Source organism: Watersipora subatra, chromosome 4 (assembly GCF_963576615.1).
Source record: "Watersipora subatra chromosome 4, tzWatSuba1.1, whole genome shotgun sequence".
NCBI classification, from domain to species: domain Eukaryota; kingdom Metazoa; phylum Bryozoa; class Gymnolaemata; order Cheilostomatida; family Watersiporidae; genus Watersipora; species Watersipora subatra.
Window position 1 is genome coordinate 63,966,649 of NC_088711.1, and position 61,139 is coordinate 64,027,787.

Below are 61,139 nucleotides of genomic sequence, written 5' to 3' on the forward strand. Positions count from 1 at the left end.
AATCATTTCATCTTCTCATCCACACCCACCCAGGCCTGCCAACCCGAGAGTGGGGCAATGCGTGAGCAGACCTGCCAATCCGAGAGCAGGGCAATGCGTGAGATTTGGTTTTGGGGCAATTGATGTATCAATGATAGTATATATAAAATTGTGAAAATTGGGGCAAAAATCTCACGCATTTCTCACGCATTTTCATTTTTTCTTTGGGGTGATTGCGTGAGTCTCACACCCAATGCGTAAGAGTTGGCAGGTATGCACCCACCACTGCTACTATTTCTATTACTACACACTAGTTTTAGATGTAGTTTTGATACTATTCAATAATCATTATTATTATTAAATAATTATCGTTTTCTGTTTTTATTTGGTTATTTATTGCCTGTTCTTTTACTCTCATCAATCAAAGCACTAATTAGTATTTTTGTTAGTATAACTATATTTTTAAACTAAAACAATAGCAAGAATAAGGCGCGATCTCCGCTCTGTTAAAGACTATGGTTGTTTCAATTTTTTACCCATACAGGCCAGAGATACTTTTTGCTAAAAGACAAACTTATTACTTGTGTCACTTATTGTGCTAATGATAATGAAAATACGATTATAATGGTAAATAAACGAAAGAAGATGGCAATAATAATAGTAGTACAAAATTTTTGCATTTTTCCATCGCACAATTTTTCTCCTACGTTTGTATAGAATTAGTCGTTGCTAAAAAATTATAAAATGTTCATGTGGACAAAATGAATTTGCAGTTATTCAGTAGTATTGGGTGGGATAGTGACAGCCAACAGCATGTCCTTTTTTGCCATTTTCTGTCTTTTGCTTATGATCTCCTCTGTACATAGTTGAGAGCAGAGATATCTTCTCCTGACAACATAACCTCTTTTCCCAAAGTTGAGCGGTTGCAGAAATTTTCAAAACAGACCATTCTAATTTTACTATCTACTGCATAAATGATATTGTTTTAATTGCAGCAGGTTGTTCTAACCGAAATCATGCCAAACTTTTGTGCTGCATATGGTTGCAGCAACAACTCTTTAAAAGCACCAAGCAAGTCTTACCACAGGTATTAGGAATGCTTCACATGTTTTTAAATGATGTCATAGGCATCTTATCAAATATTCAAGCAGACATAACTATTTTCAACTTTGCTCAAGACTCAAGTACTTGGTACTTGGTTGCAGGTTTCCTTCGGATCCAGTCGCTTCAGCAGCATGGGCAAGAGCGCTGAGAGGCGAAGAGTTCACTCCCAGTGAATTTTCTCGTGTTTGCTCGGATCATTTTCCATCTCACAGCTTTACAGCAGTGTTAGATGGGAAGAGGTATTTAAAGTCAGGGGCTGTTCCATCCATACTCAACTTCTCAAGTCACCTGCAGGTAAATAATGAGTAGTAGCAACGCCCTTCCCCCACACCCGCCCTCCTTGTTCCCTACCCGCCCTTCTTGTTCCCCATCCACTCCAACTTCCCATGCCTCGACCATCTTCTTCATCCACTTCTCAAATCTTTCCTTCTCCCTTGAGTAAACAATCCTGCCATTTAGGACAATGTATTGAAAGAAGAACTGCCAAATGTAGCCATGGCATTTTGGGTGAATGATAGTACTGTTGGGTAGATAATAGAACATTCTAGACGAAGAGTTTAGCTCACCTGCCGCTGAAGTGAGCAGATGAGTCTACATTTTACATGCCATTTGATTTGATCCAGGGCATATCAATACTGGTGACGCACTCATATTGTGTTTACTGAATGCCCGAAGTTGCATGGGTAATAAAAAAGTTTTGACACAGAAAATTTATTTTCAATCATCATATATAACATTTACCATTCTAACTTTTAAATAAAAGTGTTTATTTATTTTATGTTTGTGCCATAAGTTTAATTAAGTTTATGCTACGTATCCATATGTTTACAACCTTTTGGTAAGTCTGGGCACGTATTTTTCTTCTAGTACACTGGCAGACCCAAGCAGACTAGCAAATGTAATAAATATGTCATGGCATGGCGTAGTGGTTATAGTGCTTGTCTGCTATAACTGGACATACGACAAACCAACAAACACTTAGATTTCTATATATAGACCCATCTCAGTTGCTTGGATGGTGCAGATTTTTCGTACAGAAACACAGCAATTTACCATAGCCTAAGTTTTTTAGTTGCCACATGTATTTTTGCGACCCTGTATAGCTCTTATATGGCATAGGTAAGCAGATTCACATGCATAGTCTAATTCCAGCTTTCCATGAAAGACATCAGCTGGAATTAATTCATTTTTATTTTTAATTAGTGAATTAATAATTAAAAATTATTAATTTTCGTTATTAATTTACTAATTATTATTAATTAATAATTAAATAATAATTAATTACATGTATTAGTTAATTTATAATTAATTTATAATTAAATAATTAACAAATAAAACCAGGCTGTAGATGCATTTCATTTCATAGCCCAAGGTAAACAGTAGATGGAAGCTTAAATGTTCAGCCCCAAGTACAGCTACTTTAACAAACGCACAAGCCCCTGCAAAGAGCAAGTTGAATGCAATGGAACACAGTTATGCTGCTGATCTGGGTGAGGCCGATTGTGTTATGATTATTTTACATTCATAGTTATATATATACGTAAATATATATTAGTGGATTGACGTACATAGTATTTCATTTAGATTTTACTTGTAGTAATATTTTTATACTTTTTGTTTAGCTTTCATTTCACTTGTAGCAATATTTTTGTAAATGACATTACATTCACATATGACCTCACATGTCCATTATGACATTTGTGGCAATATACAGTATTTGTCTTCTTGATGGGTTGCTTAGCGTTTTATCTACACAACTCTCAAAAAACACCATCTTTAAGTAAGTATGGTACTCATAAGTATGGTAAAGCACTTGCTATCCATCATACCTAATATTGCTGTTCAGTCAATGTTTTAGAGTTGCCTTTTCATGTTTTGATTAACAAGTACCTCAAAAGCCCAGGACAAATAATGTCCATGCCTATTTAAATTCTCAGTATTTTCATCAGGTTGGTAGTGTATACACGGCAATCATGGGATAAAACGTCCCTCCAGCAAAAAAAGGTGATCCGTGTTGGCAGATCGTTCATCAGTATCAGATCGCATCTATCTCCCGCTAAGCCTATTTCCAAATGTAATTTTAAGGAGTTGTCAGCTCACTGTTTCAAGCATTGGTCACGCATAACCAAAGATTTCGAGCGCTCTAGTTAATTGTCTATGCAAGCCTTTCATAAGCTAGAGTAAATAGACTCGTTTGTTCAATTCTGATTCTCATAAAGCTATCAAAATTATCTACATCCATAGTCTATAACGCGAGCAATTTTGTATTATGTACTGAGTGAACCGTTGTCATCACATTCTATATTCCTGTAGAAGACTTCTATGACAAGGCTAACACTGTATCACGTAGTAAAATAATTCTGGAGAATATTTAGTTTGTAGCACAAACGCCAATTTCTACATTGTACAATCTCTTCCACGTACACTGCACCACTTAGACTGGTCAATGGTGTACCGCTCTAGACGGCTATTGTTGGCCTATAGGTAAAGAAATCAAGTACCAACCTATATAATGGTAGCAGCCATTGCCTGCATTAATAAGCACATTTTATAAAATTTTGTCAGTTTTAATGGAAACTATGTTAAACAAAAATAGACAGTATAATAATTGTCTATTTACAGCTTCTCCTCAAGGTGATGGATTAGTTTAAAAGATTATAAAGTTTTAATTTTATTTTCTAGAATTCACATACCCCTTTAATTAAAGATTAATTTTTAATTTAATAACCTGCAATTAAGATTAACAGACTTGAAAGTATATAAGAATAGTCTTGTTGGTGTAAGTTTGATCAGGTTTTGACCAGATGCAATTTTGAAAATTTTATGGTTTTTATGGTCAAAATATGTCAAGGATTGTGCTTCATAGCAGTGAAGTTGCTTCTCAGATGCTAGTATAATTTATTTGTGTTTTATTAATTTTTGTAAAACTGATAATTTTCCTTTAGAACATCGGAGCTGTCTTTACTTATGGATCAACTTCTTACTTTTATTTCACTTTTGTGGTGACGTAAATAATAAGTAAGAACGTACTTTTGTAGAATCGTACGAGTGCACGATGGTAGAAGACGATCATATTAAGTTCATTCAGCCACCTGAGGCTCCCATATTTACTCCTACAGAGGAAGAGTTTGAGGACCCCATTTCTTACATAGCTAATGTAGTCAAGCCAGTTATTGATAAAACTGGGATCTGTAAAATTCAGCCTCCATCAGTAAGTGTTTAATGTTTGCAAAAGTTGAGGAATGCACCGCACAAGGCAGTTAATGTGTTAGCCAACAACTAATGAAGTTGTCACCAATCACTCTTTTTTATTTTGTATTAAAACTTGCTCTCACTTTCTGTGTGCCTGCAACAGCTAGTAGGGGCCTACAACTTTTACTTTTTTCTTTTCTTGGAAGTTGTTAGGTAACAATAGAATTGCATCGTTTTAGTTTTTTGGCAATACAAACAACCTGGTAGGGCGCAAACTACATTTTAGGGCGCAAACTGCATTATATGTGGGGCATTAGTTTTGTATGCTCAAGTCATTTGAGAAAAGACCTCTGTAAATTTGTCCACATAATGCTTTCATAATTGTGGCGGTCAGTGTACACTAATATCTTTAAAACTCTAATACAATATTGATTGGTTGTTTTGAGACATCAAGGCTGAACATGATGTTTTTTGTTTAAATTTAGTTGAAATCTTTTCAAGTCTGTTCTAAACGGATGCTTTAAGAGTGGTAATGTAGCTATATTCCCTTTTTTTGTTGTAAAAAATTAAACTGTTGAACTAAAGCGATCACATGTTGATTCAGTATCAAGGCATATGTCTGACTAGTTAGAAGGTTATGAAATAGTTCTCTCTTTATGAATACCCTAGCTCTTCTTGAATACCCTAGCTAGATATTGTTCAACTAGTCGCGTAGAAAGTGGACTTGGTGGCATAGTTACAATTTTAGACTTGATGCTACCTGGTTGCATTTTTTATATGCTAACTTACTGTACATATAGGACTGGCGGCCCTCATTTGCTATCGATGTCGAGAATTTCAGATTTCAGCCTCGTGTCCAGCGGATCAATGAGCTTGAGGTATGTTTTTTGCCCTTTTCTTATGGGCAAATGATTGCAACATCAACTAACAAAAGTGTTAACAACAAAGTTTTGACTTGATCCCTTCAGCTAGCCATTGCTTTGCTTCACATAGCTGTTGTGTTGTAAATTTGAAATCTTGCCTTGTAGAAGGATTCTTTATTCAATCAGTCGGTAACAGTTGCATTTTACTTGTTGGACAGCATTTATACATCAACCATCATTTATACATCAACCCTCATACTCCTATCATCAGTCTGTTTACTTTGCAGGCTACTACTCGTGTGAAGTTAAACTTTCTTAGGAAGCTCACCAAATTCTGGGAGCTGCAAGTAAGTTTAGTAGTCAAGATGTTGTGTGGACAGGATATTGCAGAAATTAATAAATTAGTATGTGTGTAGCTAATAGACAAAGCATATATAAAAATATGAAAACAAACTGTTTCTAAATATCCATGAAAAACTTTAAAAAGCTCATGAGATTGACGATGAGGCGAAAGTGTGCAACAGCACTGCAGCTACTCGAGGCGATGAGCCTCGAGTAGCTGCAGTGACTATTAGTAGTGACTATTATGCATTACAGTCTATAGCCTTCTATAAGTTGGCTTATAGAAGCAGTTAAAATATTTAATAAAATTCGCAGCATTAAGATTTATACTCTGCTGTTAATTATTTTTATTTAAAATTATTCTCTGAAGGTGCTCATCTATCAAAAACCTTGCAATGGAAGTACTAAACTCTCAGCAAGAAGCAGTTACGATCTGCATTAAAACTCAGTTCTCACGCATCTTTAGTGGTCAACTACTCAAAAGTATGTTAAGTGACTCTGAATTGTATCATCTTTAACCTGAAGAGAAATATGACTAGAAAGAGATGGTTAGAGAATTCACAGTGGTGTAGTGAGATTTACTTGCAGCTGCAGTTTATGTCTTCATGTCATTTTTATGACAAAAATCATGACTTGTGACAACTGAAACGAGTTTAGTGTGTTGTAACAATCCGTATAGGATAGATCTTGTTATTCTGTGCTTTTAGGGCGCAGTTCTGAAAGTCCCGCTAGTTAATAGAGCTCCTCTTGACCTTTACAAGCTACAGAAGGTTAGTTTCTTTTACTGCATCTTCACTATCTCATACAATTTCTAATTCTTTTTTATCATTGGTTTTGACAATGACTCATTGATGAGTCTAAGAAGATATAGTGCCAGCGTTCGTGAAGTGGGTAGTGACCAAATTATATATTATGCTATTCCCTTATCTAATTTCATACAAAAACAGTCTGCGAAATGCATAGTTCACTCGCATCACTCATAATATGTAGATATTATGCTTTGCCTTTGGCAGCTTGTGCAGGTGGCTGGAGGTTATGAAGCAGTGACTGACAGAGAAAAGTGGTCTCGGATTGCTATTAAGATGGACTTACCAGATTTGCCCAACAAATGCTATGGTTCCATTCTAAAGTCTCACTACGCCAAGTACCTCTATCCATACGAGCACTTTGAAGGAAATTTATCCTGTTCCTCCAAGGTCTCCGAAAAGGTTCTGGATAATAAACCTGCTGCTCCACTAAAATCTCCAAAGAAGGTGAGGGTCGGAAGCATCTGTATCTTATACAGCCATTTACATTTGAATAGTTACATTCCACAGAGACTAATAGCCAAGTTGTTGGATTTTGCACTGCAGCGTGTATGCCTTCTGTTGACCTTGTGTTGACCTTCTGTTGACCTAGGAGCCAGACATCGATTACAATACCAACTCAGAGATGAGGAAGCTGCAGTTCTATGGAGCTGGGTATAAAGCAGCATTACCAACCACCATAAAAGCAGGTAAACCTTCCTCCTTGTTATGTTCCTGTGTAGTGGCATGTTGAATACTGTTGACATCTACTCAGCAACTTTATACAGTGATCATCGCTTATGTTTGATTTATTGTAGTAGCTCTGTAAAAGACAGTCGATCCCTGATTTAAATTGCGGTCAAGTGGGTGATAAATGCTTGGTAGCTTTATTCGTGTTCTTATCTGTCGTTGAACCAGAAGGGCTGTATACAGAAGATGTAACATTAATATTCATCCTCTGTGAAATGTAGTATAATAAGGGTAAACATGCAAACATGATAAACAGAAATGGATAACCATTAGTTATTCTGACAGGAGAGAAAGGTGAGAACGACCGATGCATGAGAGACAGAACTAAGGCTAGCTATGTAAGTCTTGCTTACTCTTTTCTCTCATTCAGCTACACCTATTTGGTACCACAAGCTTTTTATATTGCATAAAGTTTTGATGAAGAATTCAGTTTTTATATCTTTTACTTGTCATACTCATTTCTCGCTCTGCTGCAGTCGAGTGTCAGGTGTCTATGAATGCAATAAGTTAACCAACTATTAGGGTTTGGTGGGAACATTAAAGTGTACCGACAACTCTACCTCTATCACTTCATGAAACCCTTAGATTTAGACTTGTCAGGTTCACATGTTAATAATCTATCCTAAACTGACCTTTTACTTATTACTGGCCTCTTTCTCTAAAAGTACATACTTTTGTTTTCTGATTTGGTTCACATTTGGGTCATGTGTGTTCCATAGATAGATATGTGCATTACTTATGCATACCATAGACATACAATGTCTGTACAGTCATACTTTGAATTACGAGCCTAATGCATTTTGGGACTGACCTCGTATGTCAATTTACTCGCATGTTGGTGCAATTTATTTATTTATAGAACAATTAAATATGTATTGATTGGTTTCCATGCTCTAAAAACCCGCAAACACAAACACTTGAAACAAGATATTGTAACAGAAAAAACATGTTGGTTATTGTCCTAACTTACCACATGCTTTCAAAAAGCAACAAATAAAAAATAATGCAAGGAAATGTAATTAATTAAAATGTAAAATTAATACATAAATACAATAGCAGCTCACGCTAGCATTTGCTAAAAAGGGAGAGATAAATTATCCTTCATTACAACATTTGACTTTGATACATTTGGATTCTGATGTACAGACTTGACAGACTTGACAGACTTGAAAGCAAACTTTTATTTTAAACTTGTTGTAATTAAAATTTCTTTGATATTCATAGATTTAAATTTCTTTTCGCGGCTTAGCTAATTTTTCCTTTGTTTCGCTCTCACAATCAGCTGGTCATTTTAAGAGGAACCTATCTAAGGACATCTGCCTTTGTCGCCCTTTTAACATGTTGCGATATGGACAAACACAGGTTTCGTCACAAAGGGCTAATGCACGATAATTGTGGATGTATCTCTGTCATTTTGCTAAGCTAGCTCAATCATGCATACACATTTCACATATTTTTCAATAATTTCACATTTAATATCGATTGTTACCATCCGCTTTTTCTTTGCATTATCATTCATTGTACCGGTTAACATTCGGTCTACACACAGTACTTTTAATTTACATAATTCTGCACTGAGCATCGCACACAAGAAAAACTGCAAAAGTATAACATGAGCAGTTGAAAGATACAGTGTGATGCTGTTCTCATAAAACACATCTGACATAATTGGATACTGACTCCCGTGCTCGTATCTCCAACTTAGCTCGTATGTTAGTGATTGACTGGAGACTACTAAAACTGACTTAGCTAAAGCTGGCTCGTATCTCAAGTTTCTCGTATGTTGGGGCACTCGTAAGTTGAAGTATGACCGTATATATGTTTGGTGTGTGCATTACCTGTGTACAGCATAGACATACACTATATCTATAAATCAGATAGATGTATGCATTATTTGTGTATATGCTAAATAGCTGTGTCTATATTTGTCGCTATCGAATAGCTGGAGAGTGATATCTGCAGAACTTGTGGTCTGACAGAGAATGAGGAAGAGATGCTGACATGTTGCAATTGTGACGAGGTCTATCACAAGTACTGTCTATTTCCAAGGGTTGAGGGAATTGTCAAAGGACTTTGGAGGTGTCCAAAGTGTGTTGCCAAGGTGAGATTATAATTTGTGCCTTTGAATGAGGAATATGAGATGTATACACAGGTATTTAATGTGTTCAATTCCTCACCTGTTCTGTAGGAGTATAAGAAACCTGCCGATGTGTTTGGATTTGACACTGCACCAGATTTCTACTGCTTGGCTTCATTTGGAGCCATGGCTGACAAGTTCAAAGAGAATTATTTTCAGAAGTCCATCGGGGTATGTATCTACTTGAGCCGACTACAGACTATAGGCACTTGACTTATTTCTGAACTATTCAAATAGATCAAGTTTTTAACTTCAAATCTTTACTAAATCAATTTTCGAGGGTAAAGAATTTGAATTTTGAATTTAACTTAAGAGATACCCAAACTTCGTATACTAAAGTATAAAGAGTGAAACCACTACTATTGATTGCCTAAACATACATAGTTTCCATGATAAGTATAATATTATATATGAAAAAGGTGGACAATTTAAGCAAATATTTAATGTACTTTCAAAGTAATTTTTAATGTACGAAGTTCAAAGTTTCTCGAAGCATTGTAAATAGAAACAATAAGACTGGAGGTGAAACAGAACCATAAAATAAGATGAAATGATAAATTAGTTTAAAGTTTAGGTTAGTTAAAGTCTAGGTTAGTTAAAGTTTAGGTTAGTTAATGTCTCGGTTAGTTAAAGTTTAGGTTAGTTAAAGTTTAGGTTAGTTAAAGTCTAAGTTAGTTAAAGTTTAGGTTAGTTACAGTTTAGGTTAGTTAAAGTCTCGGTTAATTAAAGTTTAGGTTAGTTAAAGTCTCGATTAGTTAAAGTTTAGGTTAGTTAAAGTGTAGGTTAATTAAAGTCTAGGTTAGTTTAAGTCTAGGTTAGTTAAAGTCTCGGTTAGTTAAAGTCTAGGTTAGTTAAAGTTTAGGTTAGTTAAAGTCTAAGTTAGTTAAAGTTTAGGTTAGTTACAGTTTAGGTTAGTTAAAGTCGAGGATAATTAAAGCAAGTTTTGTTGTTGCATCTCTGTCACCACCTTTAGCTCTGCATCATCCACCTTCTACACTACCCAGTCTACACCTCTATTTGCCTGTCTCCAAGGTGAATTGACCATTAAATATCTTTTTGTTGATTGTTTCTTCCTTTCACAATTTATGTTGCTGCATTTGTCATATATAATATCCTTGTTTTGCTGCTATTGTAATTGTCTGCACTATTTACTAGGGTGTTGTAATGGGTTGTTGTGTCATAGACCGTATTGAATGAATTATCATGTACTCTTGTAGTAGTATTTAGTTGAACACACAAAGAAGGTTCTACACCAAATTATATTTGCATGTAGAGTTTCTACTCTACTTGGAACACTTCTCTCCGCGCATCTTCAATCGTTTTGTCCACTGCTTGAGGTGTTGTCTTCTCTTTTTGTCTTTTTCCTGTGTCTCGCTCATGCTATCTTTACAACTAAAAGTTGCCACTCTGAAACAGGAAGTATCATGCGCTGAAGTGGAAGAGGAGTTCTGGAAGCTGACATCTAACATTAATGAAACAGTCACAGTCCATTATGGGGCGGACATACATGCCCTCACCAATGGCAGTGGTTTTCCAACCAAGTTATCTGACAGGCCGACATTTGAAGAGGAGGTATGTTTATATGTATATCAGTTGCTGTAATGTGTTTATTGTGAGATTGAAGTATCAGTTGTACGGCGTCGTAGTCTACCGTGTCATGTCTATGTTAATGGGGTTCATTCGTAAACAAATCATTTTCAATTGCGTTTTCTGTCTCATCTATCGGGGACTGTTTATTTGCTAGAAATATGTAAAGAGCAAATGGAACTTAAACCGGTTGCCAGTGGATGAGGGGTCGGTGCTGAGGTTTGTATCCGGCGATGTGTCGGGTATGAAGGTGCCCTGGTGCTATGTTGGCATGTGCTTCAGCTGCTTCTGTTGGCACATAGAGGACCATTGGAGCTACTCCATCAACTTCCATCACTGGTCAGTTTGTCACGCAAGATATTTGAATCCTTTGTGTTCTAATCATTCCAAACTACGACATTTTTGTGATGGCTGCGATTAATTGTTCATTTTTGAGCTTTTAAGAGCTTGTAATCACATTTTCAAATATTTTGCACCTACAACACATCAGAGTAAGGCATGGTGAACATTTTGATACCAAATAACTGTAATGTGAATTTTGTTGCAAATCAACCTTTAATGCTGAAATTTGTTTGCTAACGTACACTTAGTATTTTTGCTAACGTACACTTAGTATTTTTGCTGTGAAAGCTAGAGTGTCTGTAATAGAATTTTTCTGTGAATCAGCAAAAATCTGCACAGGAATCAATACATTTGAAAAACAAAAGCCACGTTTAATAACTTTTTTAGCTTAGTTGAATTGAATGCAAAAGAAAAACGCTATCCTTTTCGTCGTTTTGCACAAATGCAGACCCCCATTCTCTAACATAAAAATATACTTATCAGAAATATCTAAGACCCAATGCTGAAGAATTTCACTTGCAGAAATACGCTTAGGTTGCTCTTTGATTTCTTTTTTATTCATCTTAAACTGAAAGTAAGAAAATTTGGAAACCACGATATGATGCTGTGAATTCTGAGTGAAATGAAAACTAACTGGCCATATTTTTAGCAAAATAATAACCCAATATCTTAAATTTGTTGTTGCTAAAGTTTTGGTTGATTGGTTAACGCTGGGATCCTTGATCAATGTTTGTAATAGGTAGTAAGACCGGTCGCTATAAAGGCTTTGCAGCAGAATGAACGGTATACGCGAACCGTTACAAAGCCTAAAGGGTTAAATAGAATAAGCGTGTCTAAAGACTGCTGGTCATATAGCGAGAATTACTAAGTTGTTGACAGGAACTCGGGCTATGTTTCTAGAGAATAGTAGTTCTCAAGTCAACACGTTAGACCAGCTTTAATGCATTATTGCACGATTGCTTTACTGTATTTCCTGTAGGGGGGAGCCGAAGACGTGGTATGGAGTACCGAGCTCCCATGCAGATACTCTGGAGGAGGTGATGAAAGGAAGAGCTCCAGAGCTATTCGAACAGTCTCCTGATCTCCTTCACCATATTACTACTATTATGAACCCTAACATGCTCATGGCCAACAATGTTCCTGTTAGTTCATACGTAGCTTTTACTCAACCATAACGTGTCATCTGTCAAGGCTTGTCATGCATTTATGTTAGTTCACATCATTCATCCTACTGTCATCTACTGAAGCACCTACGGATTAATTGCTCTTACAGGTGGTGAGGACCGACCAGTGTGCAGGGGAGTTCATTATCACCGCTCCACGAGCTTTTCATGCTGGTTTCAATCAGGGATATAACTTTGCTGAAGCTGTCAACTTCTGTCCTGCTGATTGGGTGAGCTGCCTTTCGAAAATTAATTTTCCCAAAGTATTTGTATTGGATAATGCCCAATCGCCATTGATTCCAAGGAAATCACAACTAGTTCGAATGAAAAACAAATTCTTTTTGTATAAATCTGGTATTTAGCTTGGCTGAGTACCTGGCAGGTTGATGATTTGCATGGTGATTAATTAGGTTGGTATTACAGTGCGTATGCAGTTTTTAAAACTGCTCGTGTGCTTTAACCCTTTCGCTGCCATAAACGCATTTATGCGTTTTCTAGGGTCCACTGCCATAGACGCATTATTGCGGCTTTCCCAGCTATTGCGTAGTAACCTGATTTTATTATTTGTTGACAAACATAACCCGCGGTCTTCAAGACTTTTATGAAATTGACAGTGTTGTCCAAAGATTTCTCTATAAAATTATCCTAAAACAACGAAGCAATTTTAAACTTTTGTTTGAGAATTTCTCATCTAAAAGCAAACGTTTTTTGTGTGAGTTCATTAAGTACCGCGTGCGAGTCAGAAAACAGGTAATTAGTTATGTTGATGAAATCATAGCCAATTCAGATTCAGATTTCCGTGATTATACAGATTAATTAAAGTAGCAGCACTGTCTCTTATAGTGGTGAAAATAATAGTTTTGTAAGAGTAAGGAACATTGTGGAGGATCGTTTTAGCTTCCATCGATCGTAGTTTCACATAGCTTTATCATTGCACAAAGTATAGATCTATTAAATTTTTGCATAGGAATGTTGGTTAAAATGTTGGTAAAATAAAATATGTAACAAAGATGTCGTAGATAGAAATTGAAAGTAAAAAAAATACTGTATACATATCATGAAGCAATATCGGCAATTTTCGGTAAAATGGCTAGCACTAGGCAGAATTTGTACATGGTTGGCAGTGAAAGGGTTAACTGAAGTCATAGATGACGTGACGATTGCGCATCTTTAACGCCTACTCAAGGTCATTGCCTTTAAACTCGATGAGCTGTACATAGCGCAATCTTGCAGCTGCCCCACAGATAGCTAAGAGTTCTGTAGTACCTGCCATGTACTTGTACTCGAGAATTTAGGGAATTTATATTGAGAGAAAGTAAGCAGAGATGATCAGCTTCTCAGAAATGTTAGTGAAATCCTCACATAGGCTCAATATTTGAGTCCTTCAATACTTCTGCATCAAGTACTCACCTTATTTGAGTCCTTCAATACTTCTGCATCAAGTACTCACCTTATTTGAGTCCTTCAATACTTCTGCATCAAGCACTCACCTTATTTGAATCCTTCAATACTTCTGCATCAAGCACTCACCTTATTTGAATCCTTCAATACTTCTGCATCAAGCACTCACCTTATTTGAGTCCTTCAATACTTCTGCATCAAGCACTCACCTTATTTGAGTCCTTCAATACTTCTGCATCAAGCACTCACCTTTTAGAATGCCACCTGTCTCAAAATTCAAGCTAAGCAAAACCACTGATTTGCCCCTTGTAAATTCTACAATAATGCTATTATTACCGATAGCTGCCGATGGGCCGGGCCTGCATCAGCAACTACAAGAAAGTTAAGCGTAACTGTGTATTTTCTCACGAGGAGCTAATCTGCAAGATGGCCGCTGATGCTCAGAGTCTCAGCCTGCAAGTGGCACTCGAGGCTCACAAGGAGCTCCTCATCCTCGTCGACCAGGAGCGGCGGCTGAGGAAAAAACTGTTGGAGCACGTGAGTAGGAACTGACCTCATGAACTGACCTCATTACTTCATGTACTGCTTTGACTGATTTTGGTTCCCTCTCTACAGATAGGCTGATCATGTGGTTCATTTATACACATTGCTCGTAATTGGCTTTTGAAAATAAATGGAATGCTCTCTTTCTAATGCGCATAAACTTTAGTTTAAATTAATCTGGGCAAGTGTCAACATGGCCAATATTTTCAGTGTTTTCTGTAAACCAAAAATGACTTCAATGTCACGTTTCCATCAAGAGGAGATAACGATGATGAGCAACACTAGTTTCTGTCTCTTTATTTCAAACCATTAAAGGGGTGGAGACTTATTTTTAGCTAATAGTTGACATAATTCTAGATTCTAGTCTGGAGGTGTTAGATCTCTTATATGGTCAAATATGAGTGTTCTGTATTATGTAGTGTATATATTCTGTCATGGTAATGAATAAGTGATCTTTAATGATATGGTTAGACTTGGTGATACACTTATTAGTAGCGTTAGCGACAGTGTACAGTAGGTACAAATCTTTATATGGTAGATTATTTATGGATTTCATCTTGTAGTGTGATACAAACTTATATTTGAGACTTCTAAACATTCTGTTACAAAGATATTGAATATGATTGTAATTAGGGTCGTGACAAAAAATAAGTGAGTTATACATGTACACGTTTTATTGATAACTAATATATCTAGATTACCTTATTGATAGCTAATATTATTTAGGTTATGTTATTGATAGCTAATATATTTTGATTATTTTAGCAAATATAAAAGAATTTCCTACTTGCATGTTTCAGGGAATCACACAGGCGGCACGAGAGAAGTTTGAAATGAAGGCAGATGATGAAAGGCAGTGTTGTTACTGCAAGACCACATGTTTCCTTTCAGCCATTGTGTGTCAATGTAGAGCTGGTGAGTCGCTTCAGTTTCTGTGACCATTTGACATGCGTACATCAATAGAATTACGTACAAGCTCTACTTGATATATGCAGGTGCTATTGTGTGCTTGGAGCACGCGTCTGAACTCTGTCATTGCCCGGGATCCAAGAAATGCTTGCTTTTCCGTTACACCCTTGATGAACTGCCTGCGATGATTCGAGGGTTAGGTAGCAGAGTGAGTGGTTTTCAGAAGTGGAAGACTGCAGCAAAGAAAGCATACTCTGCTAAAGGAACGGACAGACTTAGTGAGTTGTCTTTCCCTTCGGAGTATTCAGTGCAATTTTTTTTTGTTTTCAGCTAAAGACTCAAGAATTTTTGCAGTAAAATTGATGAAAACGTAAATTAATAGTTTAAATCAGTAGTGAGAAAACAATGCTTTTAGTGAATATAATAGTCGGCTTGCCGTTACCGTATATCCCTGCATATAAGACAATTGAAGAGCGCAAAAATGTTACCAAACTTAGGGGTCCGTCTAATACTTAACTCTGATTGAACGCAAATGAAATGACCAACACTAACTTAATTTCAACAAGTACAGCCTGAACTGTGCTAAGCATGCGGCTGGTAGCCTTTTACTTTCAGTTTGTTTTCTACAGTAACGATGGCTCACACGCTGCTTTTCTTCAAGTGCGCTTGAAGAAAAGCAGCGTGTGACCATTTATTAAAAAAGATATACAACGCAACCGACACATTCAGCCTTCTTTTGTCCAACTTTTGTTCTCGCAATAAGATCGTGCTCACTCACATGAAGCAGATCTTGTTTGATATAACATGCTATGATGGCGATAACAGTTTGGTTGATTGGTCGGTCATACCCATGACCACTTGCGTTTTACGCGCATCACATGCAATTGCATTGATAGTATCATATTGATAGTGGGGGTCCTCCCATGTTTTGTGATGATTTTGACGACCCGACGACAGGGATATTTAAAAAGTGACAGACGAGACGACCATTTATCAATGTAGGGGACGAGGTGACGAGGATTGTGTAAGTAGGATTACTAAAGGTATGGCTACACATAACGAATTTTTCGTTGGTTCTGAGTTCTGGCCGAGATCACGAAAAACGCAGAATTAATCTGTCGGAATTCACAGAATTGTTTGAGCTGTGCATGCCCACCGAGTCCGTCGATGAAACGCTTTTAACAGATTAAACAAATTATTAGCGAGCACGATTCTAGCAGCTGTAGCAATTAGTATAGTCCAAGACATGTGTCGCGACACACAATAAAAGTACATTTAACAGAAAGCAATTTAACATAGAACACACGATGTAACTGTTCAAGTTGCGCTATTATTGGTTAGCGAGCACGACTCTAGCAAATTTTAAGATATATGTAGTCCGAGAACATAATGCGACACGCAAGAAAAATATTAAGAAAATTCACCATTTTAAATACGATGCAACCGATTTGATTGCGCTAAAGATGGCAACATTTTCTACCACAAAACTTTTGCTGCTGAAAAGAAAATATAATTAAAAAATAAACAATTTGTAGCTATAGCGTCCAAACAATAAATACCTACAATAACGCAATCCAAGCACTTGCATCGTGTGTACTATGTTGAATTACACTTATACTTTTATTGTGTGCTATTATACGTCTCTTGGACTATACTAATTGCAAAAGCTGCTAGAATCGTGCTCGCTAGCACGATTCTAGCAGCGCAGAATAATTCTGTGTGTTTCAATCATTTTGTGATTTCGGTTAGAACCAACAAAACATTTGTTACGTGTAGCCGTACTTTTACTAACTTATTATTTGTCCATAAATCAACGCGTTCAACCGAAACTTCACTAGTTTTGGTTTGAAACATCTGACCCAGCATTTTAAGACTGCCAAATAATTAAAGTAAACAGCAATGTAATGCCACGACATTGACAGCAAATCCGTTTCCAAGTCTGTGACTGACAGTGATTATTAAAGACAATCTCGGTCTATTTTCAGTACAAGAAATGTAGCCCTAAAAACCTAAGACGGCTGTCACTCTTCGCGGAGTAATCAGCAACGCTCCCAAACATCACTAATAAGTTTGTGAAGGTCGCTGGTTGAACCATGCTTTTGGTTAGCAGTTGTTCAAACTGAGCAAGTTTCAGGTTTTTAACGCAACCCAGTGCCACCAGAATGGATATTTGTATTAAAATAACGAATGTGAAGAAAGAGGTTGTTTTGGTTACCAACTTGAAAAAGGTGACGACAGTGATTTTAAAAGTGACGACAGTGATTTTAAAAGTGACGACAGTGATTTTAAAAGTGACTATTCTGACGACAACTTTGTGTGGTAGGACCCCCGATAGTATTACAAAAATTTTACCGAAGAAATGTCTGATTTTACCCTTAAAAGGGAACTAATGCCTTACACTACTTCTTTGATAAGGGTTACCACCATCATTAACTATTTCGCTACCAAATAAATTTTTTGCCGAGACAATTAAATGTTTATTAAAACCAAATATTTGACATTGGCACATATACTGTGTCATAACATTGGACCAAATTAATTATCATAAAATTTTACATTTTATGATGTCATAAAAACCACCATTGTGTTGCAAAATAGTTGAGACATTTTTTGTCTTATACTATCATTGCTGACAAGTTGGGAATGTTCTGAGTCAGATGAGTTGCCACTATTACTACAATATACGGTTTCACTATTAATGTTAAAAATATATGCTCACTGTACTACTAATTGTACTACTAGGGATTCCACTACTTCTGTACTACTATTGCTCGATAGAGAATCAGCAGAAATCCATAGATCTACAACTTTTGAAACCTACATGGCTGTCATATGTCTGATCATCGCGGAGAACAAATACCGTACTTTTCAGACTATTAGCCACTACTTTTTTCTGATGATTTGAGCCATGCGGCTTATATAAGGGTGTGGCTAATCTGTGGCTTTTTCTTTCACCGCCAGGGCGCATTAACCAGAATCTCCGGTTAGTGCGACTCTAGCGGTGCGAGAAAAAGCGAAACAATGCCTAACGGTATTGTTCCGTTAGACACTACAATAAAAAGCGTCGGTTAATACGAAACAGTGCCGTTAGACACTGTTCCGTTTTAAACCGGAAAGTTGCTGCCGTGTTAAAGAGCACCGCTCCGAGTTCTGCGGCCTATACAAAGGTGCAGCCTATGTATTGTTTTATTATCGTTTTTTGGAAAATAAAGCAGTTGCGGCTTATATAGGGGTGCGGTTTATAGTCTGAAAAGTACGGTATCCATAAAAGTGTTTTTGCAAAGCGAAAATATGATCAGCGTGAGATGCAAATATGTTTTTTTGGCTCAACGCAAACAGACGATTGTTTCCTTTTGGTTAAGCAGAAACCCTATAGGCTAATTATACAACCACTCACCAATCAGAGAAGTTTTGTACTAAGCCGACAAAAGTCGCTCCACTAATGTAAACCTTTCAGCTCTGGTAGATACGTCCGTGCGGCGTGTTATGATTTATAGGGTCGGCTTATATGTAAATTCATACAAATTTTCTCGGCAGTTTTTTAGGACTGGCTTGAATGCAAGATAGGCTTATATATGGGGACACCCGGTAGGTCAAATTAGGTGATCCGCTCTGAGAAACTGGTGCATTGCAGCAGACTATATCTGATTCTGTCTGTTATAGCCCAGTCGACTGTCTGTTATAGCCCTAGTCGACTGTCTATTATAGCTCTAGTCGACTGTCTATTATAGCCCTAGTCGACTGTCTGTTATAGCCCAGTCGACTGTCTGTTATAGCCCTAGTCGACTGTCTATTATAGCTCTATCTAGTCGACTGTCTGTTACAGCCCTAGTCGACTGTCTATTATAGCCGTAGTCGACTGTCTATTATAGCCCTAGTCGACTGTCTGTTATAGCCCTAGTCGAATTGAAATCCCTTCTGTCAGAGGGAAAAGAGGCCGGTTACCAACAGCACACTTCTCTTTATGGCAACCTCCAGAGGGCAGCCAAGGAGACTGAGAGGTACAGCAGCTTAGGTATGAAACTTTGCTTCTCCTTATTTCATTTTCAAGGTCATCAATATGGTTGGTTTATCTAACTATTTGATGTTCACCCTCTAGGTACTTATATCTACCCTCCAGGTAGTTGATATCTACCCTTTAGCTATTTTATATCTACCCTCCAGGTAGTTGATATCTACCATCCAGTTAGTTTATATCTACCCTCCAGGTAGTTGATATATACCTTCCAGGTGGTTAATATCTACCCTCCAGGTAGTTGATATCTATCCTTTAGTTATTTTATATCTACCCTCCAGGTAGTTGATATCTACCATCCAGGTAGTTTATATCTACCCTCCAGGTGGTTAATACTTGCCCTCCAGGTGGTTGATATCTGCCTCCAGGTCCACAAGCACTGATTCCTTCATCATAACTTGACTTTCCCTCTTTTATATCCTGCGTATCTGACCTTATTTCAGTCAGGGAAACATGCAACAGACGAGTGAGAGTCAGAAGAACCACTGACCAACTGGCTAAAAGTGTTGCCAAAAGGCTTTCTCTTTCAGAAGTTGTTTCCCTTGTTGAGCAGCTGCAAGATCTCATCTGTCAGATTAAAGACGCAGATATGCTGCAGGTATTTGCTTTTACTAACTACTCGCAATGTTGTTCTCTCCTTGGTATCGTCGTTAGAATTTTTGGAGATGCACTCTTTAACATGAAAGTTATATATAAACAAATGCTTTTGTAATCTAAATAGTCGAACAATACAAGCTGACACAACCTATGAAAGGTTGGTAGCTTTTGGTAGAAATGCTACCTACAGCACATCATCAACACTCTGTAGTCTGCTTGTATTTGCGGTGATAGCAATCTGCTATATGTATTTGTTCAGGATCTAGTTAGCAAAGCTCAACAGTTTATGGAGGATACTAGATCAGCGCTTCTCAAGTCCCCCTCCAACCTACAGGCTTTGATTGACTTGCAGGATGTAGGCATAAGTCTTGACTTGGATTTGCCAGAAATCGGAGATCTAAACAGAGCTATTGAACAAGGAAAGTGGCTGAAAGAGGTATGTTTGCATTCTTTTCTTCTCTGGTAGAAATTGATTTTTTCAATGTAAAAGTGAGCTACAGAAATGTGTGGGCCACAGATTATGTAAAAATAGTGCTAGTATGTTTGTTGCTGAAGTCTTGACCTAGTTCTAACAAAGAATAATGCCCTGGAAGCCTGGAGATGGCCATTTACTCTTGTGTGTTTGATCTAGGCATATTGCTTATTATTTAACCATTAAACTTACATGATTGCAGCCAATTATAGAGCACAGCAATTTGTGTCTAAGCAGAGGAGATGCTCCTGCAATGTAAATAATCCGTTCCGAGGATGTTTAGGCTGTAGAGATTTTACGTTATACGAGCGGTAAAATACATATAAATTGCCTAATCCATTCCAAAATCACCCCAAACTCTCCACCTTAAGCCCTTCAAACAATAAGTCTTTGCTTCTTTCACTCAATTGTGCTGTTCGATATATTGACCATCTCGCAGATTCGATCAGTAACCGTATTTCTACAGACTTATATTTGCCAGCATCATCTTTTTGTCTGGACGTAACACATCGAACACCTTAATCAGACAGCTTTTCAGAAATTCTCCTTCCGAAACTAGCTGAACTGATTTGGTGATCTCTTCTGCCACATTAAAACTTGCTTTCACAACAGCTTCACATTGCGTGGGTGAAAAGGTCTGCTGAATGCCAGAATCTTCTTCAACTTTTTTTCTTTCTGTTTTTTATGCTCTACATCCATGTCTTCCAGGCTATCCTTATGTTTTGTCTCAAGGCATCATCTTAGATTGAAGTCTTTAATTACACCCACATTAGCTCCACAAATGAGACACGAGGGTTTGCCGGCATTGTCAGTAAACATACTCAGCCTTTCATTGGTTATTAAAGGCTCTGTTTTCAGAATCAACTTTGCTCTTCCGTGACGGATATCTTCGACTAACAGCTATCTGTGTAATAATTATATTTTAATATCTAGACCTAATTAATGAGAGAAATACACTGGCAAGGCAGCTGAAGCTTTACATTGTGGGATCTGCAGCTCTGTTCAGTATTGCTTGATATCGATGGGCTATGAATAATGATCATGTAGAATTATCTTGCGGATCAGATATAATTACATGGCGGCTGTATTAGGCCCGCCTGCCATGAGTTTTGACACATGTGTAGTAGGCAGACAGTACTGGGGTAGGATAGGTGCAATAGAGAGATACAGGTGCAATAGAGAGATACAGGTGCAATAGAGAGATACAGGTGCAATAGAGAGATACAGGTGCAATAGAGAGATACAGGTGCAATAGAGAGATACAGGGCAACTTACTTTAACATATACTAGGGTAACTTTAAACATTTATTCTCACTTAATTCTATATTAATTTTATTCAATTATATTTTTTTTATTTTTTTTTGAGCTCTTAACTTTTACTTTCAAAATGTTTCCACTACAAAAAGCCTTGAACATAACACGTAGAAAGTTACTTGAAGTGACAAAAACAACTGATTTATTGTTTTATTCATTATTCTCTACCCTGTTATGCGTGTTAAGAGGCTCCATTTTCATTCTGGCCTCATTATAGAGATTACGAGCTTTGACACCTTTTTTAATAGTATTCTTTCTCTAGTGGTTCGATTGATATATCTTTGCATTTTATACGTGTCATATGCGCTCATGCCTTTTCTCTATAGTGAATGTATCCAACCTTTTATTAGTTATCTTTGCTAGATGTTGTCATCTCTTTATCTTTCGCTAATTATGGATGAGAGGACAACAGCACACCGAACTGTTGATTATTGGTTAAAATGTCATCTTTTAGACGCTCAAGTCTTAGCGTTGATGCAGTATTTGATTTTGGCGTAAATTCTGTTGATCGTCTCTCACCTATGCATTTGTTGAAGACTCATTTCCAATGTATTTAGTGTAGACTTTACCATTTCTAATTCAAAACAACTATTCAATTCAAGGTCTGCTTCATGAATATCATCCTAGTTAGCCAAGTCCACTGTGCCATCAATTCATTTATTATTAACCTTTTAGGTAGTTGATTAGCTTATAATCCTGTCATCATTCAGGTGTCAGACGTGTTGGAGCGTGAGGAAGATGAGCTGGCTACGGTTGAGGAACTTGAGTCTTTGGTTACTCGTGGAAATGCTTTTTCTCCTCACCCAGAGATTGAGAAGGTTCTGACAGAGATGAACCAGATCCTCACCGTCGGACAGAGCTGGGAGGACAAGGCCACTGTCTGCCTCCAAGCCAAGTAAGGCGTACGAAAAGTACATTGTATTGGTGGACTAGGTCAAGAAATAAAAAATTTTTTTTTATGTCTCTCCATCTCCTACTACATCATCTCTTTCATCTGATTACATGTTTTATAAAGTGTTGCATTCTTTTACCTATTTCAGCCCTAAACATACACTCAGTGCAATTGAAGCATTACTCTCGGAAAGTGAAGGTGTGAAAGTATACCTAAGCAATATGGAAGCGCTGCGAGAACAGACCCAGCGCTCTATGGACTGGATAGGCAAGGCAGAGTCCTTACTCAAGTCGATTCCTCATCCCGCTCTTGAGCAGCTGAAGAACCACGCTAGCAAGGCTAGGACGCTCCCCGTCAGGCTTGATCTCCTTGACAAAGTAGGTCCAGTTTTAGTACGGTAGATATTCATATATGAGTGAATTTAGAACGCAACACAATTGCCCAAACTAAGGGATCTGGCTTATACAAGCATAACTGATTGAAAGCTAACGAAATGAAATTATGCTAATTCAATTTTAATTTTGCTTCAACTTCAAATTTCGCTTATATATAAGATAGGCTTATGCGCGGGAACATACGGTAACACATTATTAATCTTTTTTATTAATAACTGGTACGATATATATATTATGGCTTTTATTCCTCATGCTGCTCTCTTTCCTTTACCTTTTTCAGCCATAACTGTATGTGACAGTCTACCTCGGTTGCTCAGGACGAGTGTAGATTGTTAGTCGTGGTAGATTGTTTATGTCATCTCATGCTTGTACAGGTAAATGTTGTGATTGAGGAGGCGAGTGACTGGAAACACGTTGCGTGTAAGCATTTCGTAAAATACCAATCAGAAGCTAACCTTCTTGAGGTGCTTCTTCCTCGCTTCACCAATATGTTTCTCCCTAAACGACATCTGCAGAAGAAGCAGCAGCGGGTACTCAAAGAAGAGAAATTTGACAGCAACAGTTTAATTGACAATGTTAGTATTGTGTAATAGCTCTGTGTGTGTGCTTGACTGTTGCCTTGACCTTTGCTAATCTCATGACCATTCAAGTGAACTCGCTTAAAGGAGTGCAATATTTTAAAAGGCATGAAAATATACACACCACTGAAAATTTTTAAACTCTCTTGATAGAAAAACTCAAACCTTGCTCCTCTTTTAATAAAAAACTCAAACCTTGCTTCTCCTTTAATAAAAAACTCAAACCTTGCTCTTCCTTTAATAAAAAACTCAAACCTTGCTCCTCCTTTAATAAAAAACTCAAACCTTGCTCCTACTTTAATAAAAAACTCAAATCTTGTTCTTCCTTTAATAAAAAACTCAAACCTTGCTCCTCCTTTAATAAAAAACTCAAACCTTGCTCCTCCTTTAATAAAAAACTCAAACCTTGCTCCTCCTTTAATAAAAAACTCAAACCTTGCTCCTCCTTTAATAAAAAACTCAAACCTTGCTCCTCCTTTAATAAAAAAACTCAAACCTTGCCCTTCCTTTAATAAAAAACTCAAACCTTGCTCCTCCTTTCATAAAAAACTCAAACCTTGCTCCTCCTCTAATAAAAAACTCAAACCTTGCTCCTCCTTTAATAAAAAACTCAATCTGTGCTCCTCCTTTAATAAAAAACTCAATCTGTGCTCCTCCTTTAATAAAAAACTCAAACCTTGCTCCTCCTTTAATAAAAAACTCAAACCTTGCCCTTCCTTTAATAAAAAACTCAAACCTTGCTCCTCCTTTAATAAAAAACTCAAACCATACTTCTCCTTTAATAAAAAACTCAAACCATGCTCCTCCTTTAATAAAAAACTCAAACCTTGCTCCTCCTTTAATAAAAAACTCAAACCTTGCTCTTCCTTTAATAAAAAACTCAAACCTTGCTCCTCCTTTAATAAAAAACTCAATCTGTGCTCCTCCTTTAATAAAAAACTCAAACCTTGCTCCTCCTTTAATAAAAAACTCAAACCTTGCTCCTCCTTTGTTAACAAACTTTGCTTTTGCAATAATTTCTCATTCTCCCTTACAGTGTGTAGTAACAGCCCATTTTCTATCAATTATATCACTTTGTTTTTATTGCATTCTTCATCAAGCACTGTTTGTTTCAATGATATAATTCAATCGTGCTTGTACTCAACTTTTACTCACTGTGAATAATATGACAAAGGAACGCAACTGATGGTTGCGATGTTGATTGTTAGGCCTTCTCTACTACTGACATGTATGAGAAGGCAGCACAAGCCGAACTAGCCAATGTCGCAGACCTCAGACTCTCTAGCGATCCAACAACTCAGCTCTGTGTGTGTGGCGTCAAATCCGCTGCCAAGATGTTTATGTGCGTCGTCTGCAAGCACTGGCAGCACTGTGAGTATGAGATTTTACTAGATTACGAGTATAATAATCCTTCACTTTTTTGCGGTCAATGGGGACCGGTGTTCCCTGTGATAAGTGAAATTACGAATAGAAACTAATTTTTTAAAGTACATGTATATGTATGTGAGTACATGTATATGTATGTGAGTACATGTATATGTATGTGAGTACATGTATATGTATGTGAGTACATGTATATGTATGTGAGTCTATGTATATGTATGTGAGTACATGTATATGTATGTGAGTACATGTATATGTATGTGAGTACATGTATATGTATGTGAGTACATGTATATGTATGTGAGTACATGTATATGTATGTGAGTACATGTATATGTATGTGAGTACATGTATATGTATGTGAGTATATGTATGTGAGTATATGTATGTGAGTACATGTATATGTATGTGAGTACATGTATATGTGTGTGAGTACATGTATATGTATGTGAGTACATCTATATGTATGTGAGTACATCTATATGTATGTGAGTACATCTATATGTATGTGAGTACATCTATATGTAAAGTATACGTATGAGCCAAAATTGAACAATAGAACACTTAGACTGCTTTCTAAACATATTATATTTATTTCCTATATAAGTAAGTAAATTGAAGTTATCTTGAGTGACCTTCAGTTTATATTTCAACTTTAGTCTCAGTATTTTAAGCCAGAAACTACACTTAAGTAGTACGGGAGTAGTTTAGACTTCATCTTGTCCATGTATTTGTACTTGTGATTAACTGGGTTCGTTGTGAAAAGGAAGCCATATGTTTATAAATCTATTTTATGTATATATATTCATGTATTTTAATTTCTTTTAATTTATTTTCTTTAACAAACATCTTTAACCGCCAAGTGCTGAAACGATGAAAGGTAAGCCGCGAAGTAGCGAGGGATTACTGTAGTGCATGTACAGCCTCATAGACTCTCGAGACCCACTGAAGTACTGGTCGTATGTTTTCACTTGACTAGCGTGATTCGTATACTGTTTGTCGCTATCGTGCCAAATCATGCTAAATGGTATCATGCTAAATGGTTAGCTTTTTACTTTCCGGTAATTATTTTCTTGGTCTATTTCTTTTTCCTCCAGCCTATGTACATGCAACCTATGTACATGCTGCCTATGTACACGCTGCCTATGTACACGCTGCCTATGTACACGCTGCCTATGTACATACTGCTTATGTGCTTGCATCTCATCTGTTGTGGTTGACAGATAAATGCAGCGACTTGTCTAGAAATCAGAATGAACGGTCGGAAGTGGAAGGCTTTGTTTGCTCGGAATGCGTGAGGTCAAAGCGTCCGAAACTGAAGGTTATATTGCAGCTATTGGTCTCTTTACGGAAGATTCCTGCAAGGTAAGGTAACTCTTATGGCGCTAGATCATCTTTATATCAGATTCAGAGTAGCTGCACCCCTGTGCAACATCCATATGTTTGTCTTTTGGTTTTCTATTGTTATGCTTGTAATAGCTAATATCATTACAAACATACAGTGCAGTTCAGCATTTGGAATTATGCGCTCTCTGAGATCTGAGGTAATTTTCCAATGAAGAATCTAATGTAATCGAAAAAAACTGTTTCTCAACATTTAGTTTTGATAACTTTCATCTGCAAAAAGAAGCAGCCTTTCTTGCGCATGTTTATATGATCTTTATATGGAGTGAAATCTTTATGTCTTCACTCAGTAGTTTAACAACAAAGACGTTCATTGTTCAACAAGACTTCATTGTCATGCTTGCATTTCCAGATTAAAGGCTGGCTGGCCATCACCGTATGTCAGTGTTATTCACACAATACATAGGTGATCGTCTCTGATAGCAATATTCACACTATTACAAACCTATTCTTGCTTACATCAGCTAGTAGTCCACGGCATAGAGTTCTCATGATACAATGCGGTCAACTGTCATGAAAGAAAATATAGATCGAGCAATTCGCAACAACCCATCACCATCGCTGAAGTGGTACATGTTTGACAGGCTGTCGTGACTTACGGTGCGTGTAGTCGACGAATAATCGTTGAAAAGACAACCCTGACATATTACCGGTATAGTGTAAACCAGTCATAGGACATTCAACTAAAATGTACCTTTTAGTTGCATCTCCTTATATGCATTCGGGTGCATCTTTCATTTTGTGAAGGAATATACTGCGAGGCTGGAGAAGTCCGAGTTATCTTGCAGCCTTCATCGGATCACACATGTTTTGCAGGTTCCTCGAGGGAGAGGCACTGCAGTCACTGACAGAGAGAGCCCTCAAGTGGCAAGAACAAACTAAATGTTTCCTAGGCCGCACAACGTTTTCATCTCTTTGCAAAAAGTTTACAGCACTCAAGAGCAAAAACCTCTATTGGGCAGTAAGTTGTTCTCTCTTGAATAATTACAGCTCATTAGTTGTTCTCGCATGAATAATTACAACTCATTAAAAGGACACTCTTGCCGATGCCTTTTTGCCTGCAGTAGAGTTGAAATTCATCCATTTAAAGGTCACAGTGCAGTCATATCATGCCTCGCGTGTGTGATATCCGTATACTCCACATGTATGATATACATATTACACCCAGTATTTGCGTACCTCATATGTATGATGTACATATCTCACCCAGACTACACGCTTTTCCTTCAAAATCATATGCTTCCACGTGTGAGTCAATGTTGATATTAGTTATATCGACAACCAACCTTGGCTGAATAACTGGCTGCATAGCATGAGTTCCTTATTTTTTCCATGCTTGGCTAATTTCATAACAAACCTTACAATACTTGGTCATCTTTCTTGTATAACAAAATGGGTCATCTTATGCCAACTGGTTTCAAAATGGCCGACATGTAGGAATTGAGACCTACATTCTTGTAGGAGCAAGAAGATGATGAACCTGTGAAATCTCCTTTCCTTGACCACGACTACATCACATCCTCTGTAATACTACCCAAAAGTATGTTGAGACATTTGACTTTGTGCATGAATACTCTCATTCTCCTACATTGCCTGTACAGTTCATCCTTGGTTTTTGAACATCTCAGACCTCGAGTAAAACAAAGATGTCAAGATTCTTTTTGTTTTGATTTGAGTGTCAAACAAAATTCCGAATTCGAACATCTCCGAGATAAACGAAGTTACCCAACAACGCGATTCAATTACCGACTGAAGCTCTTTATAGAAATTTTAATCTTACAGATGCATATGATGATCTGTAATAATCAGCCATCATATGCAAACTGTATTTTGTATCTTTAGTAATGCCTTAGTGTATTATTTTATTTTTATAAAGTACATAATCTTTTACACTTTTATTATATACAAAATCTGAAGAAATGAGGTTGGGGTACGAGTTTCTACAGAAACAGCAACTCATTCCCCAACTTGGTCTATTTAATTAAGACAGTGCGCTTCATATGTAGTACTTCCATTTTTAAATATACTGTTTATGGTGTAAATATACTGTTTATACTGTTTCTGGTATAAAATAATTTATAATTGCCTAATGATAAATTGTGCGACAGATAGTAGAACTATTAAGTCGTGCGCATTTCATGAAAAAAAGGTGCACATTTCACCAGTCTATGGCATTGTCCAATTGCCTGGTTTCTGTAATAAACGTAGAAGTACTAAAGAGTAATTGTTTCTTTTTTGCCGATTCTACGGGACTCTGACGTTTTGGACACTTATAATGAGTACTTTGGTATTCCAACTGATGTCCAAAGCAGTGAAAGTAAAGGAAATGACGATGGTATTTTTCTAATGATTCTTATAAGATTATTACAATGTTTAATTGTAAGAATGATTATTCGATTTTATAAGATTATTATAAGATTTAGTTATAAGAATAATCATTCGAATTTATGAGATCGAAGTATATACTGACTGATGGTGTGCAATTTGTTAAAATCTAAATACCAGCTAAAATCTGTTTAGATTTTTAAATTCAGCATAATATCACAACTTCTTGATATTGGTTGCTATGACCAATGATATACAGCCCCCAGCCTGTGTATATTACACAGCAGCTTGCCATTTTACTTCTAATATTGCATTTCTCCAATTGCAGGGGAGAGATATAAACATATAATCTCTTCCTTTCATTATTGCTGTTTGTTGTACATAATAACACCCAGTACATTACAGCTACCATTGCAGTTCTCCTATTGTACTGCAGTGCCATTTGACTGTTAATATTGCATTTCTCAACCAGCAGTACTCTTTCTTTTTCCATTATCACTTTGGTCGTGGGCTGTATGATAGGGGAATTTCTAGTTCAATATACTGTTTATGGTGTAAATATACTGTTTATACTGTTTCTGGTATAAAATAATTTATAATTGCCTAATGATAAATTTCTATTTTTTGAATAGATTAAAATTGTCTACAATTTGTAATGGAAAAACTCATTTTGTTATTCAAACAATTCACTCTCACTACAGCCATCTGTAATGGATTGAGGTCGAAAACCAAGGCTGTATTTTTGCTTACATTGCCAGCATTCTTCCATTTATTGCTTATAACATTACAGTAGACGCTTCTATATGTATACATTTTTTTCTTGCGCGACCAAAGGGGTGAGTTTGGAAACATATCGGAACGGATTAGGCAATTTACATGTATTTTACTGTTCTTATGACGTAAATTTCCTGGAACAGATTATTTATGTTGTAGGAGCGCCTACTGTATTATGTTATACATATATATATACGCCAGCCATATATGTAGGCGTCTGAAAACCAATCAGGATCACAGCGCTGTAGTTGTTCTTACTTTCTCAGAGAGTTCAGCTGTTGCTCTTGTACCTAGTTTCTTTAAACAAATACTATATACGGTATATAGCTTCTATTTGTTATCATCAGAGGAGCACCCAACCTTTGACATCCCTGACCTAGAGCCTGATGATGAGTTCTGTGAGACACTTGATGCGCTGCTCCTCGAGGGGCGCCTCTTGGAAGTCACGATGGATGAACTTCCTGTTCTTGACAAGTTTAAGTTTACACTCACCCGCTATAAGCTAGATGGACTCGCCGTTCCTCGAAAGGTTGGTGTTTTTGCTCTTGAACACCTCCCATCAACACTATATCTTCTAGTGTTGTCATAAAAATTTAAACAAAACTGGAAATATTTATTACTTATGTAAAGGAATTCTGTGATGAACTGTTAGGGAAAGTCCAAGCTGCAACTACTTCTTTGTGTTGGTCAGATTCAAGATGAACTGCCAACATCTTTGGCTCATTTCTAGCATTGGCCAGTGTGTTGAATAACTTCTGTGTGGTACGCTAAGTCATAAGTACAGTGGAACCTCGCCTTACGACTTTAATTTGTTCCAGTGTTGGCATCGTAAGGCAAAATATTTGTATAGAGGGGTGTATAAAAGGGTGTATAGAGGGGTGTATAAAAGGGTGTATAGAGGGGTGTATAAACCATAGTAATTATCTCATGCGAACACCCCTGGTGAAAATCATCAAAATTTTATATACATACTGTTCATATTAAAAATTAGTAACAAAATAATATGGTAACTTTGGTAACCATAGTTACCTACATTAACTATTTTATGATTATGGTCTGCAATAAAATGTAACATTACAATGTACTATGTGCAGTACGTACCGTAGGCAGTTCTTACTTTCGAGGCAGGCGTATAACATAAACGTAAATTCAACTAAATTGTAGAACAGGGTCATCGTAACCCGAGGGTGCACTGTACTGTGAGCTAGTCATCGTAACCCGAGGGTGCACTGTACTGTGAGCTAGTCGTCGTAACCCGAGGGTGTACTGTACTGTGAGCTAGTCATCGTAACCCGAGGGTGTACTGTACTGTGAGCTAGTCATCGTAACCCGAGGGCACACTGTACTGTACTGTGAGCTAGTCACCGTAACCCGAGAGTGTACTGTACTGTGAGCTAGTCACCGTAACCCGAGGGTGTACTGTACTGTGAGCTAGTCATCGTAACCCGAGGGCACACTGTACTGTACTGTGAGCTAGTCACCGTAACCCGAGAGTGTACTGTACTGTGAGCTAGTCACCGTAACCCGAGGGTGTACTGTACTGTGAGCTAGTCATCGTAACCCGAGGGTGTACTGTGCTGTGAGCTAGTCATCCTAACCCGAGGGTGTACTGTACTGTGAGCTAGTCATCGTAACCGGAGGGTGTACTGTACTGTGAGCTAGTCACCGTAACCCGAGGGTGTACTGTACTGTGAGCTAGTCATCGTAACCCCAGGGTGTACTGTACTGTGAGCTAGTCGTCGTAACCCGAGGGTGCACTGTACTGTGAGCTAGTCATCGTAACCCGAGGGTGTACTGTACTGTGAGCTAGTCATCGTAACCCGAGGGTGTACTGTACTGTGAGCTAGTCGTCGTAACCCGAGGGTGTACTGTACTGTGAGCTAGTCATCGTAACCCGAGAGTGTACTGTACTGTGAGCTAGTCATCGTAACCCGAGGGTGCACTGTACTGTGAGCTAGTCACCGTAACCCGAGGGTGTACTGTACTGTGAGCTAGTCATCGTAACCCGAGGGCACACTGTACTGTACTGTGAGCTAGTCATTGTAAGCCGAGGGTGCACTGTACTGTGAGCTAGTCGTCGTAACCCGAGGGTGTACTGTACTGTGAGCTAGTCATCGTAACCCGAGGGTGTACTGTACTGTGAGCTAGTCATCGTAACCCGAGGGTGTACTGTACTGTGAGCTAGTCGTCGTAACCCGAGAGTGTACTGTACTGTGAGCTAGTCATCGTAACCCGAGGGTGCACTGTACTGTGAGCTAGTCGTCGTAACCCGAGAGTGTACTGTACTGTGAGCTAGTCATCGTAACCCGAGGGTGCACTGTACTGTGAGCTAGTCACCGTAACCCGAGGGTGTACTGTACTGTGAGCTAGTCATCGTAACCCGAGGGCACACTGTACTGTACTGTGAGCTAGTCATTGTAAGCCGAGGGTGCACTGTACTGTGAGCTAGTCATTGTAAGCCGAGGGTGCACTGTACTGTGAGCTAGTCGTCGTAACCCGAGGGTGTACTGTACTGTGAGCTAGTCATCGTAACCCGAGGGTGTACTGTACTGTGAGCTAGTCATCGTAACCCGAGGGTGTACTGTAATGTGAGCTAGTCATTGTAACCCGAGGGTGTACTGTACTGTGAGCTAGACTCGGTAAAAGAAGTGTGCAAACAAGTTCATAATATGAAAAAACAATACAATAAAGTCGCAACGAGTTTCTAGACCTTATAAAAACTAGTATTATATTATAATATTAGTTTTTATAAGGTGTCCTAAATATTTGGTATAATATTATATCATAATATTAGTCCAAATATTCAGGAGAATTAAAATAACTAATTATATACAGTCGAACATGGATAACTCGTCCACGGATAGCTCGAACACATGGTTAATTCGAACATTTCCTTTGGTCCATTCCCACGTAATGATAAATTGCTATAGATAACTCGAACTCAACACTGTTAATTCGAACTGTTTTTTTGCCCAACAGCTACCGAAACGGTTGTTTTCGCTTTAGAAAATCACTTTATTCAAAGCCATAGAGGTAAACTTCATCTTTTCGTAATTCATAAGCGTCGTTATTACCACCATCGGCAAAATATTTTTGTCAACGACTTTTCTAAAAGTTTGGTGAAATTTGATTTATACTGCGATACGATGAATAGCACGGGCTAGCCGGGTCACGCGCGCAAGAGTTTTCGCCACGCACATACAAAACAAAAATCGCATGTTGTTTTGTATGTGCGTGGCAAAAATCCTTGAGTGCGTGACTCGGCTAGCCCGTGATGAATAGTTTTCCGACGTTGATTCCGTGTTGAATCAACGTCGGAATGTTGAATGTTTAAAACGTCTCAAAAAATGTTGTAATTAAACGTATACGTTGTCTGAGCTACAAAAAACTATTCATCGTTTGACCTAAACACAGAATACGTGTGTACATTCAATAAGTATCTATTAAAAAAGCGTGAGTGATATAGAATGTACCGTAAAACCTCGTAAAACTTCTAATTGAACTGCCTCGGAGTGTTGCTCTTAACGAATCCCAGGTAAAGTAAGGTAATCTGCATAAACTTCAAGAAAAAATGGCAAAATTGATCGTGGGTAAAACCCCCAAAAAAAAAAATGTCTTTTCTTTTGAGCATTTCAACAACGATCAAGTTTTGCCAATGTCAATCTGAAAAACGTCCTGGCAATAACATCACCTCAAACAACAAACCAATCTCAAGTGATAGAAAAATCTCTATACTTTTTCATGAAAACGTTTTAAACTTTACATTAGAAGCATTTAATTTGAAACAAGCCATTTGTGCTTTTGATTTATATTATAGTTTGTATATGTACATGTATCTACTAATAAATAAGTAAATATATGGACTTGTGACAGTGCTCTGATAACTTGAACGCTCTGATAATTCGAACACTTTTGCTCGGTCCCTTGAAGTTCGAGTTATCCATGTTTGACTGTAATTTATCAATAGAGAAATCTTTATTTTATAAATTATTAGTGTCAAATCTTTTATTTAGAATATAAACAGTAACTATTACGATTGCATTAATGTGAGGATTTTTCAACATACAGCATAAATGTAGCAAATGTTTTACTGTGGACCCGAAAGAACTTCCAGTATACGACGCTAAAAGGTCTTTAAAGCATACAGTTATGTAAGGAAAATGAAGAAGTTGGTGAAAATTTAAAAAATAGAATAAAACTTGGAAATAAAAAGTAAGATATACGCTCAACTCAATTAGTGGAAACTTAAGTCAGAGTGTTACCCTGCATATCTCTATCACAGCTAGCTCTGAAATTACATTTCCCTTTGTGTGTCTAAAGTAGAATGAGAAGCAAAACTTCTTCATTGAACATCACTTTGGTGATTTAGTTTTTACATGTAATTTGCTTTTCTATAAGTAGTTTTTTATGTTTTCTAGAATGCGTTTGCTTTAATGCTAAATTTCCAAGAAATCATCATGGATGTTTCAGGCTGTGGAATAAATTCAATGAGTTACATTGTGTTTTATGAAGTTTTTGCTCCATGATGGTTTCAATATATGAAGCAGATCTTGGAACGAAAAATCTTGGAACAACTTTTTGTGTAGAGTTTCAGTTGTTTGTGCATTGACCCATATATGAAGTCTAGTGCTTTAATTGTATGTACATTGACCCATATATGAAGTCTACAGTTTCAATTGTATGTAAATTGACCCATATATGAAGTCTAGTGTTTTAATTGTATGTAAATTGACCCATATATGAAGTCTAGAGTTTTAATTGTATGTACATTGACCCATGTATGAAGCTGGAGAAACTTTGTCTTGTTTGGTTATTTTATAGCATCTTTCTTACGAGACTATGATAACACTCGCTCTGTTTTTGACTTTGAATTCCTTATTGGTTTCGTAGCCATCTATTGTAGGGTTTGCTTAGCATAGATAAACTCTCACCAGCATGTATGTCGGTTTTATTTTACCATCCTTTTCAGTTCTAGAACTATACAACGCAATCTATGCTAATGCAATCTATGTCTAGTTTAATTCACATTCTTCTATTACGAGTACAGCAGCGCCGCAAGCCACCTGTTAGAGAAAGTCTCATGCAAGAGCCGGTCATCACGAGCACAACTGGTGAAGTCATGTCAGAGCTGAGCCGAAAGCGCAAAACACGGAGCAGCAAAGGTAAACCTGTCTTTTTTCTCTCAATGCTTCCATCTTTCATTCTTTAAAAGAAAATGTAGTGCCACGGCAAACAGGTTTTTCACACTTGCAGATTACCATGTGGCTAGATATCACCAGCCAATGTTTCTCTTAGATGTTGCAATCAGAAAGTTACTGCAAGTACTTTTCCTTGTTTCTATGGTAACGTTATTAATCTCGCTACCTAGATTAGTAACAACGATAGCTCAAGTACAACAATGGCGGTATAAGTACAAGCAATCCCGTGGCCCCACCTTCTATTGGTACGTACCAAGGCCTTGGCCTGATCCTTCATGCCATGGTGTTTAGCTTGAAATGGCTCGCTGTGGCGTGTGCCTGGGTGGACCGTGCGAACATACATGTAAGTGGCTTGTTTTCATACCATATCTAGGAGCCAAGAAGAGAAAGAAAGCACCAAATGAACCCAAGAGCTCAGTAGAAGAAGATGAGGCAGTAGAGGAAGAACAGTGGGGAGACTACGATGAGCTGTGTGCTGCGGCAAATGGTTGTCTCAAACCTGATGGTTAGAATTATCTTCCCCTCTATGACATATTTTTCTCCGTTGTTGTTTCTTATAAATCGGTAACTATTGATGCAGGAGTACATAATGGGACCTGGTGCTTTCGACTTTTACTTTCTCAGAGCAGTCATAAATTGTTTGTCAGTGGTACTAACTTTCATTCAATTATTGATAATTGATTCCAGAGCTCCTATGTTTTATGCCAAGTTATCAAATCCATAAACTGACTTAGAAATCTGTTGATGGCTGCAATGCAATATGAACGAACTTGTTAACTTGCACTCACTCTTTTAACTCGGTCAATAGCCAACTATTAAACAGCTGGAGTTCCACTCAAGTCTGGACATTAAGTACAGTAATACTTCAACTTACGAGTGCTCTAACGTACGAGAAACTTGAGATACGAGCCAGCTTTTAAGCACGTTTTAGCACTAACATACGAGCAATGTTTGAGATATGAGCACGTGAGTCAGTTGCGAAGTATGCCAGAGGTGTTTCATGAGAACAGCATCACTCTGTATTTTTCAACTACTCAGGTTATACTTTTATACCGTGTTCTTTGTGCGCAATTTTCAGTGCAGAATTATGTGAATTAAAAGTATGGTGCGTAGACCGAAAGTTTGCCAGTAAAATGAAAGTTAATGGAAAGAAAAAGCAAATGATAACAATTGATATTAAACAGAAAATTATTGTAAGATATGCGAAATGTGTATGCGTGATTGAGCTAGCTCAGCAATATGACAGAAATACATCCACAATTATAAAACTGAAGGGTTATATTCAGGGCATTTAGTTTGCAAAAGGACTAACCATAATGCGTTTCTAAACGACGCAGCGATCTTCACGACCGCTGATGGAGAGACTGCTCAGGCATTGGATAAAAGATAAACAATTGGCCGGTGACAGCGTAACTGAAACGATGTTTCAATGAAGGCGAAAAGACAGGTGGTTAAAAGGCGAAAAGGCCTATGTGAAAAGGCCGGTGCTATCTATAAAAATAGACTTTCGGACAAGTTGGCTAGTGGTCGTGCATTAACCCTTTGTGACGACACCAGTGTTCGTTCTATCCGCAACACGTCGAAAGGGTGACAAAGGTAAACGTCCTTAGATAGGTTTATCTTAAAATGGCCGGCTAGTCGTGAAAGCGAAACAAAGGAAAAATTAGCTAACCAGCGAGAAACTTCCAACTATGAACGCCGAAGAAATTTTAATTACATTAAGTTAAAAATGAAAGTTTGCTTTTAGGTTTGTTTTTTAAAACTTTGATAAAATCCAAATTTATCAAATTCAACTGTTGTAATGAAGGATAACACTTATATCTCCCTCCCTGGCAAATGCTAGCATTAGCTGCTACTGTATACAACATGTATTTAATTTTACATTTTAATTAATCACATTTCTTTGCATTATTTTTTATTTGTTGCTTTTTGAAAGCATGTGGTAAGTTAGGGCAATAACCAACATGTTTTTTCTGTTACAATATCTAGTTTTGAGTGTTTTATTTGCATTTTTTAGAGTATAGAAACCAATCAGTATATGTTTAATTGTTCTATATATAAATAAATTGCACCAACATGCGAGTAAATTGACATACGAGCTGTCTCGGAACGCATTAAGCTCGTAAGTCGAAGTATGACTGTAATTCAAACTAAGGCAGTGATAAACTCACTACCTCCCTTACCTGTCCATCTCACTATGCAGGGAGACTTGAGAATGTCCTTGATTCTGTATCATCAATCAAATTTGACACTGGGCTATTCTATTTCATTTTCAATGAGCTTTACACGCCTTTCACTTAAATCTTAATCTTTACTATAATAAGAGCCATGTCCGTCCTTTTGAAGCCAGTTGTACATTGTAAAGGATTCACTGCCTGCCACGCTATCACCTGTTGTCACCTGCACCAATCACTCGCCTTACAGGTTTTAGAATTATTCTGCATACACATATGCTCACATCTGACAAGCTCTCCCAAACTGACTGCCAGAGTACTAGTAGATTATTATAAACCAGTAGATTTTTATAAGTATTTTATAAACCTGGAAATAACTCATACAGCAGGTGGATATAGTGTATTCTATGCCATCGATACAAGCTCTTCCTGTAAACTTTGTAGGCCTTCTCTGGGGTGCATGCGAGAAGGCCTCTAAAGATTGGCGTTATCTCCCAAGTCCTGTCACACTGCATTTTTAGGTTTGTTATTCTGTTTTGTTTGTATGTTTTAGATGAGTCACTATGCTGGGTGCAGTGCGGCAGCTGCGAGAAATGGTTCCATTTAGCATGCATAGGAGTGCTTACCAAGCAGCTTACAGATGATGACTATACATGCGATTCGTGCAAGCCTCCTGTTGATGGCCTCTCCTCGCCCGATGCTGATAAAGAGTTGTCCGCTTTTGATAAAGAGTTTGACAACAGGGTTGCTGATCATTTCGGGTTCTCTGACAGTGTTAATGTAGACAGATATTCCACAGATTACATTCTCTGCGAGGATAGATCAATCAATTCAACTGACCTATCTGACGGGAAGCAACTGGAAGATGCGTTGGACAAATACTCAATCATTGAGGGAAAAATCCATTCTCTCGACGGTATTCACCAGAGCATGTCCATGGAATGTACATAGCGCAATGAACCAAATGATTCTACCTGAAAATCTCAACTACATATGCCTTACTTGTCACATACAACGACTCTTAATGCGTTTTGTATATTTTTTATCAGTTTTGCTATATTTAAAACACCATACTTTCAGTTTATTTATTGAATATTGTGCTGACACGTTGCTTGTACTACAATCCTGTTTAATTATACCTTTCTTTCACGTATTATGATTTACTCGTTTGTAATAATCCTCAAGCCTTATTATTGCACTCGTTAGAGAAAAAAACGATTTTTACAGGAAAACTCTCTGTAGCGATGCCAAAACAGGTGGATATCAAACAAAAGCTGTCAGTATGAGAAAGTACATTTATAATTTTGAGATTTGAGTTGCATAGCCTGGTTCAGATTGGACACTCCTAATGCAGCCTGCGTGTCATCATTGTTAACATTTGTCAAGTAGGACAAAAAGGTTGACTGAGCCAATCATTTTTATTTGTGTCAAACTGCCTTTAAACAGATGTCCAGATATGCTTTTATTAGTTTCGCTACTCGATGAACAGACCTTACCAGCTGAAGACTATCCACAAGACCGCCAGCGAGTTTGCATGGCTCGACTGTTTTACAATGGGCAGACAACAAAGCAAGAGGACCTTGCTGAACAAAATAACATTTCCAATGCTAATAGAATAAGACCGGTAATAGAGAATACTCAGAATAATGAAATGGCACTCGTATCGCTTTCAGATATATTTACAAAAAATATATATACAGATAGTGATAAATGCAAGTACTATATTATACTCTTCAGTAAGTCATTAATTTTATCGTGACGACATCCAAAATCACCGCCATCCTTGAAATGTTTATTTTTGTGACGCCACCCACCTACTGGTCTGCCCAATTTGAAATGATGCAGAAAGTCATTGACTTGGGTGAAATTGGTGCTGTCAGCGGTGAATATCTCATGCACTATATCTTCCAAACAGACCACATTATATTTTCCTGCAAGAGACACCAGGCTTGGATAAATAGCTATTGATCATGTTTTACAAACAAGATAGATGGCCCCTTACCCAAAAAAGGTGATTGTCAACAAAACAAAGGTATCACTGGTACTGCTACCCATAACATACACTATCAAACAAAGGTATCACTGGTACTGCTACCCATAACATACACTATCAAACAAAGGTATTACTAGTACTGCTACCCATAACATAAACACTATCAAACAAAGGTATTACTAGTACTGCTACGCATAACATAAACACTATCAAACAATGGTATTACTGGTACTGCGACCCATAACATAAACACTATCAAACAAAGGTATTACTAGTACTGCTACCCATAACATAAACACTATCAAACAATGGTATCACTGGTACTGCTACACATAACATGAACACTATCAAACAATGGTATTACTGGTACTGCTACCCATAACATACACACTATCAAACAAAGTTATTACTAGTACTGCTACCTATTAGAAACACTATCAAACAACGGTATCATCCCAAAAGCATTGAAGACTTGAAGTGGACAGTGATGGAGATGTGGACGCACCTAAATACTTCTCAATTTGGGTGTTATCTGAAAGAGGACCTCTTTGCCTGCCCCCTACTTTTCCATGCCCTCTCTTGAATATCAAGTCCTTCACTATCCGAAGATTAGGGTGACCCCAAGTTATATAAGGGTCGACCATTGCCAAAAGCGTTGTTGTTGTTTTGTTTAACCTTAAAAACACACCTTCCTCTTGCTTTGCTAATCGCAGAAGATTGAGAAGTTTATTGGCTTTTTCTGGAGTATCTCTAACTCTAAAATATAATATCAGTGCAAAATCACATTAATTAATTACCACCACAGATTGATCAAACTAGAACCAGTTTGTTTCAAAAGTAGATTCTTTATTCACTGAACCAATTTGTCAAAAAGGCTTCCTAAATTATCCCTGTCAACATTTTGGTCCAGTAAACATTAATACACAAAACAAGCTTCAGTGGCCTGGCAAGTAAACAAAAGGTCAGAAACTACCACACTGCCCTCTGCGTTAGAAAAGCGTTAGTTGCTGATATTTTACAGATCCACTTCCCTCCACTAACGCAGAGAGCAGCAGACCAGCAACAACAAAAAAATGTTCACAAGTTTCGATGTTTTTTCTCTCATTTCCTAATGCTTTTTGGAAGATGCGGTAGCAGTCCACATATTTTGCAAAAATGCTTCTAGGGCAAACAAATAAATACTTCTCACAAATAACTTGCCTATAAAAACTCTATGCATCCAAACATTAAGCCATGCCAGTGACAAACAATTTATTTCAAAGACTAAACAACTTAATGCTATACCTGAGAAAAGCACTACTTCTTCTCTTATGAGGCCTTCGCAAAGATAGACTAATATTATAGCGAAAAATGGGCCTTTCGGTCAATATAATCACGGGCAGGTTTTTAATAATCTAATCGTTTTTATGATCAAACTAATTTTTTTTCAGGTAAGAATTTTCTATTGTCTGCCAATGCCTACCACGTTGATCAATAATGTGACATGACTTTTTTGTTTTTTATCAAGTCTGTTTGACTTTTATAAATACAGAACATACAAACTTTCAATTTTAACCTGCTGAAATCTACAGTGGTTCTTAGATTAACCAAAACACGATAAAGTTGTAAGTACGGCTGTACCGAGTTTGTAGAGTCACACTTCATAGCCTTTGCTGCTCTTGAAAATTCAGTCTGTAAACAGCTTATTAACTGTTATACAAAATACAGGGCACTACGAGATACAAACCACTTGAAATACAAATCTTTCAGAATACGAGCTCAAATTTAACCAGATTTGTTGCATGAAATATGCGTTTTGAAACGAGAGCTTGGCTTGCGTGCCAGTAAGTAGAAAGACCAAAGATTTTGGTTAAGAATTTTCCGGCTAAGTTGTATAGAGGTATCATTTTCAATCGGATCGAGTTTGTGAGCATCAATTGTTTTGTGCGTCGTAATCGATCCCATTATGTGTTTTAAATAATAGGTTTTTTCATAAGGAACGCTCTCACTCAATTATGCTGTATTGTATAGCCCATATAATGATGATTGGAGTTATTATAGGATGGGTTAGGATCGTTTTAAAGGATGCCAACAGATTACACATATTCCCTTATTGTAAATGGGAAACTATTGTTTAGTTTACGAGTTTTTTCAGATTTCCATTTTAGGTCAGGAATGGATTAAACTGGTATCTCAAGTTGACATTGCAATATGAAATGGTGCCAAAGCCTATTTGAATGATTCTAAAACAAATGTGAGCTGTCAACTTTTTACGTGAGGTAAAATCTACACGACTTGTAAAATTTGCAGTGCTTATGAATGCTTCCATTCTGTAACTAAGTATACAAACCCTCGTATTCGGAGTACAAATGCCAAGTCACCCCTTGGCTTCGTCTTCAATTTTTCTGGCTTTTTGAATTCTCTTTGAACTCTTACATTGTGCCTTTCAGCTTTCTTGTTCTCCTTCACAAAACGCTCTGCCCGTCTAAAGAATGTCTTTTTCGACCATAGTCGTCCCTACCAAAAAACACAACATTTGATAATCGAGAAGTTATTCGTTTATTTGTTTGTGTTGTTACAAACAACAGAACCAAAACCTCCAAATTCATAACAAACTAACCTTTAGCTTGCGTGATATTTCCTTATCACGCAATGCTTTGGCCTCCAAATTTCGACGCCGCTTTTTTAAAATATTTTCTTTTACTCTTGGTAATTCTTCACCCCTAAAATTAGCAGGTGACATGCTTAATAGAATCAAGTGAAACCGCTAAATCAAGTTTTTGGTCTACTATCTTAATTTTGTATACAATACATGGGCCTGAGTAACAACTGTAGCGATATAAAATTGTAAAACATTTACAATGTGTGAGTATAACAGGGTAAAAGACTAGCAAATGGGCAATGCAATTTTACAAGAAAAAAACATTGTACCCTATAAACAGAAAAACATATACAAGCAAAGCAATTCTTACTATAAAATAAAATCGACAATCATATTACTTAAAGATATGATAGAACAACAATTTGTAGGCTGTTGTGTGATGTGATTCTAGGATAAACAACTACAAACTAAATTATGCCCTATGAGTAAACGATTATGTAAATTGCTCTAGATCACAACAGCGCAAAAACAATGCTAATGTCAGCATTGATAAATGGCGATTGCATAAATTTACATTGCTTGAACTACTTCAAAACTAATTACGAGGATGTAACAGATTAGAAAGCTTGCAAATAGCCTCAAAAGGCACTTACTCCATTGCGTACATCTGGATGAACGGATACACCCGAAATCCACAGTTATTTTACTTGGTTCTATTTTACGTACCTGACCAGCCGTAAATATATAAAGAGAACTAGGCTGTGCTCGTGCGCTCCCAGTTCTATTATTTATAACAATATCCAAATAGACCTGAAAAAGCGTGAGAATTGCGTGAGATTTTTGCCCCAATTTCCACAATTTTTTACATACTATCATTGATACATGAATTGCCACAAAACCAAATTTTATGCATTGTCCCACTTTTTGGTTGGCAAACCTGCAACTTAATAACAAGCACTACTGGTGTTCCCCCTTACCTAAGCTATCACGGTACTTTACCTCCCTTTGCCTGCCTTATTTCTCATTCAATACTTTACAATAACTGCCCTAAATATCTCAGCTGTAGCTTTCAAACCATGATCACAAAACCAGGACCAAATTTAAATTTACCTTGTGTAATTGTTAGGACATTACAATGGACAATCAATGCATTATATTGTGAATGAAACTTACTATGTCATTATAGTATTATACATGGCTGGTTATTTATGGACATACCTGCCAACACTCACGCATTGGGCGTGAGACTCACGCAATCACCCCAAAGAAAAAATGAAAATGCGTGAGATTGTTGCCCCAATTTCCACAATTTTATATATACTATCATTGATACATCAATTGCCCCAAAACCAAATCTCACGCATTGCCCATCTCTTGGGTTGGCAGGTCTGTTTATGGAATATTTACATATTAGGTTGACTTGCTTAATGTATAATTCAAAGATAATACTTTTGCTCTCTATACATATATACTTGGGACGTCTTTTACCAATTCATTGTAAACTCAGTACTGGAATAAAAAACATTACAGTGAGAACACAACAGGAATAAACTACAACAAACTCAACAGTAACTTGCTAAATTCATTTAATAACTTCTGCAGTCATTTAAAAACCCTTCCTCTGCAATCTTTTAAAATAAACTATTTTTACAGAGCTTTTATTTATCTACCTTTTGTTTAAGCAATACTCATATCAATCCTCAAGCTTTTTACATATTTTATGCTTTCAGTTTCAACATTATTATATTAGTTAGACTATTCATTAGTTTTTGTTAGACAATAAGTTTTTTTGTACAGTGCTTTTTAGTTAGTTTACTTGCTGTGGTACTTTGTGGAAAACATGTGTTAAAATATGACTATTGATTACCACAATAAAGATTCCTCATACACACGTATATAGATACGCCTACAAGACATTGCACCTATGAATGGTTACCCTTACAAGTGATTTTGCCCACAGAAAATTACGTCTACAAGCTGAGAGATTATGCCTACAATCTAGGATACTACGCCTGATATCCTAACTGTCTGATGTATAAAATAAGGAATGACAGGATGAATGTATGTTTTACGTGTGTGCGCACAGCATGCGCGTCTAAATAAAGTATTTTTAGGACAAATCCTGTTATCTTTCTCATACAAAAAATGCATCAATAAGAAAAGTACAATACCGCCACAAAGTAGATAATGCATGTATGGGATATAAGTTTGTATACAGTATATGTACATATATAGTATACAGAATATATAGTATATGTTATAGGTATATGTATATATGTTTACACATGCACACACACATTTTCCACTAAGAATTAAAACACACACATCAATAATGCCAAAAAGCTATTAAATTGCATTACATGTAGTGATGAGGAGTCAAAGCAATGTTTTTATTTTTATGGTCATTAAACAAAACACCGCATATAAACTTTCCTTGAGTAGGTTATTAGACATCATGGTAATTTTAAGGCAAAAAATTTTTTCTGAAGTTGAAACCATATTTTTACTGACTCATAAAGTGAAGAAAAATAAGCACATGGGCTTTTGAAGTCGTTGGTCTTATACATACAGACACATGTTGATAGCTGAGTATTTCTATATATTATAAGCAGCCTATCACAAAAAGTGATCCATTGTTGATCAATATATTGTGGCATAACTTTGGAGGCGTTCATCTATCTCCTATTGTCTATCATTATGTTCCAGTTTTACGTGGAGCCTCCCTCACAGCTGGTTGAGATTATCATTCATAAATTTTCAGGAAGATTGTTTGAATGTCTCTCCATCACAAATTTACCACAATGCGAATGCAATATAACTTACTGTAACTGAATAGTACATGTACATCATTTGTTTTCCATAATAAGGAGTTGTCAAATCATTATTAAAACAACTTTCATGTCATCAAGTTATGTTAGGCCCATGGATAGTATGTATGTATGTTGTAAAAGATGACAGCATAGTAGTAGAATTGTTTTGTTAATAGCCAAAACCTGGTGAATTAAATACATAAAACGTTTTCAACTACTGCTCATGCTTCAAATGAATTAATTTTATTAAAAATATAAAAATATTTATTTTTATTCCCAATAAAAATATGCTATCAAATATATTATACCAGGATATTGTACTACTAATCATTAGTTGGTTTACTACATCTATATCAAAGTTGTAATTCTAAATCATGACAATTTGTTGTCTAATAACTGCAAAACGTAGAAAGATGTGGAATTTTTCATAATGTTATTTTTGTCCCGCGTGTCACAGGTGGTTGCCTTCTTAAACTTGCCTTGGTTGCCTTGGTTAAACCTCACAGAGCTATTAAACTTGGGCATGAAAACAAAACAGTATGTATTTCTATTAGAAGAATAGTAGAGATGTGAGCTTGTCAAACAATAATGTCATGAGTCCAAAACTTCAGAAGATTTTTGCAATTGATCACAAAGCAGCTTTTCATGTCGAATTATGGTACCGCGCGTCACACCAGCTTTATTGTTTAATAATTCTTCAATCCATTGCATGACAAGGATGAAACTTCATTAAGTGATAGTTAGTGTCAAGTGTTTTTTAAAACAGCATAAATGACAGCGAAAGTTGACACCTAGGCTGTAAAGTATGCGAGGGAGCATTCAAATGTCCGGAGCGTCACAACCAAGCCAAAAAATGGCCTTGCCCTACAATTACTTTAAAATAAAAGATAAAGTAACAGAACAGTAATAAATTTTTCCATTTCATTATTGTTGTTTTCTGGCCAATCAAATGCATGTGTGACAGGTTTGGGAAATTAAGTCAGTCATAGTTTGTCAAATTGTTTGCTACACTCCTAGCAACAAAAATTTGTGGCTAGGAAACAGATAAACAAAGCGGACCCCAACCTGCCATAGGCACTTGATTTGGCAGTAGTGTCAAATGATTTTATATGTACAATAATGTTATTTATAGTGGCACCGTTGCTTTATAGTAGTAAATGCAGTTACCCAAAGTTTTTCCTTAATAACTAATACATCGTTGTGTCGTTTGGTTAAGGTAGAAATGTCTTCATTGTGGTGAAGACCCATGTAGAGTTTTGCTGATAATCTCATGATAAAATTGGAACACAGCGATGTGTAAGCTTAAAAAGTGCAAGTTAACAAACCAGTTGGGAGGATGAAAGGATTATATTATGTTTGGTTTTCAAATTGTTAATTGGTCTTCTAGCAACAAATTATTTGCTGCTCAGCAACCAAAAACTGGATTGGTGACCTTGACCTGGAATAACTTGCCATTGGTTGCAATTTGTTGAAATGTTAAAAAAGCATAGATATATATACCTATGTAAAAAAGTCATTCGGGCATAACTCATCTGGCTTTGTTCTATTTGTTACTGCAACAGTTGCTAGGTAACAGTCTCAAATCCACAGATCGTATATCTCTTGCTTTCCTGTACTAATTATAACTAAATAATAGTATTTCATGATTTTATAACCATTAAATTAGCACATTTATTTTTAGCAGTTGCTAAAATACATTTGTATATTTAGCATTTTGTATAATATAAAATATGGTGAGCATTTCAACACAAATGTATAGAATATTTGTATGTTTTCTGGATTTGTTGTTGTGGAAGCTGACAGGCCCAGTTGGACTTGTCAAAATTTTGTCCAAAATAGCTGTTTGATTTTATGTGTTTTACAGCTCCTAAAACCGAAGTTGGCAAGAAGCTCGCCTTTAGCTCGAGTGATGAAGAGATAAGTGCCGAGGCTGTCTTCACCCCTGCTGCATTTCGAGGTCGATCAACTCGGTCTTGCCGGAAATAACAGCTGGCTTTTAACATTACTGATTCTACTGGTTTTTAAATGTATGATTTGAATATTTACAACCGCTATTGTACCGTTTTTCGTTTTAATACTCTTAAACAAAATTAATTCTTATCCTTCCGTTTCATAGTCACTTGAGCCATAGGAAAGGTAAACTATGTTACCAGGTAGTGTTGTGGTTTAAACTATGTTACCTGGTAGTGTTGTGGTTTTGCTACGTACTCTTGCTAGTTACTACAATATAGTTATTTGTTATTGAAGTCTGTAGTAAAGTAAATTGTTGCAACAATTTTAATCAAAATAGAATTTTTTCAGCTGTAAAATTTTGATAGCTCATGGCTCATGTAATTTGCTGATTGGTGCATCTATGAGTGCTCAGGTACTGCTGGCAACAGCATGCAATTAGGTGCAAAAAAATCAAAAGCTAGGAAGCTTTGCTATCAAATGACATAAGCATATTTACAACTGAGCCGATGCAGGCAATAAACTTTTAGTCTCATTAATTTTGTCATCAAGATTGACACTTTATTCTTGACCAGACTTATCCTGGAACTAAATATACTGTGACCATCTGCGCAAGGGATCTGGTGTGGGAGCACTTGTGGCTGGATGCCATTCCTAACACTTCCAATGCTTCTTCTGTGAGCAAGAACACTGTCACACAGACAAACTAAATTTCAAGGCAAATGGTACAAGAATAACACATCAAGGCAAGCTAAATTTCTTGTTGCGCTTGTGACTCAACATGCTTTTCTGTCAGTTAATTGGTGGAAGGTCATAGACACATGGTGGAAGGTCATAGACACATGGTGGAAGGTCATAGACACATGGTGGAAGGCCATAGACACATGGTGGAAGGTCATAGACACATGGTGGAAGGTCATAGACACACAGACCCTCAAACAAGCCTACTACCAAGTTGTCTATACCGAAAGGAGCCAGTTCAAACTAGTCAAGGGAGTCATTGGATTTGTGGCAGGATGCATTTTGGGTAATAACTACTTTTATATATGCTTTCTATGATCGGGGTCTGTTAGCCCTCATTGCTGTCATAGCAACTAATTATGGTGATTTACGGAACAGCGCGAAATTACATTCTAACAGTAGCTAAGTAGCTAGTAGCTAAGTAGCTAGTAGCTAAGTAGCTAGTAGCTAAGTAGCTAGTAGCTAGGTGTTACCAGGTGAACTTTGATAATTCTTATCTATTTAAATAATATTGGAAATTGAGCCCAATCTTACGTGAAATAAAACAGCATAATACATTTGGCAAATATATGAAATTGTGTAAATATAGTACGAGAAAAAAACTGAATTCTTTTGGTATAACAATTTGCCTTCAGGCCATAAGGTGACACATGAATGAACTATGCAGGACCTAACTAGCAAATATGTCCTGGATTACACACATACACGCAAGTGGTTTAAATATAATAACTATCAAATAGTTACACACTAGTAATTATAAGCTATAAAATATGATAGGATTGTAGGAAGAGCTCTAAATAAAGCAACTAAAGCAATGGCTAACAGAAAAGTAAAACAAAACAATAAATGTGTCATATTTTACAGAAATATATGCTAGAAATATTACATACATAGTAATTCGGTGTGAGATAGTACCGGAGGTGTCCATATTCGTATGTAGTTGAGTTTCACGTAAATGAAGATTATGGTCGGTATTATTTGGCATAGAAGTTGAGTTTTTATGGCTTGGGTTTCTACTTCCATTCGGGCTGACAGTTGCCACTTTCCACGTGTGACACACTAGTCGTGATCAAATGACACAAGACGCTTGAGGGCGGCCCGATAGCAGAATCCATATTGCTCCTGAAGAGAGAAGACGAGTGATTAATATACAACAAATCTCGGCAATCTTATTGGTTTATCACCAAAAAACAACCAGGAACATTTTGAGATAACTTTTACAGGAAAACTTTGTATCTTATTAGTAGTATATAGAGAGCAGATCTACACATAAAAGTGACGGATCCAGCGGGGGGATAGAAAAAGGGGGTTGTGAATTAAACTGGCTAGGGGTGTAGATTGAATCGTGTGGAGTTGAATGAGATGTTGGGGTTTGGGGGGAAATTGTGGTGTAGAGTAGGGGGTTGAATTCGAGGGGTTACGGATCCGCTCCTGGCGTAATCGGCGGATTATCTGTGGATGAGTCATCGGATTAGCGGGGGATGAGTCATCCGATTGAACGCGGATTATCGCGGGATTAGTCGGGGGAATCGTCGCGGATTAGTCGGGCGAATCGTCGCCGATTATCGGTGGAATAGTGGGGGTGAATATCTGGGACATCGAGGGCTGGATGGTTTTCCGGAGTGGATCTCGCGGATTATCGAGGAGAGCGAGAGATTACCTAGCGGATGAGTGAGGGGGTTAATATCTGGGACACCGAGGGGTTGATTTTCCGGAGAATGTTATATATTTGAAACATTGAATATATATGAGAAAGTGTTTATGTACAAAGTTATTTTTTGAAGATTTGATGATTTTGTAATGTTGAAGCTCTTGAATGGTTAAGAATTTTAAAGAATTTTATTTTTCGAATTTTTTTGTATTTTTTGTATGTAAGATTGAAATTTGTTGGAGAAATTAATATGTTGAATGAAAGATCAGTTTTATTACAAAATTATTCACTTTAAAAGATATATTTATATGTATTATTCATTATTTCCATCATCATTTTGTTTCAATAAAAATAAAATAGTTTATGTTTAACTTGAAATATATGAAAATATTCAAGTAGATAGGACACAATAAAGATAATATAGTATAAATGAAACATTGAATATATACATAAGAAAATGTTCATGTACAATCTTTATCAGTACTTTATAATAATTGTACATATACTTATTCTCTGTACTTTATTAACACACCTGATGATCTCTTACAGCACTTTATAATCATTGTACAAATACTTATTCTCAGTACTTTATTAACACTCCTAATGATCTCTTACAGCACTTTATAATAATTATACATATACTTATTCTCTGTACTTTATTAACACACCTGATGATCTCTTACAGCACTTTATAATAATTGTACACATACTTATTCTCAGTACTTTATTAACACTCTTGATGATCTCTTACAGTACTTTATAATAATTGTACACATACTTATTATCTGTACTTTGTTAACACACCTGGTGATCTCTTACAGCACTTTATAATAATTGTACACATACTTATTCTCTGTACTTTATTAACACTCCTGATGATCTCTGACAGCACTTTATAATAATTGTACATATACTTATTCTCTGTACTTTATTAACACTCTTGATGATTTTTTACAGCACTTTATAATAATTGTACATATACTTATTCTCTGTACTTTATTAATACTCCTGATGATCTCTTACAGCACTTTATAATAATTGTACACATACTTATTCTCAGTACTTTATTAACACTCCTGATGATCTTTTACAGCACTTTAGAATAATTGTACACATACTTATTCTCTGTACTTTATTAACACTCTTGATGATCTCTTACAGCACTTTATAATAATTGTACACATACTTATTCTCTGTACTTTATTAACACTCCTGATGATCTCTTACTACACTTTATAATAATTGTACATATACTTATTCTCTGTACTTTATTAACAATCCTGATGATCTCTGACAGCACTTTATAATAATTGTACATATACTTATTCTCTGTACTTTATTAACACTCTTGATGATCTCTTACAGCACTTTATAATAATTGTACATATACTTATTCTCTGTACTTTATTAATACTCCTGATGTTCTCTTACAGCACTTTATAATAATTGTACACATACTTATTCTCAGTACTTTATTAACACTCTTGATGATCTCTTAATACACTTTATAATAATTGTACATATACTTATTCTCTGTACTTTATTAACACTCTTGATGATCTCTTACTACACTTTATAATAATTGTACATATACTTATTCTCAGTACTTTATTAACACTCTTGATGATCTCTTACAGCACTTTATAATAATTGTACATATACTTATTCTCAGTACTTTATTAACACTCTTGACGATCTCTTACAGCACTTTATAATAATTGTACATATACTTAATATCTGTACTTTATTAACACTCTTGATGAACTCTTACAGCACTTTATAATAATTGTACATATACTTATTATCTGTACTTTGTTAACACACCTGATGATCTCTTACTACACTTTATAATAATTGTACATATACTTATTCTCTGTACTTTATTAACAATCCTGATGATCCCTGACAGCACTTTATAATAATTGTACATATACTTATTCTCTGTACTTTATTAACACTCTTGATGATCTCTTACTACACTTTATAATAATTGTACATATACTTATTCTCTGTACTTTATTAATACTCCTGATGTTCTCTTACAGCACTTTATAATAATTGTACACATACTTATTCTCAGTACTTTATTAACACTCCTGATGATCTTTTACAGCACTTTAGAATAATTGTACACATACTTATTCTCTGTACTTTATTAACACTCTTGATGATCTCTTACTACACTTTATAATAATTGTACACATACTTATTCTCTGTATTTTATTAACACTCTTGATGGTCTTTGACTACACTTTATAATAATTGTACACATACTTATTGTCTCTACTTTTTTACCACACCTGATGATCTCTTACAGCACTTTATAATAATTGTACATATACTTATTCTCAGTACTTTATTAACACTCTTGATGATCTCTTACAGCACTTTATAATAATTGTACATATACTTATTCTCTGTACTTTATTAACACTCCTGATGATCTCTGACAGCACTTTATAATAATTGTACATATACTTATTCTCTGTACTTTATTAACACTCTTGATGATCTCTTACAGCACTTTATAATAATTGTACATATACTTATTCTCTGTACTTTATTAACACTCCTGATGATCTCTTACAGCACTTTATAATAATTGTACATATACTTATTCTCAGTACTTTATTAACACTCTTGATGTTCTCTTACAGCACTTTATAATAATTGTACATATACTTATTCTCTGTACTTTATTAACACTCCTGATGATCTCTTACAGCACTCTATAATAATTGTACATATACTTATTCTCAGTACTTTATTAACACTCCTGATCATCTCTTACTACACTTTATAATAATTGTACATCTACTTATTCTCAGTACTTTATTAACACTCCTAATGATCTCTTACAGTACTTTATAATAATTGTACATATACTTATTCTCTGTACTTTATTAACACTCCTGATGATCTCTTACAGCAATTTAGAATAATTGTACACATACTTATTCTCTGTACTTTATTAACACTCTTGATGATCTCTTACTACACTTTATAATAATTGTACATATACTTATTCTCTGTACTTTATTAATACTCCTGATGTTCTCTTACAGCACTTTATAATAATTGTACACATACTTATTCTCAGTACTTTATTAACACTCTTGATGATCTCTTAATACACTTTATAATAATTGTACATATACTTATTCTCTGTACTTTATTAACACTCTTGATGATCTCTTACTACACTTTATAATAATTGTACATATACTTATTCTCAGTACTTTATTAACACTCTTGATGATCTCTTACAGCACTTTATAATAATTGTACATATACTTATTCTCAGTACTTTATTAACACTCTTGATGTTCTCTTACAGCACTTTATAATAATTGTACATATACTTATTCTCTGTACTTTATTAACACTCCTGATGATCTCTTACAGCACTCTATAATAATTGTACATATACTTAATATCTGTACTTTATTAACACTCTTGATGAACTCTTACAGCACTTTATAATAATTGTACATATACTTATTATCTGTACTTTGTTAACACACCTGATGATCTCTTACTACACTTTATAATAATTGTACATATACTTATTCTCTGTACTTTATTAACAATCCTGATGATCCCTGACAGCACTTTATAATAATTGTACATATACTTATTCTCTGTACTTTATTAACACTCTTGATGATCTCTTACTACACTTTATAATAATTGTACATATACTTATTCTCTGTACTTTATTAATACTCCTGATGTTCTCTTACAGCACTTTATAATAATTGTACACATACTTATTCTCAGTACTTTATTAACACTCCTGATGATCTTTTACAGCACTTTAGAATAATTGTACACATACTTATTCTCTGTACTTTATTAACACTCTTGATGATCTCTTACTACACTTTATAATAATTGTACACATACTTATTCTCTGTATTTTATTAACACTCTTGATGGTCTTTGACTACACTTTATAATAATTGTACACATACTTATTGTCTCTACTTTTTTACCACACCTGATGATCTCTTACAGCACTTTATAATAATTGTACATATACTTATTCTCAGTACTTTATTAACACTCTTGATGATCTCTTACAGCACTTTATAATAATTGTACATATACTTATTCTCTGTACTTTATTAACACTCCTGATGATCTCTGACAGCACTTTATAATAATTGTACATATACTTATTCTCTGTACTTTATTAACACTCTTGATGATCTCTTACAGCACTTTATAATAATTGTACATATACTTATTCTCTGTACTTTATTAACACTCCTGATGATCTCTTACAGCACTTTATAATAATTGTACATATACTTATTCTCAGTACTTTATTAACACTCTTGATGTTCTCTTACAGCACTTTATAATAATTGTACATATACTTATTCTCTGTACTTTATTAACACTCCTGATGATCTCTTACAGCACTCTATAATAATTGTACATATACTTATTCTCAGTACTTTATTAACACTCCTGATCATCTCTTACTACACTTTATAATAATTGTACATCTACTTATTCTCAGTACTTTATTAACACTCCTAATGATCTCTTACAGTACTTTATAATAATTGTACATATACTTATTCTCTGTACTTTATTAACACTCCTGATGATCTCTTACAGCAATTTAGAATAATTGTACACATACTTATTCTCTGTACTTTATTAACACTCTTGATGATCTCTTACTACACTTTATAATAATTGTACACATACTTATTATCTGTACTTTGTTAACACACCTGGTGATCTCTTACAGCACTTTATAATAATTGTACACATACTTATTCTCTGTACTTTATTAACACTCCTGATGATCTCTGACAGCACTTTATAATAATTGTACATATACTTATTCTCTGTACTTTATTAACACTCTTGATGATTTTTTACAGCACTTTATAATAATTGTACATATACTTATTCTCTGTACTTTATTAATACTCCTGATGATCTCTTACAGCACTTTATAATAATTGTACACATACTTATTCTCAGTACTTTATTAACACTCCTGATGATCTTTTACAGCACTTTAGAATAATTGTACACATACTTATTCTCTGTACTTTATTAACACTCTTGATGATCTCTTACAGCACTTTATAATAATTGTACACATACTTATTCTCTGTACTTTATTAACACTCCTGATGATCTCTTACTACACTTTATAATAATTGTACATATACTTATTCTCTGTACTTTATTAATACTCCTGATGTTCTCTTACAGCACTTTATAATAATTGTACACATACTTATTCTCAGTACTTTATTAACACTCTTGATGATCTCTTAATACACTTTATAATAATTGTACATATACTTATTCTCTGTACTTTATTAACACTCTTGATGATCTCTTACTACACTTTATAATAATTGTACATATACTTATTCTCAGTACTTTATTAACACTCTTGATGATCTCTTACAGCACTTTATAATAATTGTACATATACTTATTCTCAGTACTTTATTAACACTCTTGACGATCTCTTACAGCACTTTATAATAATTGTACATATACTTATTCTCAGTACTTTATTAACACACCTGATGATCTCTTACAGTACTTTATAATAATTGTACACATACTTATTATCTGTACTTTGTTAACACACCTGGTGATCTCTTACAGCACTTTATAATAATTGTACACATACTTATTCTCTGAACTTTATTAACACTCCTGATGATCTCTGACAGCACTTTATAATAATTGTACATATACTTATTCTCTGTACTTTATTAACACTCTTGATGATTTTTTACAGCACTTTATAATAATTGTACATATACTTATTCTCTGTACTTTATTAATACTCCTGATGATCTCTTACAGCACTTTATAATAATTGTACACATACTTATTCTCAGTACTTTATTAACACTCCTGATGATCTTTTACAGCACTTTAGAATAATTGTACACATACTTATTCTCTGTACTTTATTAACACTCTTGATGATCTCTTACAGCACTTTATAATAATTGTACACATACTTATTCTCTGTACTTTATTAACACTCCTGATGATCTCTTACTACACTTTATAATAATTGTACATATACTTATTCTCTGTACTTTTTTAACAATCCTGATGATCTCTGACAGCATTTTATAATAATTGTACATATACTTATTCTCTGTACTTTATTAACACTCTTGATGATCTCTTACAGCACTTTATAATAATTGTACATATACTTATTCTCTGTACTTTATTAATACTCCTGATGTTCTCTTACAGCACTTTATAATAATTGTACACATACTTATTCTCAGTACTTTATTAACACTCTTGATGATCTCTTAATACACTTTATAATAATTGTACATATACTTATTCTCTGTACTTTATTAACACTCTTGATGATCTCTTACTACACTTTATAATAATTGTACATATACTTATTCTCAGTACTTTATTAACACTCTTGATGATCTCTTACAGCACTTTATAATAATTGTACATATACTTATTCTCAGTACTTTATTAACACTCTTGACGATCTCTTACAGCACTTTATAATAATTGTACATATACTTAATATCTGTACTTTATTAACACTCTTGATGAACTCTTACAGCACTTTATAATAATTGTACATATACTTATTATCTGTACTTTGTTAACACACCTGATGATCTCTTACTACACTTTATAATAATTGTACATATACTTATTCTCTGTACTTTATTAACAATCCTGATGATCCCTGACAGCACTTTATAATAATTGTACATATACTTATTCTCTGTACTTTATTAACACTCTTGATGATCTCTTACTACACTTTATAATAATTGTACATATACTTATTCTCTGTACTTTATTAATACTCCTGATGTTCTCTTACAGCACTTTATAATAATTGTACACATACTTATTCTCAGTACTTTATTAACACTCCTGATGATCTTTTACAGCACTTTAGAATAATTGTACACATACTTATTCTCTGTACTTTATTAACACTCTTGATGATCTCTTACTACACTTTATAATAATTGTACACATACTTATTCTCTGTATGTTATTAACACTCTTGATGGTCTTTGACTACACTTTATAATAATTGTACACATACTTATTGTCTCTACTTTTTTACCACACCTGATGATCTCTTACAGCACTTTATAATAATTGTACATATACTTATTCTCAGTACTTTATTAACACTCTTGATGATCTCTTACAGCACTTTATAATAATTGTACATATACTTATTCTCTGTACTTTATTAACACTCCTGATGATCTCTGACAGCACTTTATAATAATTGTACATATACTTATTCTCTGTACTTTATTAACACTCTTGATGATCTCTTACAGCACTTTATAATAATTGTACATATACTTATTCTCTGTACTTTATTAACACTCCTGATGATCTCTTACAGCACTTTATAATAATTGTACATATACTTATTCTCAGTACTTTATTAACACTCTTGATGATCTCTTACAGCACTTTATAATAATTGTACATATACTTATTCTCTGTACTTTATTAACACTCCTGATGATCTCTGACAGCACTTTATAATAATTGTACATATACTTATTCTCTGTACTTTATTAACAGTCTTGATGATCTCTTACAGCACTTTATAATAATTGTACATATACTTATTCTCTGTACTTTATTAACACTCCTGATGATCTCTTACAGCACTTTATAATAATTGTACATATACTTATTCTCTGTACTTTATTAACACTCTTGATGATCTCTTACAGTACTTTATAATAATTGTACACATACTTATTATCTGTACTTTATTAACACTCCTGATGATCTCTGACAGCACTTTATAATAATTGTACATATACTTATTCTCTGTACTTTATTAACACTCTTGATGATCTCTTACAGCACTTTATAATAATTGTACATATACTTATTCTCAGTACTTTATTAACACTCTTGATGTTCTCTTACAGCACTTTATAATAATTGTACATATACTTATTCTCAGTACTTTATTAACACTCCTGATGATCTCTTACAGCACTCTATAATAATTGTACATATACTTATTCTCAGTACTTTATTAACACTCCTGATCATCTCTTACTACACTTTATAATAATTGTACATCTACTTATTCTCAGTACTTTATTAACACTCCTAATGATCTCTTACAGTACTTTATAATAATTGTACATATACTTATTCTCTGTACTTTATTAACACACCTGATGATCTCTTACAGCACTTTATAATAATTGTACATATACTTATTCTCAGTACTTTATTAACACTCCTGATGATCTCTTACAGCAATTTAGAATAATTGTACACATACTTATTCTCTGTACTTTATTAACACTCTTGATGATCTCTTACTACACTTTATAATAATTGTACACATACTTATTATCTGTACTTTGTTAACACACCTGATGATCTCTTACAGCACTTTATAATAATTGTACATATACTTATTCTCTGTACTTTATTAACACCCCTAATGATCTCTTACAGCACTTTATAATAATTGTACATATACTTAATGTCTGTACTTTATTAACACTTTTGATGAACTCTTACAGCACTTTATAATAATTGTACATATACTTATTATCTGTACTTTGTTAACACACCTGATGATCTCTTACAGCACTTTATAATAATTGTACATATACTTATTCTTTGTACTTTATTAACACTCTTGATGATCTCTTACAGCACTTTATAATAATTGTACATATACTTAATATCTGTACTTTATTAACACTCTTGATGAACTCTTACAGCACTTTATAATAATTGTACACATACTTATTCTCTGTACTTTATTAACACTCTTGATGATCTCTTACAGCACTTTATAATAATTGTACATATACTTAATATCTGTACTTTATTAACACTCTTGATGAACTCTTACAGAACTTTATAATAATTGTACATATACTTATTATCTGTACTTTAATAACACACCTGATGATCTCTTACTACACTTTATAATAATTGTACATATACTTATTCTCTGTACTTTATTAACACTCCTGATGATCTCTGACAGCACTTTATAATAATTGTACATATACTTATTCTCTGTACTTTATTAACACTCTTGATGATCTCTTACAGCACTTTATAATAATTGTACACATACTTATTCTCAGTACTTTATTAACATTCCTGATGATCTTTTACAGCACTTTAGAATAATTGTACACATACTTATTCTCTGTACTTTATTAACACTCTTGATGATCTCTTACTACACTTTATAATAATTGTACACATACTTATTCTCTGTATTTTATTAACACTCTTGATGGTCTTTTACTACACTTTATAAAAATTGTACATATACTTATTCTCTGTACTTTATTAACACACCTGATGATCTCTTACAGCACTTTATAATAATTGTACATATACTTATTCTCAGTACTTTATTAACACTCTTGATGTTCTCTTACAGCACTTTATAATAATTGTACATATACTTATTCTCAGTACTTTATTAACACTCTTGATGTTCTCTTACAGCACTTTATAATAATTGTACATATACTTATTCTCAGTACTTTATTAACACTCTTGATGATCTCTTACAGCACTTTATAATAATTGTACATATACTTATTCTCAGTACTTTATTAACACTCTTGATGATCTCTTACAGCACTTTATAATAATTGTACATATACTTATTCTCAGTATTTTATTAACACTCCTGATCATCTCTTACTACACTTTATAATAATTCTACATATACTTATTCTCAGTACTTTATTAACACTCCTAATGATCTCTTACAGTACTTTATAATAATTGTACATATACTTATTCTCTGTACTTTATTAACACACCTGATGATCTCTTACAGCACTTTATAATAATTGTACATATACTTATTCTCAGTACTTTATTAACACTCCTGATGATCTCTTACAGCAATTTAGAATAATTGTACACATACTTATTCTCTGTACTTTATTAACACTCTTGATGATCTCTTACTACACTTTATAATAATTGTACACATACTTATTATCTGTACTTTGTTAACACACCTGATGATCTCTTACAGCACTTTATAATAATTGTACATATACTTATTCTCTGTACTTTATTAACACCCCTAATGATCTCTTACAGCACTTTATAATAATTGTACATATACTTAATGTCTGTACTTTATTAACACTCTTGATGAACTCTTACAGCACTTTATAATAATTGTACATATACTTATTATCTGTACTTTGTTAACACACCTGATGATCTCTTACAGCACTTTATAATAATTGTACATATACTTATTCTCTGTACTTTATTAACACTCTTGATGATCTCTTACAGCACTTTATAATAATTGTACATATACTTAATATCTGTACTTTATTAACACTCTTGATGAACTCTTACAGCACTTTATAATAATTGTACATATACTTATTATCTGTACTTTAATAACACACCTGATGATCTCTTACTACACTTTATAATAATTGTACATATACTTATTCTCTGTACTTTATTAACACTCCTGATGATCTCTGACAGCACTTTATAATAATTGTACATATACTTATTCTCTGTACTTTATTAACACACCTGATGATCTCTTACAGCACTTTATAATAATTGTACATATACTTATTCTCTGTACTTTATTAACACTCCTGATGATCTCTTACAGCACTTTATAATAATTGTACATATACTTATTCTCTGTACTTTATTAACACTCCTGATGATCTCTGACAGCACTTTATAATAATTGTACATATACTTATTCTCTGTACTTTATTAACACTCTTGATGATCTCTTACAGCACTTTATAATAATTGTACACATACTTATTCTCAGTACTTTATTAACACTCCTGATGATCTTTTACAGCACTTTAGAATAATTGTACACATACTTATTCTCTGTACTTTATTAACACTCTTGATGATCTCTTACTACACTTTATAATAATTGTACACATACTTATTCTCTGTATTTTATTAACACTCTTGATGGTCTTTTACTACACTTTATAAAAATTGTACACATACTTATTCTCTGTACTTTTTTACCACACCTGATGATCTCTTACAGCACTTTATAATAATTGTACATATACTTATTCTCAGTACTTTATTAACACTCTTGATGATCTCTTACAGCACTTTATAATAATTGTACATATACTTATTCTCAGTACTTTATTAACACTCTTGATGATCTCTTACAGCACTTTATAATAATTGTACATATACTTATTCTCAGTACTTTATTAACACTCTTGATGATCTCTTACAGCACTCTATAATAATTGTACATATACTTATTCTCTGTACTTTATTAACACTCTTGATGATCTCTTACAGCACTTTATAATAATTGTACATATACTTATTCTCAGTACTTTATTAACACTCCTGATCATCTCTTACTACACTTTATAATAATTGTACATATACTTATTCTCAGTACTTTATTAACACTCCTGATGATCTCTTACAGTACTTTATAATAATTGTACATATGCTTATTCTCTGTACTTTATTAACACTCCTAATGATCTCTTACAGTACTTTATAATAATTGTACATATACTTATTCTCAGTACTTTATTAACACTCCTAATGATCTCTTACAGTACTTTATAATAATTGTACATATACTTATTCTCAGTACTTTATTAACACTCCTGATGATCTCTTACAGTACTTTATAATAATTGTACATATGCTTATTCTCTGTACTTTATTAACACTCTTGATGATCTCTTACAGCACTTTATAATAATTGTACATATACTTATTCTCTGTACTTTATTAACACTCTTGATGATCTCTTACAGCACTTTATAATAATTGTACACATACTTATTCTCAGTACTTTATTAACACTCCTGATGATCTCTTACTACACTTTATAATAATTGTACACATACTTATTCTCTGTACTTTATTAACACAACTGATGATCTCTTACTACACTTTATAATAATTGTACATATACTTATTCTCAGTACTTTATTAACACTCCTGATTGCACTGTGAGAGATCATCATGAGTAATCAGTATATTGAGAATTATTCCATGAAGCGGTAAAGCACCCATGGATCCTTTAATTAAATTAAACTAGTAGACTTGCTAGCATCACATTCTAACTGATATCATCAAAATATGGAAAAGACTGTGAAGTGATATATAATACACAATCTTTCGATAAAATCATGACAAAATACTTTTGGTAAAGAGAACCCTGTTATCATTCATCAATCTTTGAGAGAATAAATGATACATACTACATTTATTCAAAACAATACATATATTCATTTTCTTTATATTCTCTTCAAAACGAATACTTACCTATACCTACCTTAGTACAATTCCTCCATCTGTCCATTGGGCCTTCTTTTTTTTTTGCTCATCCCTCTATTTACTGGGCAAGAGACTGTTATGGAATGGTTAAGCCAAACCAAACAGGAGAATTCCATAGGCAAGCCTAGGAAAACACTCAGGTCGATTGCCAAGGCGCTTGTCCACACGACAGCCTGAACACAGCGACACTCAACGAACTTAATCGCGAGTAGCCGGCTAACAGAATTCTAGCTGAAGCATACAAGCCTTATGGTATCAACGCTCGATTGCCCCAAAATCTCAATCTGTATATAAGTAGGCATCAGGAGTAGGACTAAGTGATGAAAAGGAAAATTACACTGAGCAAGCTTCTTATACAGAGTATTGAAGAATAGTGGCGTATCCAACAGAATCAATGAAGCGAAAATAGTAAACAGATTTTCGCGAAATTGA

At 35.1% G+C, this 61,139-nt stretch overlaps 2 protein-coding genes across 3 annotated transcripts; one reads left to right on the forward strand and one right to left on the reverse strand.

The window, feature by feature from the left end:
* Positions 1 to 3,424: 3,424 nt before the first annotated feature.
* On the forward strand, positions 3,425 to 37,771 carry LOC137392903 (lysine-specific demethylase 5A-like). The gene is made up of 31 exons (XM_068079263.1): positions 3,425 to 3,567; positions 4,122 to 4,294; positions 5,076 to 5,153; positions 5,426 to 5,485; positions 6,188 to 6,250; positions 6,494 to 6,733; positions 6,879 to 6,975; positions 7,301 to 7,353; positions 8,958 to 9,116; positions 9,204 to 9,323; positions 10,569 to 10,724; positions 10,897 to 11,078; positions 12,061 to 12,223; positions 12,355 to 12,474; positions 13,988 to 14,182; positions 14,989 to 15,103; positions 15,184 to 15,375; positions 18,993 to 19,112; positions 19,556 to 19,710; positions 19,969 to 20,145; positions 22,206 to 22,390; positions 22,536 to 22,764; positions 23,157 to 23,357; positions 24,569 to 24,731; positions 25,967 to 26,108; positions 26,964 to 27,108; positions 27,609 to 27,687; positions 29,594 to 29,775; positions 34,294 to 34,408; positions 34,818 to 34,949; positions 37,172 to 37,771. The coding sequence occupies exons 2-31, from the start codon at positions 4,139 to 4,141 to the stop codon at positions 37,567 to 37,569; spliced, it is 4,572 nt and encodes a 1,523-aa protein (XP_067935364.1). The 5' UTR covers positions 3,425 to 3,567; positions 4,122 to 4,138; the 3' UTR covers positions 37,570 to 37,771.
* Positions 37,772 to 38,278: 507 nt separating this feature from the next.
* LOC137392904 (large ribosomal subunit protein uL30-like) lies at positions 38,279 to 41,865 on the reverse strand. 2 transcript variants are annotated; one of them, XM_068079265.1, is made up of 5 exons: positions 41,846 to 41,865; positions 41,211 to 41,313; positions 40,941 to 41,107; positions 39,300 to 39,367; positions 38,279 to 38,549 (listed from the first exon to the last, which is right to left on the reverse strand). In XM_068079265.1, exons 1-5 carry the CDS (start codon positions 41,857 to 41,859, stop codon positions 38,338 to 38,340), a joined length of 564 nt encoding a protein of 187 aa, XP_067935366.1. In that variant the 5' UTR covers positions 41,860 to 41,865; the 3' UTR covers positions 38,279 to 38,337. The 2 variants fall into 2 exon arrangements, with proteins under 2 accessions (XP_067935366.1, XP_067935365.1); XM_068079264.1 differs by having other exon boundaries at positions 39,117 to 39,367.
* Positions 41,866 to 61,139: the final 19,274 nt, after the last annotated feature.

Bases quoted from the DNA above. Each gene is read 5' to 3' on its own strand.
- LOC137392903 (XM_068079263.1), top strand. From the start codon at position 4,139: ATGGTAGAAGACGATCATATTAAGTTCATTCAGCCACCTGAGGCTCCC. The intron at 6,734-6,878 runs GTGAGGGTCGGA...CTGTTGACCTAG, and splicing joins CACTAAAATCTCCAAAGAAG to GAGCCAGACATCGATTACAA. The intron at 27,688-29,593 runs GTATGTTGAGAC...TGTTATCATCAG, and splicing joins CTCTGTAATACTACCCAAAA to AGGAGCACCCAACCTTTGAC.
- LOC137392904 (XM_068079264.1), bottom strand. The intron at 39,368-40,940 runs GTTTGTATACTT...ATTATATTTTAG, and splicing joins TTTGTACTCCGAATACGAGG to AGTTAGAGATACTCCAGAAA. The intron at 38,550-39,116 runs GTGCGTCCACAT...TGTCTCTTGCAG, and splicing joins CCAAATTGAGAAGTATTTAG to GAAAATATAATGTGGTCTGT.